The 72,089-nt window shown below is 47.4% G+C and overlaps 1 long non-coding RNA gene and 1 other non-coding gene across 2 annotated transcripts; both read left to right on the forward strand.

Annotated features, from left to right (window-relative positions):
• Nucleotides 1-44,499: 44,499 nt before the first annotated feature.
• Nucleotides 44,500-47,846, forward strand: LOC123955753. The gene is made up of 2 exons (XR_006821328.1): nucleotides 44,500-45,941; nucleotides 46,098-47,846. It is a non-coding gene; the product is annotated as an uncharacterized LOC123955753 (long non-coding RNA).
• A 906-nt stretch (nucleotides 47,847-48,752) lies between these two features.
• Nucleotides 48,753-48,856, forward strand: LOC123955850. The gene has a single exon (XR_006821395.1). It is a non-coding gene; the product is annotated as a U6 spliceosomal RNA (small nuclear RNA).
• Nucleotides 48,857-72,089: the final 23,233 nt, after the last annotated feature.

Below are 72,089 nucleotides of genomic sequence, written 5' to 3' on the forward strand. Positions count from 1 at the left end.
AAGCCGGTCTGCAGCACTCCAGATGTTTCCAATATGCACACTTGGATTTACATATCTGTCTGAACACCAAATCCCGTATTGTCTTGGTCCCCTCTGTTGAGTCTGCCCAGAAATCTACTCAAGATCCCCTTTAGGGGTCCTGGACCACAGCTCCACCCCCAGACAGTCCTACGGTCCAGCCTTGGTGATTGCTGTCATGCAAGCTGCTTTCCTTCCAGATGTGCACAACCTAGACTGAGCTTCTGTGGTCCAAATCATGCAAAGAACCAGGTGGCTACTTTCCATTGTATCTCATGAGCTCAGCTGGTGTTAACCAGAACTACCGAACTTTTCCCTGTCTGTGTACTTTCAGTTCTGGTTTTGGTGCCAACCTGTTATGACTTTTATAGTTCATGCTTCACCTTGCCCCTCATCAATGTGCTCCCCTATATGATGCATACGAAATATCTCCAAGTATGGACCTAAGAAAGTATCACACGGGGGCACTCCGGGGGCTGGAAACGGGTGGCTATGGGACTGTCTGGGAGGGAGACTTGTGAACCTTTTTAGTGTTGAACCACACGAGCCAATACCTAATCAAAAGCATGTTTGCGCAGAGAACTTCCAGAGCAGTGAAAATATTCCACGTGATATTATTATGATGGATGCATGTCATTACCTTTGTCCAAACCTGTGGAATGTATAACACAAGAGCGAACTGTGATGTGAACTGTGGCCTTGGGGAAATTATGGTGTGTCCGTGTAGGTTCACTCGTTGTAACAAATGCACCCCTCTGGTGGGAAGGTTGTTGACTTTGGAGGAGGCTACGCATGTGGGGGGCAGGAGGTAGACACGGATTCTCTGTACCTTCTTCACAATTTTGCTGTGAACCTTAAACTGCTCTAAAAAACTAAATCTCTTTTTAAAAGCCAGCAAAAAAAAAAAACAAAAAACTCTAAAGCAATAAATAATGAAAAGGACTGACAGGGAGTTCCTGTTGGCGGGAATGAGAGTGAGGAAAGGAGAGCCATCTGCCGTCGGAAGTGGGATCCCAGGGAAAGAGAGAGAGGCTAAGAGACGATTTTTAGGAACACTTGTGGTATGATCTGAATGTAATCACCTCCCTCCAACATCCACCAAGAAGCATTCAGTAAAAGTTGACAGAGCCCATCAAAACCTTCGGAGTCAGTGACGTGGGGAAACCGGAGCCCTCGTCACTTTTGGCGGGAATGTAAAATGCTGATAAAGCTGTTATGGAAAACAGTGAGACAATTCCTCAAAAACATTAACATAGAATTACCATGTGATCCAGCAATTCCTCTGTTACATACCCAAAAGAACTGGAAGCAGAGTCTAAAAGAGACATTTATATACCCATGTTCATAGCACTTTATTTATAACAGCAAAAATGTGGAAGTAACTCGAGTACCCACCAGTGGAGGAATGGATAAACAAAATATGGTACATCCACGCAATGGCATGTTATTCAGTCTTAAAAAGCAAGGGCATCCTGACACATGCTTCAACATGGCTGAACCTTGAGGACACTCTGCTAAGTGAAATGATCTAGTCACAACAAAACAAATACTGTATGATTCCACTTACATGAGGGACCTGGAATAGTCAAATCCATAGAGACAGAAAGTAGGACGATGGTTGCCAGGGGCTGGAGTGGGGGTGGGGGGAGAATGGGGAGTGATTGTCCAGTGGGTACGGAGTTGCAGTTTTGCAAATGAGAAGAGTTCTGGAGATGGACGGTGAGGACGGCTGCACCACCGTGTGAATGAACTTAGCGTTGCTGAGATGTACCCTTCGAAATGGCTGTGGTCAGTTTTGCATTACGTGCATTTTATCACTATTTAAATTTCTAAAGATTTCCTTAAAAATGCCTTGTAAGTCAGGGCTGTGTGCGTATGTGTGTCAGGTTGCACAGGGGAAGGGGGAGACAAGGGTGGGGAACGACACGCTAAGCCTCGACCCAAAGCCAAGGCAAGATGAACCAGTAGCCTCTGTGTGGCATCTCGAGGGCAAACCCCTTGGCCAGTGACGAGCAAGGCTCAGGTGGCTTATTTGACCCCAGAAGTATCCTGATCCTCTACCAACAGGAGTGCCAACTCCAGGCCCACGACACAGCAGCACACACTTCCTGCCAGGCACAAGGAACTGCCCTCCATGGGCGTACAGTGTGACTTCTGGCATCTTCCTTTTTGTCTTTTGTCTTTGAAGTTTTCCTCAACTCCCTTCCCATGTCTGCTCAGCCAGCTGGCCGGCAAATATTCGCTGTTACATTCCACACACCAAGCTCTGTGCGGTAGTGATGACTGAGAGGTGAGCGTGCCAGGGTCACTGCCTGGAGGAGGCTGCCACCCCAGCAGGTTAGACAGACAAGCAGACCACACCTGCAGTCAAGTGTGAGACACATGATGACGAATGGGCCCGGAGCTATGAGACAATGTGGTCCAGGGTGGGCAGCCTCCCCTGCAGGTCAGGGACAGCGATGACAGTTATGCCCCAGCAGGGACCTCACATCTGACAGACAGACTGGGACACTTTTATCCCTATAAAAAATTAGGGGGAAGGGAGATGAGAAAGCAGGGACGAGGCTACTCAAATGGAGAGCAGTACCGTGAAGGTCTAGAAGCAAGAGACAGCATGGTGTGTTTGAGGAACAAGGAAAAGTGGCCATGAGGAAAGCAAAACACACAAGGAGAAGTTAAGGTGAAAGGTGAAGCCTCCAGAGAGGCAGGCAGTAAGCCGGGGCTGAGCACTGCGCTGGCCCGCTTGGGAGCGGTTGGCCTTGATGCCAAGGACACAAGACACAACTGAAAGTGCCCAAACAAAAGAGTAAGATGATACCATCTGCATCCTTATTTTCTTTAAGATTTTATGAATTTATTTGAGAGAGAGAGAGAGAGCATGTGCAAGCAAGAGAGCACAAGCAGGGGAAACGTCAGAGGCAGAGGGAGAAGCAGACTGCCCGCTGAGCAGGGAGTCCAATGCAGGGCTCGATCCCAGGGCCCTGAGATCATGACCTGAGCTGAAGGCAGACACTTAACCGACTGTACCACCCAGGTGCCCCGCCATTTGACCTGCACAGAGTAGAAGGGAAAGGGGCTTGAATGTGTGCAGACCAGTGTATGAGCTTCCTGTGGCTGCTGTAACAAGTGACTACAAATTTGGTAGCTTAAAAGAAATGTATTTATTCTTTCACAGTTCTGGAGGATAGATTTTCGAATCAGGCCACTGGGCTGAATTCAAGGTGTCAGGAGGACCAGGCTCTCTCTACTCCCTGCCTCTTCCAGCTTCTGGGGGTGACTGGCATTTGCTGGCTTGGAGCCTCCACCCCCAACCCCAGTCTCTGCTTCCGGTTTCACACAGTCTTCCCTGTGGCACTTGTGAAGGCATCTGGGGTCCTTCTGGACTATCTAGGAAAGTCTCCTCATCTTAAAAGTCTTACCTTACACAGTTGGTGGGAATCTTACCTATGGTTGGTGGGAATATAAAATGGTACAGTCACAGTGTTGAACAGTATGGAGGGTCCTCAAAAAATTAAAGAGATTAGGGTATGATCCAGCAATTCCACTCCTGGGAACATACGCCAAAGAATGGAAAGTAGGGACCCGAACAGGTGCTTGTGAACCCATTCACAGCAGCATCGTTCGCAAGAGCCAAGAGGTGGACGAGCAGATAGATAAAATCCAGTCTGTCCAGACCATGGACTATAACTCAGTCTTAAAAAGGAGGGAAACTCTGATCCATGCTACAATGCGGATTAACCATGAGGACATCACACTAAGGGAAACAAGCTGGAAGGACAGACACTGCAGGATTCCACTTACATGAATGTCTACAGGAGCCAAGTTCGTAGAAACAGAAGGTAGAATGGGGGCCGCCAAGGGCTGGAGTAGGGATTGGGAGGAAAGGCAGAGATGAATGCACAGCAAGTTTCAGTTTTGCACGATAAAAAGAGCTCTGGAGACGGAACGTGGCGATGCTTGCACAACAGTGTGAACACATGTAATGCCCCTCAACACTCAAACATGATTAAGATGTTAACTTTCATGTTGTGTATTTTACCACAATTTAAAAAAATTTTTTTTTTAAATTCTCCATCACATCTGCAAAAACTTTCCCATATATGGTGCCATCTCAGGTTCCAGGAATTGGGGCCTGACATTTTGGGGCCCCCACACAGACCACTACCTCCAGCGAGGAACCTCCTGCAGCTGTCAGAGGAGCCATAATGGTGACTCGATTCTAGAGATCCTAAGAGTCACGGCCGGTGGTGCCAGGGGCGGGGGTGAGGCAAGAACCAAGCCTGGCCACTACCCCCTACCCCCAGTTTCTGGCTGGCCGATGCACAGAACTCAGGAATGAAAACGAAGGGCCATTAGCGGGGGGGGGGGGGGGGGTGGAGCGTCGAGATGAATCTTGGGCCCATGTGTGGACACTGACCAAAACTGGGCCACTGAGCAGGCTGCCTCAATCTTGAAACCCACGCAAAGGTCTTTGTTCCAAATGGCTGGGAGAGAGTCTGGGGCATGCTGTCTGTGACTGGCATCCAGAGTCACAAAGAAGGGCAACGGGAGACCCCCAGTGCAGAGCTGGGGCTCTGTCCCTTCCTTGCTCATCCTCCCTGGGTTGTTTGCTGCTCTGTAAAAGTGAAGGAAAGAAATCGAACAAAACCACATAGCACTGACAAAGTACCCAGCACTGTCTTTGTGCTTTACAAATAGCAATGAATGCAGTCCCCAGGCCAGTCTCCGGTGGGCACTACTATTGTGATGCCCATTTTACGGATTAGGAAACCAAAGCTCAGAGAGGTTAAGTCACTTGCCCAAGGACTGACAACCAGGTGGAGACAGAGCCTGGATTGGAACCCAAGCTCCAGACTTTGCACACAGCCAATACTCTATGTTGCTTCTTTTTTCTTAATGAAGCCCAAAACCAACTCGAAAGCCAACAACAAAGACCCCAATAATTAAATAAGCTGAATTAACTTTCTTACTGCAAATGGGCAGGTGACAGATGGGGGCCAGACAATGTATCTGTTAAGCACTAAGATATTGAGCCCAAGGACCAAGATCCTTTCCTTCCCTGTGACCATTTGCCTCAAGATGTGGCTGACTGATGAGGAGAGGAGCATGAGGACCAGAAAGTGGCAGATAATTTATAAGATCCCTTCCTCAAGCACCAGAGCTTCACGTCAACTGCCCAATTACATTCCAGGGGCGGGGGGAAACAGCAGTAATGGCAGCCACGTGGGCTGGTGCCAGGGAAGCATCCCGAGGAGTCTGTTGGTATGGAAGCAGATGGAAGCAACTAGAATTGGGTGGAACCATGGCAGAGGAGGGAAGCTGGGAGGAGTGAGTTCAGGCCTCAGGCCAGGGCAGGCATGGGAAGCCATAGAGAGAGGGTCAGGCACAGGCTGGGCAGACGGGAAAGAGAGCAGTTGCAGCAAAGAGATGAGGACTGTGGTGACCCCCCAGCAAGGTGCTGGACGTTTGTGCCGACTGAAGCTGGAAGCAGCAGGAGGGTCCGGCAGCCCCAGCGGGCCAGGCCACGGTTGCTGACGGGCAGTGCCCACTGCCGTGACCGGCAAGGCCACCTGGGATAAACCACCCACTTCCCACTCTGAGCCTCACTCCCAGACCTCACGCCATAGTTCCATCCAGACAGAAGTCCTTGGAGAGAAGACCCACCAGAGGAGGGAGCTATGGGGAGTCAGGTCACACTTCCCCCTTGGCTAGGAGGGAAAAGTCTTCACGAAACGGAACTTTAGAACAATAACAGCAAAAATTGGCAAAGAAAATTACAAACGGCTGAAATGAAATGCTGACTGCCCAAGAGCAGCGGACACCTCCGGGGCCAGTGCTTAGACCTTCGACCAGGTTCGACTCCAGATCTTGTCAGCGGTTTTCCCACTAAAGCTCCCAACCCTGCTGAAGAACGCAAAGTACACAGCTACAGCCTGAGCAAGGGCTTTTCGCCCTGCGGAACACACACGAAATGGTTTTTGTATGGGTTTTTTTTCCCCCACTAGGGCAATAGGGGATGCCCAACTTTTGGTCCCCGAACCAGAAAGGCTGTGGGCGCCTCAAATAGAGCAGGGGGTTTTAGTGTAGTCCCTGCGGGAATCCTGGGGGCCCACTGCACCCTCGGCGCTGCCGCGCCCCTACCCCACCCCAGTCCTTGCCTTTTCTTCTTCCGCCGCCTCCTTCAGCCCCTCTGTCTGGCAGCCCACCTGCCTCCCCTCACTCCTCCACTCACAGGGAGGGTTGCCTACAGGGACTTCCCGTCAGTCTCACCGAGATTGGAGGCCCTCAACTTTCCCGTGCCTGAAATCTCTTGAGACGTTTGTCAAGGCCCCGCCCACGGAGCTGTGGGAGTTGGGGCGGGGGGGAGCCCAGGAATCTGCACGAACGGGCATCCCAAGTGATTCCCATGCTTCTGGCTTTGTGTGTGGACTGGACTCCCCCGCAGGGTGGACACCTCGGCGTGCACCTGCTCCTGCCCCTCGTGCGCCGCGCACGCGCCCTCCCCCGCAGCTCGCGCTGGCCCCCACGGACCGCGCACACCCGAAGGCCTCCGGAACCCACCGCAGGTGCCCGGTCCCCCGCTCCATCCTTCCCTGAGCAGTGGGGGTCTGGGAAGGCCTGCAGAGTTACTCTGCTCTGCGGACGCCTCGCCTATCTGACAGCTTCCCATCCAGAAACCACACTGTACAGTTAAAAACAGAAAAAAGAAAGCCGTTAGACCCCAGTGAATGTTATTTTTAATGAAAGTGGTGCATTTTGACTCACAATGTTGAAACCAGATTATAAATGAGTCATCAGTGAATCAACCGCAAAGAGCCTCTGTGAAGGTGATTTACAGGAGGGCTCTGACGTCTACTGTCCCTTCACACGCTGTGCAGAGGTGCTGTCAGGCTTGGAGTGGGTCTGGGGCATCTGCTGCCGCGTCAGCGCGAAAGGATGCTGTGTTGTCCCGGACGGGGTTCCCCAGCCCGCCCGCACCGCCGTCCCACCCACTGAGCGGCGGCAGCCATCGCTGCACAAAGCTTGTGGCTGCATCAGAGCCGCTGGTAGTGACTAGTAGCTACTGGAGAGAGCTCCTCTTGTGCTCCCAGACTCCTCCCTAGGGCCCTCACCCCTGCACCTGGTCTTCAAGGCACAGCCCAGCCCGAGGGCAGAGAAGCGGGACTTGGGGGGGGGGGGGCAGACCTGGGCTTAGTCCCGGGTCTAAGAGAGAGTTGGGCAACAGCCTCACAGCCCTCCTCTCTGAAACGGGAACAGCATCCTCTGCCCTGCGGCCTTCACAGGGATGTCGCAAGGTTCTCTTGGGAATGCGCACGTGAACGTGTTTTGAATAGCCTCACAGGCCATCCCGAGGTAAGTGGTCAGTAGATGAAAAGCCTGCTGTGACTGTGTGTGCACTCGCCAGCAGCCCCTGCCCGGGGCAGAAACAGGCAACTAGAGCAAGGGCAGCCTGCGGAGCGGCCCGGTTCCATGATCCTTCTCGCCTCGCAGAAAGAAGACAGCAGCGCTCCTCGATCCTCTTCCAGAAACAAGGGACAGAGACCAGAGGGTCAATCCACGCGCGAGTATACCCCATGTCCCCAGCCAGAAGGGAGACTGTCCTGCTGCCCAGTCACAGCCCAGGTTTCCCAGAACACTACCTGGCGGCCACGTGCCACAGATAAAAGACTCTTCGGGCCATCTCCGGGGAGGCACAGGGCTCCCAGCGCCGGGCTCCCTGCTCGGAGCTGCCTCCAGCGGGGCAGAAATCCACAGCAAAGAAAATCCCGACCACACCGGGGACAGGAAGGTCAGTCCTGTAGGAAAGCAAACCAATGACCAATGTTGCAACCCAGAGCAGCCTGGTCAATGGTGAGCACTGTGTCCAGACAGCAGAGTCCGCCATGAGCAAAAACCGTGGTAACGATGCCGCAAACGCTAACTGTTAAGTGTGACCAAAAAAAAAAAAAAAAAAAAAAAAAAAAAAAAAATCCCCAAACAAGGTGAAGAACTCACCAAATCTGCAAACAAGAGAAAGAAAGCAGAAGAAAAGGGAGGGAAAAATGCTTCACAGAGTCAACTGAATCCCTCTTCTACACACCACAGATGCATGACCAGTGTCCGTGTTAGAGAAGAGAAAACAAAACAAAACCAAAAACATAAAAACAGGCATTGAAAGTCAGAAACACGTGGACTTGAATGCCGGACTTCCCCCCTTACTGGTTCTGGGTCCTGGGGAGAGGCCGTCTGTTCTGCTGGGGCCTCCATTTCTTCGCTGCCCCCCCAAGATCGCTGCGAGGATTATGCAGAATCACGTATGTGTTGTACCTGCCCCGTGCCTGGAACATAGCTAACACTCCATAAATGCCGGCTTCTTTCTGTGGGAGGTTGCAACATGTGGCCGCCAATTCTTCCCACCGTGGTAAGCATGCCCTTTGGCAATGACTTACCTGCTTCTCCTGTCCAGAGTGACAGTCTGTTTCCCTTATCTCTTGAATCTGGGCTGGCCTGTGACTTAGGTTGACCAAGAGAATTTAGCAGAAGTCACAGGGTATGACTTCCACGGCTAACCCTGGAAGCTCCCACTTTTGCCCTTCTGAAACGCTATCTTTGGACCACCATGTAAGGAAGCTGGCATAGCCTACTAGAAGGGCAGAGGCCTTATGGAGAAGTGAGGCGCCCACACCTTGACCGCCAGCAACAGGGGCCGCACGTGACAGAAGCCATCCTGAGGAACGTCCAGCCCCGCTGAGCCTCTGGCTGGAAGAAGCCACGTAAGTGAGCCCAAACGAAATCAGCAGAGAGACTGCCCAGCCAACCCATAAGATCATAGGAAATCTGTGTTGTGTTAAGTCACTAAGCTAGGCTGATTTATTACGCAGCAAATTCTTACTGAAACAGCCTTCCTTGCCCCACCTCCAAAATATCCTCTGCCTTGAGTACTCTTGAAGTTTCCCTAGCCACATTTGGGAGATTTTTCAATGAAAAACTAACTGAGAATTTATGGGACCAGGAGATATGATCAGCCTGTCATAAAGCCCTTTTCATGCCCACATGTTAGTAGTTCATCAATCAAATAATTAAGCAGCATCTACCAACCTACATTGAAAATTAGAAAGTCTGACTTTTCTACCTTTATTTTTGTTTTGTTTTGTTTGAAAGATTTTATTTATTTATTTGACAGAGATCACAAGTAGGCAGAGAGGCAGGCAGAGAGGGGGAGGAGGAAGCAGGCTCCCCACTGAGCAGAGAGCCTGATGCGGGGCTCGATCCCAGGACCCGAGATCATGACCTGAGCCGAAGGCAGAGGCTTTAACCCACTGAGCCACCCAGGCGCCCCTGACTTTTCTACCTTTAAAGTAGACCACAAATTCAACTATTTACCCCCACTTCCACAACCAGCTCCCGCCTGAATAATGGCAGCAGTCTTTGTAATTTGTCTCTCCCTTCACATTCTCTCAACCTACACAGTGCTGTTCGCCACACAGGATATTTTGAAATGTATTCACTGATTCGATGAAAACTTAGTTTTGACCAGAAATATCCACCTCCTCAACTAGAACATAAATTTATGTTCTAGTTGACATTTTAAAAATTGATAAGTAAATTAATATGGGGCGCCTGAGTGGCTCACTCAGTTAAGCAACCGACCACAGTGGGCTCTGCGCTCAGCGAGGAGTCTGCTTGAGATGCTCTCTCTCCCTCCCCCCTGCTCCTCCCCCTGCTTGTACTCTCCAAACAAATGAATAAATAGAGACAATCTTTAAAAGTTTATTAAGTAAATTAACAAATAAAATATGTGGTGATAAGTGGTAATTAAAAAATGAAGGAGGAAAGCTAGGGGTGAGGGGTATAGGTAATGTCAGGAGGGGTTATAATTTTAGATCTTGGGGCCAGGCCACTGTCGATGAGACAGTGACATTTAAATAAAGACCAATGGGAATAGCAAGTGTAAAGACCCTAAAGCAGAACCATTTCTGGCATACCTCGGACACAATAAGGAGGGCAGTGTGCCTGCAATGTAATAAGAAAGGTTGAGAGTAGTGTGAATGAGTTGAGAGGTAACAGGGAAGAGAGATGGAGAAAGTCAGATTACATAGCACTTTATAAGTCAATGTAAAGATTTAAGCTTTTGTTCTAATGACACGGAGAGCCACTAAAGCATTTTTGTCAAAGTGGTGATGTGATCTGATATACATTTAAATGGCACCATTCTGGTTAATCCATTGAATACGAACTGAAGCAGATTCTGGGATGATATCATAGTTTTTGAATCTTCCCAGATTCCATCATGAAAAATAGCTAGTGATAGTAATACAGAACAGCAAAACCAAAATTCATGGATCACATGCACCACAAAACTGACAAAGTAATCCCAGGATCCCCAGAATATAAGAAAAATAAATGAAATCTACAATTTATTTCCCCCAAAAAGCTAAAGGAACAACATAAATCAGAGCTAGAAAAACTCAGTAGTAAAATAATAGAATTCAAGAAAGTATTGAAAATTTTTAATCATATCAGAAATTAGATTACATTAAAAAGAAGAAAAGGGTTGTGATATTGTGGGGGCGCCTGGATGGCTCAGTCAGTTAAGCATCTGCCTTCATCTCAGGTCATGATCCCAGGGTCATGGGGATCCTAATTGTGGGATCAAGCCCTGCATTGGGCTCCCTGCTCAGTGGAGACCCTTGTTCTCCATCTCCCTCTGCCCCTTCCCCAACTCGTGCTCTCTCTCTCTCTCTCTCTCTCTCTCTGTCTTTCTCTCATGTGTTATCTCAAATAAATGAAATATGTCTTAAAAGGATTAATATTTGTGATACCGTGATATAATAAGAAATATATATTTGGTCTTCACCCCCAGTTTCCGGTACAGAGTCCCTAAAATCTTTATAATTTCCTAAACAACATGGTGAGAGGAGTATCTTTCATTATTCATAATAAGCCTCTTTCAACCATACCTCAGTCTGTGCAAAGGAGGTGACTCTTGGTGGGCCCCTGGACAGCTTCAGGGTGAGGGCTGCTTGGCAGAGAAACCAGCTGGATGCCAACCATGTGATTAGAGGGTTGGAAATTTCAGCCCCACAGCCTGACTTCTGGGAAAGGGAGAAGGACTGGGGATTTCATCACCAATGACCAATGCTTTAATCAATTGTGCCTATATAATGGAATCTCCATAAAAAAATAAAAGAAGGGTTCAAAGAGCTTCCAAAGGAACAAACACATCCATGTTCCAGGAGGGTGGTGAACCCCAAACTCCTCAAAGACAGCAGTTCCTGTGGTTGGGAACCTTCCAGACCTTGCTCAGTCTACCTCTGCATCTAGCTGTTAAGTGTTTCCCTTGAACCCATGAGCAATTATACCAGATTACTTCATTTGATGTGGAAAATTCGGATATCTGGTAAAGCATGTTGTCAAAAACAGATCACAGCAGTAGTAAGAGTACATAAAACCAGCAGATAATACCTTAAGAGAGATATAAAATGCAAAGGGAAAAAGCCAAATCAAAGGAAATGAAGAAAGAATGGAAAGGGATTTGAGAGAACTTAATAAAAATAGAAGATAGGCAAAGAAGGGAACTTAATAAAAATAGAAGACAGGCAAAGAAGATCCAACATTTGTATAAAAGGAGTCCAAAAATAAACAAACAAAAAAACACCACCACCAGAAAACCAAAGCAAGGAACAGAACCAAACCTAAAAACCACAATTCAAGAAAACTTTTCTGAAATTAATTTAAAAATTTGAAACTACATATATAAAGTCAAAATCAACCCTGAAACAAGGAACACCAAAACACCAAAATATATTCTGGTAAATTTCTAGACTTTAAACAAAAATATAAAATCTCTTGGACATCTGGGCAAAAATACCAAGCTACTAGGAAGGTGAAGAAAATCAAATTGTCATCAGACACACTTTGTGCCAGGAGAATATATGGAGAGAAGGTGAGGATAAAAGCAGAGGGAACCGATGGGAAGCAGAACCAGTAGGATTTACTGATCCAACAGAGATATGAAAAAAGAAAGGGTCAAGGGTGACCTGAGCAACTAGGACAGAGTTGCCATTTGACAGTACTGAGTGGACTATTGGAGGAGGAGGTTTGGGACAGGGAATAGGCTAATCATTTGTACATATTACATTTTAAATACCTATTAACGATCCATGTGAAGAGTTGAGTAAGCAGCCATATAAAGAATCTGGAATTCAAGCTGAGGTCTGGGTGAGAAATATATATTTAGAACTGCACATAGAAGCTATTTGAAGTCATGAAATTGGATACAGTCAGTGAGGGAATGACTGCAGAGAATATCCCCTTATTCAAAACCACTTGTTGGTGTACAATAAAACTGAAATCCTTTATCAAGGTCAGCAAAGCCCTTTGCGTGTCTCCCTCTCATTTCCCATCCTTTCCCACCTCACTCACTGAGCCCTAGGCACATAGTCACCTTGCTATCCCTTGAATGATCTCATTCAACCTCGGGGCCTTTGCACTTGCTGCTCTCCATTACCAGGATCTGTTTCCCCCAGAGTTGAGCCTGTACGCTCACATCATTCAAATCCCTACTTAAATGTCAGCTTCTCAGAGAAGTCTTCTCACACCCTAGCCCAAAAGTCTTCCCCCCGCCTATACCTGTCTCACTCTGTAACACCTTAACCTGCTTTATTGTTCCACCATTTTACGGGTCACCTGCTCCAGTTTCTAATGCAGCAACTGCTACCTTCACACGTGTGTGAATGTACTACATACACAAATCTCCCCAAACTTAGTGGCTTAGCACAACCATCTCATTATGCACGTGGATTGTGTGGGTCGGAAATTTGGACAGGGCACAGAGAGGATGGCTTGTCTCTGCGTCACAAAGTCTGGAGCCTCAATAAGGGAAGACTCAACGTCTGGGGTGGTTTGAAAGCTTGGGTTTAGAATCATCTGAAGGCTTGCTCACTCATGCATCTGGCATCTGGCTCAGCTAACTAAAAGCCTAGGATTGCAGACCAGAGGGTCTACATGTGGCCTCTCCACGTGGGTTGGCTTCTTTGCAGCACGACAGCACAAGATAGGCAGACTTCTCAGCTGGTTACAGAGATCCAAGAGCATTGTCTCAGCAAACAAGACAGAACAGAGTCGCTTTTAGTGAGCCAGCTTCAGGAGCGGCGCAGTATCACTTCCCCCGTACTTTACCGGTCAAAGCGGTCTAAGTCTGTCAACAGAAGGAACAGAGACTCTCTCTCTTAATAGGAAAGGAATTCTTTAAATGTCGAGGCTTGGTCCTGCCACATTGCCTGTGATAGAGTCCCAGTGTTGAGCTATTCTCCCCAAGAGGGAATGGTCTCCTTAACGTTCTTTTGGTGACCTGTGAACGTCTTGCTCTATGCGCCCCGCCCCTAACTATCTGAATTCTCAACTGGTCCACGATATATCAAGGGTCATTTGATATAGGAACCTGACTCCGCAAAACGGAGAACCTGGTGTCTCCCTCTTCCCAGCAGGGCTGCTGAATCTGTCACCAGCCCCTCCTCCATGATGGACGGTCTGTCTCCGATTTACAACCTGGTCCCTGTTAATCCTCTGTGACTTCTTGTCACGACCCTTAAAGGGATAAAATATTTTTTTCTCAGCAGGGCAACAACCACAGCAACACAGCAGAAGCGTTACTGAACAAGTTCGCCGTGGCTTCTTCACTGTGCCATTTGATGGAGAATAATTAGCCAGGGAAAATCAGTGCCAGGCCCAACGGAGTGGTTGTTTTCCTAAATGGAAAGAAATGCTCCTCCTTCCACCATCAAAGGCCCTAAAAATGCCACAAGGACTGCTGGATGACACTAACTTGAGACAGGAAACCAAGTGGCTGGAAATCCGGCAGCCTACAGAGTCACCCTTCGGCCCAAACAGGCTCGACTCAGTGAGAGTTACATGGGCCTGAGCACCTGGGACTGGAGTCGAGGAGTTTCACACGGCCCTGGCCAGCAGGAAATGTCTCTCCGGGTCAACCCAAGGCCGGCCACGGACCTGTGTGGGATAATGGCACTGAAAGGGGCAGGGACCACATCCCCGAGGGAGATCAGATACAGCACAACAAAGAGAAGGACCAGACCCAAACCCAGACCCCACACACGGGCCAGGACGCAGCCTGGGCTGTCTGGAAGCAGTACGCAGACGGAAACCTCAGTGTGATGAATCAGTTTCCTTGGACAGTGAAGGGATAAAGAGTCTGACAGAGCGTATTTATTCAGGGAACGGCTGTGAGAATGAGCAGAGGCAGAGGTGGTGGGGGGAGCATGGAGTATGCGGTGGGGAAAAGCCACCACGAATCCCCAGTCTAGACACTGAGCCCACGATGGCCAGGGGGAAGAGAGTGACCTGAATGAAAGGGTGTGTCCGGGAGAAGCCAGTGGAGCCCAGCTCTGAAATGACTGGTTGGGACAGCAGTCAGACACTGCTGACAAGGCTTTAAAAATCTCAGAGAGGAGGAGACAGAGGCGATTTGGAGACGAATGTTAATAGACGCACAAGTCTTTCCTATCCCGTAAACCGAATCCCACTGTGAACAATGCGGTGCACTAATGTCTCCACCCCTAAAGACCAAAGGTTTCTAAGTATTAGAAGAAACTTCCCTGACGTGAGCACTGCTTTACCCCGAGTGTGAAAACAGCTTCGACGATTTGGGGCTATTCGGGACCATCCGTTATAAGCGTGTTAGACGGGTAGCATGTCTCCCATGCCCACACACAAGACGGAAGGCCAACAGGTGGCCCGCAGTGGCCTCCATTGTGTCTGTTTCCCCAGACTACCCAACCTCCCCTCAATGGTAAACCTCAATCCTCCTCCTGGGACCGCCCTGCAAAGGCCCGACACAGGCCAGACTGACTCTGGACCCGGGGACTAGGGCTTTGGGCTACTTTTGAGTGTTTTCATGGTGAAGAAATAATAGCAACTCATATTTGCATCATATTTTTGTACTTAAGAGGCATTTGTCTGTGTATTATCTCAAGTGATTCTCGGGAATATACTCTCCCTCCCCGGCCTTGCTGAGGACCAGGGTCTCCCCAGCCTCCAGGAAAATAAACAAGTTTCTGCGGCCCTCAGGGGATAGGTGCCACTTTGGTGGGCAGGAGGGACCCCATGGCAGGGTTTTAGTGGAGGGCATCAGAAGACGGGGGCAGCTAGGATGGGGAAAAGGGATTGGTCTCCAGGCCTGAGGGACCAGAGATGGTTGGGGGTCCCAGAAGTTCTGAAGGCAGTGCTAGGGGACAAAGGGCACTGTGAGGGAGTGTCCTAGTTGGGGTGGGGGGAACCAGAGGAACCTGCCTGGTACTGACAAGGGAAAGAAGACCACATGTGGCCTCTCCATGTGGCTTGCCATGGAGAGTTTGCCCCAGTAGGAGCCCCACCAGGGTGGGATGTGAGCTCGTGCTGCCTTCCTCAGGGAGGGATCAGTGTCCTGCCAGAGCTCCTCGTGCCCCCAGCTCCATCCCAAATCACTCAGCCACCCCACAACATCTCAGACATGTATGAGCCCCCGCTAGACCCTGGAGTCCCCTACAAGGAAGGGAGAAAGAGCTCCCACTCCTGTTCTCGGGGGCCAGATGGGCACACTTGAGACCAAGCCGGGGACACACGGGAGGGGACCCCACCATTCCACTGGGATTCTCTCCATCATCACCGTCATCATCATCATCTGTCACCGTCATCTTTATTCCAGCTTCACTGATTCGTTGTTAAGGCCCAAAGAATTTGCCAAGACCTCGTCGCAGGTGAGTGACAGCGCCATCCTCTGACTTGGAGGTCCTGATGATTGTTTTATTAGATCACTGTCCTGCTGCAAGGATAAGTGACACCAACCAGTGTGCTCGTTTGGGAAGCGAGGGAAGCCCTGCGCTCTCCCTCTCCAGCATCCCTGGCTCCCAGTGGTCCAGCCCTGGGCTCTGACTTGGAGGCAGTCAGCGCACTCACTGCATCTCCCTGCAGGAGCCTCCTCTCCACAGCGCTTACTACATCCCTGTCGTGGGCCTGCTTCATAAGGGCTGTCCTCCGCCTGTCAAAGTAGCAGCTGCTCTGTGTGGCCCTGTCCAGGAAACTAGCGAACGACTCCGAAAATTCACAGAAAGGCAGCAAAGATGATTAATGAGCTAGAAAAGCAAGTGACGGGCTTGGGGGGGGGAGCACAGTGGCGGAGCTGGATGGGTGGCGTGCGTGTGGGGTGGGGGGAGCTGGCTGCAGTGAGAGAGAGAGAGAGAAGGATTCAGCGGGGCCCCGGGGAGCATTAGCACTACAGGAGCGAGTGGGAGAGCAAAAGAAGAAGACAGCTGAGTACCAGGAACGAATTCATCACATGAGCCCCCCCCCAAGAATAGGGATGGAAAAAGCATCACTTTGGCCACGTCCTGGAAGACCAGACCCGAGTCTCGGGCGAGGCTGGGAGCACCCACCCAGGGCCCCGAGCTGCTTAGAGCCCCGTGGGGAGTTAGCATCTTGGGGCAGGAGTGGCTGGCGGCAGCTGACAAGTCACTAGGCACCTCGACTTTTCGGGGGGGCAGCTTCCATCCAGGCTCCAGTGATTCTGCAAGCCCACGCCCCCCGCACAGTTACCGTGATTTATGGCATAATAGCCCTCCCCGACATCGACCTGGGACCTTGGGAACAAGTCTTCCTTTCTTGGTCCACTGAAGTCGCTGGAACCCATTAGCGAGGTTTCAGCCCTGTCCGTAAATCACTGCCTTAGTCATGCAACGTAGCTCTGAAACAACGGAGGGTGTTTGTTTTTAATTCCCTTAGACTGTGAAGCATGTATGCAAACACTGGCCTGAAAGCAGCCTTTGTTCCTATTGTTCTGGCACACGTAATCTCCCCATCTCCACTCCTCTGCCGGAAGCTGCCAATACCACAGCCCCACCCCCCTGGGGGGCTGCACTGGCGGGGACTGGAAGGGGTGGCGGGGAGGCTTTAGCCCCGGGACAGAGGTGGCTGGAAGTCTGGAACCCTGACTTGCAGCCATCCCCCCGGGGCGCCGTGCAGGTCATTTCTGCAGCAGCCTCCGACCCCAGAGCCCCCTGCCCTCTCCTCTGGAATGTTCTCCATGCCCCCACCTGCTGCCTTCTATCACTGCAGGAGTGTCTGTCCTGCACCAGTCCCAGCTCCCGCTGTCTCTTTTCCCATCACACTCCCACCCGGGCGAGGGCTGGCTTCTGAGAGCCAGTAGGCACCACCAGGAAGGGATTTCTCTTTCAACCTACACCAAACTTCCATCCTTGACAGCGTTCTTCAATCCAGAAAAGGCTTCTGGGGACCTCTATCAGAAAGCCTAGAGTTGACCCCTTGGGACAGGCTCCCCGCTTGCCCGGGGAGGCATGCTTAGTCGGGTCGATAGCCCCCAACGCCACAGGACGCCTCCCTCACTTGGACTCCTCAATTGACACCTGAGAAACTTGCTCCATCTTAGAGAAGCTACTTAACCTCTCCTGAGATCATTTTCTGCAATTCTATGCAGAGCCAGAAGACGCAAATAATTCTGCAGGAAGAGGACATGCATATATTTCTACCGCTTTCATTTATTCAACAAACATTTATTCAATAGACATTTGTTTTCTGCCTAATTGGAGCACAGTATTATGCAGATGATGAAACTCAGAGGTTCGGGTATTGAAAAAAATGTGCCCAACAAGCACCACATGGTGTTAAGCGTCAAGGCCAAGTTTCGAACCTGGTCTAGCCTGTCACACTCTAAAGCCCCTGATTTTTCAGTTGTGTCCTGTGTTCTGAAATTAGCCCAACAAAATGCTCATTTCCAGCCCTTGGACTGAGCACTCTGTGGCCTAGGAGTCATCAGAAGATAGTCGTGCTCATCAGCGCTCTTAGTGACAAGTAGCTTAAGCAAAAAATACCCAATAATTGAATAAATTGCCCCACTACTGACAAGTCTGGAAAATCACGGGCAGGCCTGGCCCTCAGGCAAAGCTCTCAAGTGGCTGCCTCTTCCGAGGCCCTGCGGTTTTGTCATTCCGAGTCATCCTTGGGCAGGTGTTCACACCAGCAGGAAAATGGCTGCGGTGACTTCACGTTCTCACTGAGCCGCCCAGAGGAAAGAAAAGTCTTGGGTTGGGTCTCACGGAGCCAGTTTGGGTCAGTGTGCTCATCCCTGCCCCACTCCCTGGGTTTGGAGGTTGGAATGTGCTAAGTGGCCAGATCTGGACACTAAGGCCACCCTTGAACTCAAGACGAGTCACACTTTTTCCAGAAAAATGGGGCACAGACACAGTGCAGGCCAAGCAGCTGAGGACCAACCAACGGCCCTGAGGGAAAACTGCCAGGTGGAGACTTAGACAGGTGGCCAGCAGGCCACCTCCGCTACCTCTCCCTAACTCCCTCCCCACCCCCAGCCCACACCCCCTCTCTCTGCCCCATTGCCCGCCAGCTCCCATCTGCCCTTCAACAAGCTGCCTCCCACCTCCCTGGTCAGAGAGAAGGGATCCTCCCTTGCATTCACACTGCATCCTTGGCTAGCCATGACCCCAGACCATGGTCACCAGCTTACTCATCTGTCTTCCCCATGGGACTGAGTTTCTTGAAGGTAAGACCATGCCACCGAACCCAGCACATTCTAGGTTCTCCATACCGAATAGAAGTGGAAAGAGGTCTTTGGAAAGACGGAAGAAGTCGACGTGTGTAAATTCCCTTGCTTTTTTTAATATGAATTGTAGAAAAACGAAGACTGACTTGAGTTTTCAAACACGGCTTCTCAGTAGGGATCTTCTTATAATAACCAACACGAAGGAGGGCCCATTTCGAAGACTATTTGAGTTTCGGATTTGATATACTATTCCTCGAAGTTCTTATTCAATTGGCACATTGAAAAGATAACAGCAAGAAGAGTTTGTGCTTGGCGTACTAGAGATTAAATGGATCACATCAGGTTTACTCCTTGTTGGTGCTGAGATTTTCCAAAAGTAAACACATGAAGATATGTTTTACAATGTGTCTCCAGACAACTGACCTTGGGGTGGGGGTGGGGGCGCCTCCCACCCACCCGCCGCCAGCTCAGCTCTAGCACGCGAGTCCGGGGAGGAGCTGTACATACCCCGCCAAGGCCACCATCAGCACCGCCACCACTCATCATCCCTTTATGTTCGTGCTTTCAAGCCCACAAATGTCATTTACGAGCTTAACAGACATGTAGCCCTGTGCCCCACCTGCCTCCTTCAGCATTTGAGGAAATCGTTTGGTGCTGAATCCTGTTCCCACAACTTCCTATATTGAAGTCTTAACCCCCAGCACCTCAGAATATGACTGCATTTGGAAATAAGGCTTTGGAAGATGTGATTAACTTAAATGAGGTCATGAGGATCTTCCCTTGTGCGGTAGGACTGGTGTCCTTTTAAGAAGAAGAGATGAGGACTCAGACACGCAGACAGACCACTGCGTGAGGACATGGGGGAGAAGGCAGCCACCTGCAAGGCAAGGAGAGAGGCCTCAGGAGAGGAGAAACCGACCCTGCCGACACCTTTATCTTGGACTTCTGGCCCACTGACCTTCTCAGAAAGCAGCAGAGGAACATACCATGGCCACATGAAAACCAAGTTAGTGGCCAGTCTATTAGGCTTGAGGTCCCTGAGAACAACAGCCATGAGTCCTCTGGAAGTGTGGACTGTGGGCATAAAGCTCATGGGAACAGTGCTCCAATCCCACCATTTCGTGGATGGGGAAACTGAGGCCCCCAAAGTGAAACAAAGCCCAAGGTCACACCTAAAACCAGCCTCAGCAGGGATGACAAAACTTACTGGGCACCACTGGGCATCTCTTTGGAACATAGGCCCACCCTAGCCTGAAACCTCTGCCCTTCTACCAAGGTCCACATCTGCCCCTCCAAGAACCCCCAAGTCCTGTCCAACTGGATGTCTCTCAAATCTGCTCCACTCTATGCTGGCCCTGAGACCAAGCTACCATCACCTGTCCCACTGAAGATGTGGCAATGCCTCCCTTCCCTCTACACAGAAGTCAGAATGATCTTATTAACATGAATTCCACAGTCTGTCCACACACATGCCTCTACTGCCTCACCCTTGGCCTCCTTGCTCTCTCTCTGCCCTGCAGCCTCCATGACCTTCATCAGCTCCCTCCAGTCATCTTTAACCCCTGCAACCTCAGGACCTTTGCACACACTGGGTTTCTCCACTTTCTTAGCCATGTTAATGCCCTCATGAGACCAGCATGTGCAGGGTAAGCTGGGAGGACCAGGAGAGGGTACTCCTGCAGAAACTTCAACATATTCCCACAGATTGGCACTGCTACCCTCCTCACAAGACCCCACAATGAGTCTCAAACTTGTTGCACATCAGAATCACCCCACACCCAGGGATTCCACTGGAATTATTCTGGGGTGTGGCCACAGGATTTTTTCAAAGCTTCCAGGTGAATCTGATGTTCTGTCCAGGTTGAGAATCACTGCCCTAAATATAATCTGAGAATTGACAGTGAGCTTTTGTTTTGTTTTGCTTTGCTTTGTTTTAAGATTTTACTTATTTATTTGAGAGAAAGAAAGTGTATGTGTGTGAGCAGGGGGAGCAGCAGAGGGAGAGGGAGAAGCAGACTCCCCATTGAGCAGGGAGCCCAACTTGGGGTTCAAACCCAGGGTTTTGGTTAGATGCATAGGAAATGCCACACTTTATAGCCATCTCAGACATAAAGTACAGAGGTGCCACCAAGAAGGAACCAATGAGAAAAAGAACCTGAAGTATAGGAACACATGTTTGGTTTCTGATGTCAGACCCTGCAAATACCACAAACAACATGGAAGTGTGTCCTTCCATCATTGTAAACAACTGTAAAATGCCTTATAAACAAACCAGAGTTACGACTGTATAGAAATCAAATTCAGCAATGAACTTCCCAAGGGACGCACTGCTGAACTGACTGCTTCTGCTTGCTTTATGAGAAAGATCTAGTTCAAGTTCATATGCAGAAGCTTCTTGAAATCTATAAAATACAGGTGTTCAGCAGGTCTTCATCAGCCCCTGGGGCTTCTACTCAGGCATTTATTGGGAATTGCTTTTAATTTAGTTTTCACAATAATCTGTGGCCTGATTAAATATAAAGAGATTTTAAATTATAAAATAACATCTGACATTGGGGGTAGGGAGAGGGTGGTGGGTTTATGGACATAGGAGGGTATGTGCTATGGTGAGTGCTGTGAAGTGGGTAAACCTGGTGATTCACAGACCTGTACCCCTGGGGTTAATAATACATTATATGTTAATAAAAAATTTTAAATTTTTTTTAAAAAAACACACATTAGAGCACAGCCTCCAATGCTATCTCATGGCCAATAGTATGAAGGCATCCGTGCTTCTACCATATCCTTGGGTGAGCGATAAGGAGAAATGGGATGCTGGTTTCTGAGATCCAAACCTTGGGGCTTGCTCTTGTATTTCACTGTAATGTAGTTTTATTAAGACAAAATTGGAAACATTCTAAATGTCCATAAAGAGATGATGGGTTAAATAAATTATTGTATGTCATTTAAAAAAATAATAACATCTTACATTACATAGTGCTTTACCATTTTCAAAGTATTCCACATATCTTCGTTCACTTATAGATCAGGTATTAAGTATGGGTTAAATTTTTACATAAAATATATTGAATTCTTGAAATACTGTGTATTTATTTCATCATCACCTGTTTTAAAGAAAATAAAGTAAATAAACATATATAAATGGGAAGTCCCATAAGTAAAACAGCACACATCCACAAAGATACCTTTTACAAGATCAGCAAAGTAGTGAGCATGATTAGGAGCCCAAAATTTGTTTCTGTCGGGACTTCCATTACCAGCAAGATGGTGGACTGATAATCTGGCCAACCCAATCACTGAAAGCAACACAAAATAGTGAATAAAATCTTTTTTAACTAATAATACTTTGAAAAATTTTACTTTTACTATTTTTAAGTAATCTCTCCACCCAACGTAGGCCTCAAACTTACAACACCAAGATCAAGAGTCGCATGCTCTACTGACTGAGCCAGCCAGGTGTCCTGGCTAAAAATAAATTTTGAAAAGAATCAAAAACATAAAGAACACTTGAGGCAACACTAAGTCACAGCAGGAACCTGAAGAATTCTAAGTTAAATTACCTACCTAAAGAGCACCAAAGTCGGCTCCTACTTTGAGGTCATTGGCCAAGTTCAGTAACTTGAGCTCTTGTTCTCTAGGTCTTGAGAAGTGCATGAAATGAGAGGCATGGTGGAATGTCTAATACGAAGCATCTACAGCTCCCTATAAAGGTGACACAACCTTACAGCAAGAGTGAACTAGACCAGGAACTGCAAAGGAGGTTCCCTATCTCAAACCTTGGCACAGCACAGAAAGGGAAAATTTTCAACCTAAAAATCTGCAACCACAAGCTAGCTCTAATGTGGGCCTACAGTTCTAACCTACTCTCACAGCCCCAATAACTCAAGCTAAGAATTTAGTGGTCAAAAAACCCTCAACCGAGAATTCTGTTTACAGAGATCTGCTCTAAGTTCCAGTTCTAGGTAAGATGGAGTGAGCACATGCTACACTGTATCTCCCACTGAATGCAAAAGCAGAATGCACAGATAAACTGAGGACTCTGAAAAGTAAACAATAGCAGGCAAACTGGGTAAGAAAACCAGAATTCAAATTAGTGCTGAAGTGGAAGGGAACTGACCATTTTTCCCACTCTGGGAAATGAACTCACAAATTTAGCAAAAGATATGAGTTTACATATTCAGTACACTCAAAAACCCCAAACAGAATAAACTCAATGAGCAATATGCCAAACGTACCATAATCGAACAGCTAAAAACTAAAGACAAAGGAAAAAAAAAAAAAAAGATCTCTAAAACAGCCAGAGAAAAGTGACACATTGCCAACAGAGGAGCAACCATTGACATCCCCATGGATTTCTTATCAGAAAACATGGCAGCCAGAAGGAAGTGGAACAATATTTTCTGGTGTAGAAAAAAAAGATCTGGCTCAACTAGAATTCTATACCCAGCAAAAATAGCCCTCTGAAAGCAAGATGAAACAAGTGACATTCCCAATTGAAGGAAAGCAAAGATCCACCAATAGTAGGTCAGCTCTCAAGGACTGCTAAAGGAAGTTCTTCAGACATAAAATAAGTGGTACCTAAGGAAACTCAGAGCATCAAAAATGAAAGAAGGAATGGGGCACCTAGCTGGCTCTGTTAGTAGAGCCAGCAACTCTTGATCTTGGGGCGGGGAGTTCAAGCCCCATGTTGGATGTAGAGATGACTTTAAAAAATCTTTTAAAAAAATGAAGGAAGAGCAACAGAAATGGTAAATAAATCTTTGGGTAAATATACTAAACTGGTTTTCTCTTCTGGAGTTCTTTATAACATGGCAATGGCCAAAAGCAAAAATTATAATATCTTCTGATGAGCTTTTCAATATATATAGATGGAACATATCAGGCAATAACAACAAAAGAGGGAGGTAAGGGGATCTATGTGGTGAAGAGAAGAGATAGTAAAACAGAAAACTAAATTGATGAAACAGAAAACAAGCAGAGTGTAAGAAAGGAATGTTTAAAATTACATTTTAATAAGTATAAGAGAATAATCAAGAAACACTTCTAAAGAGAGTGATCAAAAAAAGAGAAGTCAGAATTTAAAAATGAAGGGAGAGAGAACTACAAATGCTGCTGAGATTAAAAGGCTATGGGGGAGGGGCAAGATGGTGGTAGAGCAGCAGAGCACAAAATTGGAACTTTGAGAATTCTGTTCCACTGAAGGACATCGCTCCAGAGGCTAAGCGGGGGGTGGGGGGGGAACGCTTGCAGGGACAGTGTGGTCTCAGGACTTGTGGGGTCACAGAAGACCAGGGGTGTCTGAGTGTGGCAGAGCTCCCAGGAATCAGGCCGGGGAAGACAGCTGCAGAGGCCGAGCCAAGGAGCCGAGGAGTGAGCTTTCAGCTCAGGGTTACCTTAAACTGTGATCCGCAGCACTGTCAGGCCATACTCTTCGAGCAGGGAGCCCACAGGTGGCAGATCCGGGGGTCCCCAGCATGGGCGTGCACTGAGGGAGTCTGCTGAGTTTGGAGACTCCGAATGGGTCCGTGCACCAGAGATAGAAATGTTTGGTCACAGGCTGGGTGAGCTTGGAGTGCATCCGGAGACCAGGGAGATGGGAGGGGTTGACCGCTTTTCTCTGAGGGCGCACTGAGGAGCGGGACCGAGCTCTCGGCTGCTACGGGGCCAGAGACTGGGCGGCTGCCATCTTCATTCCTGTCCTGCAAAGCTGTATGGAAAGTGTTCAGGGAACAAAAGCTCCTGAGAGTGAACCCAAGCAGATTCGCCCCCTGAACCAGGCCGTGTAGCCTGGCCCCTCGCAAGGGCAGTGCAATTTTGCCTCTGGCAAAGACTTTTCAGAATCACTGCAAGAGGCCCCTCTCCCAGAATATCAGCAAGAACATCCAGCCAAGACCAAGTTCACCAATCAATGAGAAATGCAAAAGTTCGGGGCGCCTGGGTGGCTCAGCGGGTTAAAGCCTCTGCATTCGGCTCAGGTCATGATCCCAGGGTCCTGGGATCAAGCCCCGCATCAGGCTCTCTGCTTGGCTGGGAGCCTGCTTCCTCCTCTCTCTCTCTCTCTGCCTGCCTCTCTGCCTACTTGTAATCTCTATCTGTCAAAAAAATAAATCTTAAAAAAAAAAAAAAGAAGAAATGCAAAAGTTCAGAGCTACAGGAATACAGCACATAGAATTCATCACTTTTTTCCTATGATTCTTAAGTCTCTCAAAGTTAAATTTTTTAATTTTATTTTTTCCTTATTCTATCTTTTTAAATTTTTCCTCTTTCCTATTTTAACATTTTTTAACTATTTTATCTTATCAATATCTTTTTCAAAAAAATTTTTAATGTTCATTGTTAGAGTCATATTCTATCCCTTCATTGTATTTGACCTTATTTTTTGTATACATATAGGTTTTTCTTTCTTTAAAATTTTGGGATACAGTTTCTTCTAAAAGATCAAAATATACCCTAAATCTAGAACATGGCTTTGTTCTAGTCTCCAGCCTGATCACATTATTTTCTCATTTTCTCTTTCTTTTTCCAGCCAACTTCTTATCAACTTTTTAATTTTCATCTTTACAGTCATATTCCATACATTCATCTCATGTTTACCCTTATTTTTGTATACATATGAGTTTCTCTTTCTTTAAAATTTTGGGAGGCAGTTTCTTCTAACAGACCAAAATACACCCAAAATCAAGTGTGTGGCTCTGTTCTATTCACCAATCTCATGTATTTTTTTTTCTTTTTTTTTCCTCCTTTCCTCTCCCCCCAGTTTCAGGTCTCTTCTAATTTAGTTACTGCATATTTTTCTCAGGTTGTTGCTACCCTTTTAGTATTTTTTTCTCTCATTCAGCTGTTCTTATCTGGATAAAATGACAAGGTGGAAAAACTCACCTCAAAAACAAAAAAACAAAAAAAACAAGAGGCAGTACCAATGGCTAGGGACCTAATCAGCATGGACATTAGTAATATGTCAAAACTAGAGTTCAGAATGATGATTATCAAGGCACTAGCTGGGCTTGAAAAAGGCACGAAGATACTAGAGAATCCTTTCCTGGAGAAATAAACGCCCTTTCTGAAGAAATAAAAGAACTAAAATATAACCAAGCTGACATCAAAAAAACTACTGATGAGGCACAATTAAAAAATGGAGGTTCTGGGGTGCCTGGGTGGCTCAGTGGGTTGAGCCTCTGCCTTCAGCTTGGGTCATGATCTCAGGGTCCTGGGATTGAGCCCCTCATTGGGCTCTCTGCTCGGTGGGGAGCCTGCTTCCCACTCTATCTCTGCCTGCCTCTCTGCCTGCTTGTGATCTCTCTCTCTCTGTCAAATAAATAAATAAAATCTTTTTTAGAAAATGGAGGTTCTTACTGTTAGGATAAATGAGGCAGAAGAGAGAATTAGTGATATAGAAGACCAGATGATGGAGAATAAAGAAGCTGAACAAAAGAGAGACAAACAACTACTGAACTATGAGGGGAGAATTCAAGAGATAAGTGATACCATAAGATGAAAAAATAATAGTAATTGGGATCCCAGAAGAAGAAGAAAGGGGGGGGCAGAAGGTATACTGGAGCAAATTATAGCAGAGAATTCCCCTAATTTGGCAAAGGGAACTCGCATCAAAATCCAGGAGGTGCAGAGAACCCCTCTCAAAATCAATAAAAATAGGTCCACACCCTGTCATCTAATAGTAAAATTTATAAGTCTCAGTGACAAAGAGAAAATCCTAAAAGCAGCTCTGGACAAGAGGTCTGTAACATGCAATGGTAGAAATATTAGATTGGCAGCAGACCTATCCACAGAGACCTGGCTGGCCAGAGAGGACAGGTATGATGTATTTAGAAAACTAAATGAGAAAAATATGCAGCCAAGAATACTATATCCAGCTAGTTGTCCTTGAAAATAGAAGGAGAGATCAAAAGCTTCCAGGAGAAACAAAAACTAAAAGAACTTGCTAACACCAAACCAATCCTACAGGAAATATTGAAAGGGGTCCTCTAAGCAAAGAGAGAGCCTAAAAGTAATAGGCCAGAAAGGAACAGAGACAATATACAGTAACAGTCCCTTACAGGCAATAAAATGGCACTAAATTCATATCTTTTGATAGTTACCCTGAATGTAAATGGGCTAAATGCCCCACTCAAAAGGCACAGGGTATCAGAATGGATTTTTTAAAAAGATCCATCAATATGCTGTCTACAAGAAGCTCATTTTACACCCAAAGACACCTCCAGATTTAAAATGAGGGGGTGGAAAACAATTTACCATGCTTTTGGACATCAAAAGAAAGTTGGGGTAGCAATCCTTATATCACATAAATTATATTTTAAGCCAAAGCCTATAATAAGAGATGAGGAAGGACACTATATCATACTAAGAGGGTCTGTCCAACAAGAAGATCTAACAATTTTAAATATTTATGCCCCTAACTTGAGAGCAGCTAATTATATAAACCAATTAATAATAAAATCAAAGAAACACATCGACAATACTACAGTAATAGCAGGGGGCTTTAACACCCCCCACAGTGAAATGGACAGATCATCTAAATAGAAGATCAAGAAGGAAATAAAGGCTTTAAATGACACACTGGACCAGATGGACATCACAGATATATTTAGAACATTCCATCCCAAAGCAACAGAATACACATTCTTCCCTAGTGCATGTGGAACATTCTCCACATTTGCTCCAGTATACCTTCTGCCCCCCCCCACTTTCTTCTTCTTCTGGGATCCCAATTACTATTATTTTTTCATCTTATGGTATCACTTATCTCTTGAATTCTCCCCTCATAGTTCAGTAGTTGTTTGTCTCTCTTTTGTTCAGCTTCTTTATTCTCCATCATCTGGTCTTCTATATCACTAATTCTCTCTTCTGCCTAGTGCATGTGGAACATCCTGGGTCACAAATCAGGTCTCAACCAGTATCAAAAGACTGGGATCATTCCCTGCATATTTTCAGACCACAATACTTGAAACTAGAACTCAACCACAAGAGGAAAGTTGGAAAGAACTCAAATACATGGAGGCTAAAGACCATCCTACTAAAGAATGAATGGGTCAACCACGAAATTAAAGAAGAATTTTTAAAAATTCATGGAAACAAATGAAAATGAAAACACAACTGTTCAATATCTTTGGAACACAGCAAAGGTGGTCCTGAGAGGAAAGTATATAGCAATACAAGTCTTTCTCAAGAAAAAAGAAAGGTCTCAATTACACAACCTAACCCTACACCTAAAGGAGCTGGAGAAAGAACAGCAAAGAAAGCCTCTAAACCCAGCAGGAGAGAAACAATAAAGATTAGAACAGAAATCAATGAAACAGAAACCAAAAGAACAGTAGAACAAATCAATGAAACTAGGAGCTGGTTCTTTGAAAGAATTAATAAGATGATAAAACCCTGGCCAAACTTATCAAAAAGAAAAGAGAAAGGACCCAAATTAATACAATCATGAATGGAAGAAAAGAGATCACAACCAACACCAAAGAAATACAAACAATTATAAGAACATATATCAACAAATTTGACAATCTGGAAGAAACGGATGCATTCCTGGAGGCATATAAACTACCAAAACTAAAGCAAGAAGAAATAGAAAACCTGGACAGACCCATAACCAGTAAGGAGATTGAAGCAGTCATCAAAAGTCTCCCAACCAACAAGAGCCCAGGGCCAGACGGCTTCCCAGGAGAATTCTACCAAACATTTAAAGAAGAATTAATACCTATTCTCCTGAAACTGTTCCAAAAAAATAGCAATGGAAAGAAAACTTCCAAACTCATTTTATGGGGCCAGCATTACCTTGATCCCAAAACCAGACAAAGACCCACCTAAAGGGAAAATTACAGACCAATATCCTTGATGAACACAGATGCAAAAATTCTCACCAAAATACAAGCCAATAGGATCCAACAGTACATTAAAAGGATTATTCTCCACAACCAAGTGAGATTTATTCCTGGGCTGCAAGGTTGGTTCAACACCCACAAATCAATCAATGTGATACAACACATTAAGAATAAGAACCATATGATACTCTCAAAAGATGCTGAAAAAGCATTTGAAATGCATAGCATCCTTTCTTGATCAAAACCCTTCAAAGTGTAGGGATAGAGGGTACATACCTCAATATCATCAAAACCATCTATGAAAAACCCACAGTAAATATCATTCTCAATGGAGAAAAACTGAGAGCTTTTCTGCTAAAGTCAGGAACATATTCAACATAGTACTAGAAGTCCTAGCCTCAGCAATCAGACAACAAAAAGAAATTAAAGGCATCCAAGTCAGCAAAGAAAAAGTCAGACTATTACTCTTTGCAGATGATACGATACTTTATGTGGAAAACCCAAAAGACTCCATTCCAAATCTGCTAGAACTTGTACAGAAATTTGGTAGTGTCAGGATATAAAATCAATGCACAGAAATCAGTGGCATTTCTATACACCAACAATGAGACAGAAGAAAGAGAAATTAAGGAGTTTATCCCATTTACAATCACACCCAAACCATAAAATACCTAGGAATAAACCTAACCAAAGAGGCAAAGAATCTATACTCAGAAAACTATAAAGTACCCATGAAAGAAATTGAGGAAGACACAAAGAAATGGAAAAATGTTCCATGCTCATGGATTGGAAGAACAAATATTGTGAAATGTCTATGCTACCTAAAGCCATCTACACGCTTAATGCAATCCCTATCAAAATACCATCATTTTTTTTCTCAAGGAAGTGGAACAAATAATCCTAAAATTTATATGGAACCAGAAAAGACCCCAAATAGAGGAATGTTGAAAATGAAAACCAGGGACGCCTGGGTGGTTCAGTTGGTTGGGCGGCTGCCTTCGGCTCAGGTCATGATCCCAGCGTCTTGGGATCGAGTCCCACATCGGGCTCCGTGCTCGGCAGGAAGCCTGCTTCTCTCTCTGTCTCTGCCACTCTGTCTGCCTGTGCTCGCTCTTGCTCTCTCTCTCTGACAAATAAATAAATAAAAATCTTTAAAAAAAAAAAAAAAGAAAATGAAAACCAAAGCTGATAGCATCAAAATTCCAGACTTCAAGTTCTATTACAATGCTATCATCGTCAAGACAGTATGGTACTGGCACAAAAACAGACACATAGATCCATGGAACAGAATAGAGAGCCCAGAAATGGACCCTCAACTCTATGGTCAACTAATCTTTGACAAAGCAGGAAAGAATGGCCAATGGAAAAAAGACAGGCTCTTCAACAAATGGGGTTGGGGAAATTGGACAGCCACATGCAGAAGAATGAAACTGGACCATTTCCTTACACCACACACGAAAATAGACTCAAAATGGATGAAGGACCTCAATGTGAGAAAGGAGCCCATCAAAATCCTTGAGGAGAACACAGGCAGCAACCTCTTCGAACTCAGTTACACAACTTCTTCCTAGAAACATCGCCAAAGTCAAGAGAAGCAAGGGCAAAAATGAACTATTGGGACTTCATCAATATCCAAAGCTTTTGCACAGAAAAGGAGACAGTCAACAAAACCAAAAGACAACCAACAGAATGGGAGAAATTATTTGCAAATGACATATCAGATAAAGGGCTAGTATCCAAAATCTATAAAGAACTTAACAAACTCAACACCCAAAGGACAAAGAATCCAATAAAGAAATGGGAAGAAAACATGAACAGACATTTCTGCAAAGAAGACATCCAGATGGCCAACAGACACATGAAAAATGCTCAACATCACTCACCATCAGGGAAATACAATCAAAACCACAATGGGATACCAAATCACACCAGACAGAATGGCTAAAATTAACAAGTCAGGAAACAACAGATGTTGGCGAGGATGCGGAGAAATCCTACACTGTTGGTGGGAATGCAAGTTGGTGCAACCACACTGGAAAACAATATGGAGGTTCCTCAAATGTTGAAAACACCCTACGACCCAGCAATCACATTACTGGGTATTTACCCTAAAGATACAAATGTAGTGATCCGAAGGGGTACGTGAACTCAAATGTTTATAGCAGCAATGTCCACAATAGCCAAACTAATGAAAAGAACCTAGATGTCCATCAACAGATGAATGGATAAAGAAGATGTTGGGGATATATATAATGGAATACTAGGTAGCCATCAAAAAATGAAATCCTGACATTAGCAACAATGTGGATGGAACTAGAAGGTATTGTGCTAAGCAAAATAAGTCAATCAAAGAAAGACAATTATCATATGGTATCTCTGATATAAGTAATTTGAGAGATAGAGCGGGGAGTTGTGGTGGGTAGGGAGGGGAAAAGTGAAACAAGATGGGACCAGGGAGGGAGAAAAACTATAAGAGACTCTTAATCTCATGAAACAAACTGAGGGTTGCTGTGGTGTTGTGGTGGGGGGGGTGGGGGGGAGGGTGGCTGGACTTTGGGGAGGATGTGTGCTATGGTGAGTGCTATGAATTGTGTAAGACGATGATTCACAGACCTGAACTCTGAAGCAGATAATACATTATGTGTTAATTAAAAAAATTAAATTAAACTAAAAAAAAGAAAAGGCTATGGGAATACCTATAAAACTTATGCCACTAAGTTAAAAATTTAGATAAAATTGATACATTCCTGGAAAAAATAAATAAAAAACATGAATAAAATAAGAACAGCAACTAAAATTTTCTAACCAAGAGAACATTAGGTCAAAAAAATTTACAAAAGAGTTTGGCTACTAAACTTAAGGAACAACAACAACAACAAAAAAACTAAAAAAATTCTTCCAAGAAATAGAAAAAGAGAGACAATACCACAACTCCACAATTATAAGGCAAGTATAATTTTGACACCAAAATCTAAATAAGGACAATATGGAAAATTAAGATTATTAAGTTCATTTAATCAATGAATAAGATGTAAAAAATCCTAAACATTAGCAAACCAAATCCAGCAGTGCATAAAAATACATAATATACCACAAGAAGATTGAGTTTATCCCAGGAATTCAAAAATAGTTAATATTTTTAAATCCACTGATATTATTTACTACATTAAGGGTTAATGGAGAAAAATCTTATTTATCATCTCCATAGATGCAGAAAAAACGTTTTGTAAAATTCCACACCCATTCATGTTTAAAAAAAGAAAGAAAAAAATTTTTTTCAGTAAACTAGGAATAAAAGAGAACCTTAACATGATAGAAAAAAATGTATTCAACCTTCCCAATATATAATCAACAGAGGAAAAAGTCAGCCTACAGAATGGGGAGAAAATATTTGCAAATCATGTATCTGGGAAGGGGTTAATAGCCAGAATGTATGAAGAATATCCAGAACATATAAAAAAATTTTTGAAACCAATTTAAAAATGGGCGAAGGGTTTTAACAAACATTTTTCTAGAGAAGCTATGTAAATGGCCAATAAGCACATGAAAAGATGCTCAACATCACAATCATTAGGGAAATGCAAATCAAAACCGCAATGAGAAATCACCTCACCCCCATTAGGATGGCTAAGATTTAAAAACAAACAAACAAACAAACACCCAGAAAATAGGGACACCTGGGTGGCGCAGTTGGTTAAATGGCCCAGTCTCCATTTCAGCTCAGGCTGTCCTGGGATCAAGCCCCATGTCTGGCTCTGCCCTCGGTGGGGAGTCTGCTTGAGAATTTTCTCCCTTCTCCTCTGTCCCTCCCCCTGCTCATGTTTTCTCTCTCTCTCTCTCTCTCTCTTTCAAATAAATAAATCTCCAAAAAAAATGAAATTAATAAGTGTTGTAAGGATGTGGAGAAATTGAAGCCCTTGTGCACTTTGATGGGAATGTAAAATGGTGCAGCCACTGTGGAAGACAATATAACACTTCTTCAAAACTTCTAAGTAGAATTACCGTATGATCCAGCAATCCCACTCCTGGGTACAGACTCAAACACACTGAAAGCAGAGTCTCCAAGAAATGTTTATATACCCATGTTCACAGCAGCATTCTTCATGAAAGCAAAAGATGGAAACAACCTACATGGCCATCGGCAGCCGAATGGATAAACAAAATGTGGTAAATACACACACGGGAATATACAGTTCTGAAGAGGAAGGAAATTCAGACACATGCTACAGTATGAATGAACCTTGAAGACATTTTGCTAAATGAAATAAGCCAGTCACCAAAAGACAAATGCTGTATTATTCCTTATTTTTTAAAAGATTTTATTTATTTATTTAACAGAGAGAGATCACAAGTAGGCAGAGAGGCAGGCAGAGAGAGAGGGAGAAGCAGGCTCCCCGCTGAGCAGAGAGCCCAATGCGGGGCTCCGTCCCAGGACCCTGAGATCATGACCGGAGCCGAAGGCAGAGGCTTAACCCACTGAGCCACCCAGGCGCCCCTGTATTATTCCACTTATATCAGGTATCTTGAGTAGTCAAATTCATACAGAGAGAACATCAAGTGGGGTCTAGGATCCAAGGGAAGGGAAGAAGGGAAAGTTGTTTTTTAATAGGTATAAAGTCTTACTTTGCAAGATGATAATGGAGATTGGTTACACAACAATGTCAACTGTATTCTTAAAAATGGTTAAGGTGGTGGGGTGCCTGGCTGGCTCAGTCAGAAAAGCATGTGACTCTTGATCTCAGGGTTGTGAGCTCGAGCCCCATGCTGGCCATAGACATTACTAAAAAAAAAAATTAAAAAAAAAAAAAAAAGTGGTTAAGATGGTAAATTTTATGTGTACTTTACCACAGTCAAAAATTTGTAGTTTTAGAAGCACCTGGGTGGCTCATTCAGTTAAGGGTCATGATCCCAAAGTCCTGGGATTGAGCCCCATACTGGGCTCCCTGCTCAGTGGGGAGACTTTCCCCTCTCCCAATGCTGCTCTCCCAGCTTCTGCTTCCTCTCTTTCTCTCAAATAAATAAAATATTTTTAAATTTGTTTTAATCTTTAATTTTTTTTTTTTTAGTGGGCTCCATGCTGGGGCTTGAATTCACTCTCCTGAAGTCAAGATCTGAGCTGAGATCAAGAGCTTAACCAACTGAGCCACCCACATGCCCCCCACCAATTTAAACTTTTTAAATTAAAAAAGAAAAATTCCCACAAATATTGTTCTAGATATTCCCTTTAAAATTAGAATAACACTGCAGCACTGTTGAACAGAGCCAAGATATAGAAACAACCTAAATGCCTATCGATATATTAACAAACAAAATTTGGTACATACATACAATAGAATATTATTCAGCCTTAAAAAAAAAAAACTTCAGGGGCGCCTGGGTGGCTCAGTGGGTTAAGCCTCTGCCTTCGGCTCGGGTCATGATCTCAGGTTCCTGGGATTGAGCCCCGCATTGGGCTCTCTGCTTAGTGGGGAGCCTGTTCCCCCCATCTCTCTGCCTGCCTCTCTGCCTGCTTGTGATCTCTCTGTCTGTCAAATAAATAAATAAAATCTTAAAAAAAAAAAAAAACTTCAAAACTTTTCAAAAAAAAATTAAGGGTAATTTAGGTATCACCTGTGACAGGGAAGAATTTCTTAGACAACATTGAAAAAAAAAAAAAGCTAACCCTAAGAGAAAAACTAATTTCTGTTCATAAAACCTTTAAAATGGATATGACAAGCTACAAAGAAAAAAAACCGTAAAACTTTGTCATAATGTGATAAATGAGATCTAAAAAAAATTTAACTGCATAAAACACAGCATTGCGTTTTTGCAAGAATTGTGAAAAAATTCAGAATTTCTGAAAAAAAATTTTCCCTCAGTATTCCCTTTACTGCATGAGAAAAAATTAAGGAAAATAGTATTCATGAGATGTGTCAGGAAAAGACATTTAAACGCTAACCATGAAAAGCCCACGTAATCAGGCGCACTTATTTCTAAATGCCAGTCCTTTCTTAATGGAGGAAAAGAAATCTGGCCCACTGCTGTTTGCGTGCCCAAGAAGAATGGTAATTATTCTTTAAGGAGATGGGTAAAAGTCATTTTTAACAACCCAAACTGGAAGAGTTTGCCACCAAGAGACTTTTGCTTGTTTCAGAAAATAGTTAAAATGACCTCAGAAGAGGAAGATCTGAATACAAGAAGGAATGGTAAGCAGACAAAATGGTAAATATGTGGATAAATCGGAATGAAAATTGATTGTATAAAACAATAATAATTATGTTCAATTAGTGCAGTTGAAATAAAATAAGTCAGAACTAGACTATGTGATGGTAACAGCACACGGATCAGGAGACAATGGTGGGAGTTCAGGTGTTTGAAGGTCTTTGCATTACCCCGGGGGAGGGTAAAAGTAGTAGTTAATTTCACATTTTAAAATGTCAAGGTTGGACGCCTGGGTGGCTCAGTTGGTTAAGCAATTGCCTTCAGCTCAGGTCATGATCCTGGAGTCCCGGGATCAGTCCCACATCAGGCTCCCTGCTGAGCGGGGAGTCTGCTTCTCCAGCTGACCTCTCCCCTCTCATGCTCTCTCTCATTCTCTCTCTCTAGTAAATAAATAAAATCTTTAAAAAAAATAAAATTTCAAGGTTAATTACTAAAATAATAGAAATAATAGTGGAATTTAAGAAGCAAAACATATGAACATAGGGGAAGGGAAGGAAAAATAAAATAAGATGAAAATTGAGAGGGAGGCAACCTGTAAGAGACTCTGAACTCTAGGAAACTAACAGGGTTGCTGGAGGGGAAGTGGTTGGGAGGAAGAGGTAATTGGGTGATGGGCATTAAGGAGGGCACTTGGTGTAGTGAACACTGGACATTATTTGCAACTGATGGATCACTAAATTCTACCTCTGCAACTAACAAAAAAGGAAGGAAGGAAGGAAGGAAACATCCACATCTGTAGAGGGAGTTTTTAAATGGAATAAGAAAAAAATAGTCATTCAATCCCAAAAAAAAGGCAAGAAAGACGGAAAATTTAAAGAAAAATGCAGGAAAAATAGGAATCACAAAAGATGGTAAAAATAAATTAATTGCAAAAAGTGCAAACAGACTAAATGCTCCAGTAAAGAGACAAAGATTGTCAACTGAATCCAGCCTTATGATGTTTATGAGACATAACTAAAATATAAGAACACAGAACAGGTTGAAGACAGAAAGACAAAAAGCAATATTCCAGGCCTGCCTTTAGTAAAAGAAAGTTTAGGGGCGCCTGGGTGGCTCAGTGGGTTAAGCCTCTGCCTTCTGCTCAGGTCATGATCCCAGGGTCCTGGGATCAAGCCCCACATCAGGCTCTCTGCTAAGCAGAGAGCCTGCTTCTCCCTCTCTATCTGCCTGCCTCTCTGCCTACTTCTGCCTACGTGTGATTTCTCCCTCTGTCAAATAAATAAATAAATAATCTTTAAAAATAAAAAATAAATAAATAAAAGAAAGTTTATGGGGCACCTGGGTGGCTTAGTGGGTTAAAGCCTCTGCCTTCAGCCAAGGGTGCTGGGATGAGCCCCACATCGGGCTCTCTGCACAGTAGGGAGCCTGCTTCCTCCTCTCTCTCTCTCTCTCTCTCTGCCTCTCTGCCTACTTGTGATCTCTGTCAAATAAATAAATAAAATCTTTTAAAAAAAAGGAAAGTTTATGTATTACTATATTAGTAATCAATATAAATTAAAATAGACTTTAAGGCAAAAAAATTACTAGAGATAGAAAGTGTCTGCATAATGTACAAGGAGTAATTCTGAACGTGTACCTACCTAATAACATAGAGTCAAAGTATATGAAAGGAAAACAGAATGAACTACAAGAGACAAAACAAGGGGCACCTGGGTGGCTCAGTGGGTTAAGCGTGGGACTCTTGATTTCAGCTCAGGTCATGATCTCAGGGTCGTGAGAGCCAGCCCTGCATCCAGCTCCGCACTCAGCAGGGAGTCTGCTTAGGGTTCTCTCTCTCTCTCTTTCCCTCTCCCCCTGTCCCTCCCCCGATTGCCCCCCCCCATTTAAAAAAAGAGAGAGACACAAAATGACCATCACAGGAGATTTTAGTGTATCCTGTCATAGAATGAACGAATGAAAAATCAGAAAACTTACAGCACATTTTCACATCACAATTGACAAACTTGACCTAAGGCATCTATACAGAAAACCCATGTGTAACAACTACATATGACACATTTTTTCAAGCACACACAAACATTCATGAAAATTAACCACGTACTCAGCCACAGAGCCAGTCCACAAACTTCAAGAGATTGCTGTTTTACAAACCATATTTTTTAACTACAATGCAATCAAGTCAGAAACCCATAACAAAAAATATAAATGGCGGGGGCGCCTGGTGGCTCAGTTGGTTGAGCAGCCAACCCTTGATTTCAGCTCGGGTCATGACCTCAGGGTCCTGGGATGGAGCCCTGATATGCACTCAGCAGGGAGTCGGCTTGAGGTTCTCACTCCCTCTCCCTCTGCCCCTCCCCCTACTCATGCACACCCTCTCTCTAAAATAAATAAATAAATCTTTTTTAAAAACAAAAATAAATAAATAAATGGAAAACTTAAAATGTTTAGAAATTAAGAAACACACGTCCAAGGAACTCGTGAATCAAAAAAGAAATCCAGGGACACCTGGGTGGCTCAGTCATTAAGCGTCTGCCTTCAGCTCAGGTCATGATCCCAGGGTCCTGGGATTGAGCCCGGCATCGGGCTCCCTGCTTATTAGCAGGAAGCCTGCTTCTCCCGCTCCCACTTCCCTTGCTGTGTTCCCTCTCTCGCTGTGTCTCTCTCTGTCAAATGAATAAATAAAATCTTTAAAAAAATAGAAAGAAAGATAGAAACCCAAATGGAGACAAGGAAATCTTTCCAATGAGACTAGGACATAAACGCCATATACAGAGCCTTGCGGGATAGAGCCACAGTGCCACTCACATAGAAATGTACACCTTAAATGCTTACACTGGGAAAGAATAAAAGCAGAAATCTAACAAGTTTTCAACTTAGGAAAAAAGATTTAGGAAAAAAAACTAAGAAATTAAAAGAAAAATAATAAAGAGGAAAAATTAATGAAATAAGAAACATACATACAATAGGATTTTCATAGCTGATATTGGGTCTTATGAAGACTAGGAAAATTGCCAAACTTAGGACAAGATTAATCAAGAAAAAAGAAGAATACAAATAAAAATTATTAAGAATGAAAAGTGATTACATTTCTAGTGCGCAGCAGCAGGAGGACTGATAGGGCACAGAGAATTTTGAAGGCAGTGAAAATATTCCGTATTTGGCATATAATGGCGGATACATGTCATTATACATTTGTCAAAACCCATAGAATGTACAGCACCAAGAGTGAACCCTGATGTAAACTACAGACTCTGGGTGAAAATTATGTCAATGTAGGTTCAGCAGTGACAACAAATATGCCACTGTGGTGGGGAGTGTTGACGTAGGGGAGGCGTGCATGGGGGCGGGGGGGCAGCAAGTACATGGGAACGCTCTGTGCTTTCTGCTCAGTTTTGCTATGCACCTGAAACTGCCCTAAAAAATAAAGTGCTTTAATTTTTTTAAGTGACTTAAGTATAATGTAGAGGAAAATGGTTAGTAAGACAATAGTGCAAGAAATAAATGCCAGTAACTTTGTAAATGAATGTATTTCAACTTACCAAAACTAACTCCAGGCAAAAAAAGAAGGAGGAGGAGGAGGAGGAAGAGGGGGGGGAAGGGGAGGAGGAGGGGGGGAGGGAGGGAGGGAGGAAAGAAGGATTAATAGTCTAACAACCACTAATGAAACTGAAGTTAGTAGGCAAAACTCTTCTCACAAAGAAAACACTAGACCCAGATGGTTTTACCTGCAAGTTCTACCAAAGCTTTAACTTGTTCTATTAAGGAACCAGTACTATTCCAGAGCATACAGAAGAAACAGTCCCAATTTCTTTTGTGACGCTATCATACTCATGATTATAAAATTCAGCAAGAATATTATAAGAAAGGAAAGTTATAGGTTGCATCAGTGAAAATCCCAGCAGGAAATAAGATAATTTGAGGATATTTGTTTACAATTTATGGTTGAAAGGGAATAACAAAGGATCCTGTATCTGGGATAGGAACTAAGGAAGAGAGAATTAACCAGAACCCACAAGGATGGAGTGGACCACTTTAGGAGGACCAGGGACCTTCCATCAAAGGATACAGTCAGTCTGGGGTGAGCTCACTATCCTCCCGCTCTCCAGTCTCCTGCCAGGGCTCCCACTGGCCCAGCCCAACTATGAACCAGAGAGTTCACCGCAGAAATTCACCCCGTCATACTGGCCAGCTCCCCCTCAGCAGTGAGCATGGTAAGGCAAGGGAGAGACCACATCTGGAAAGGCAAATGGGAACTCTCCAATCACAGCCCAGACTTAATCATGAATTTACATTTAAAATCCCTTTTTAAAAACTAGCAAATTGGGGCGCCTGAGTGGCTTAGTTGTTAAGCGTCTGCCTCCGGGATCGAGTCCCGCATGGGGCTCCCTGCTCAGCGGGACACCTGCTTCTCCCTCTCCCACTCCCCCTGCTTGTGTTCCCTCTCTCACTGTGTCTCTCTCTCTCTGTCAAGTAAATATATAAAATCGTTTTAAAAAAATAAAATAAAACCAGCAAATTAAATCTAACAATGTATGAAAATGCTAACGTATAATAACCAAAATGGATTTAAATTGAAAACACGAGGTTGACTTAACTTTAGAAGACAAAGTAATATTCACGATATCGGCAAACAGAAGGAGGAAAAGTCCTGGTTATCCTTGCAGGCACAGAAAAAGCATTTGCGAAAATTCAGTATGTGTTCATGATTTAAAAGCTGGATAGTTCTCAGCAAAGTAGGAATAGAAAGGAATTTCCTTAACATGATAAAGGATAGTTACTATAAAAAGCCTGCCGCAAACTTGAGATGCTGAAATGCTGAGGGCTTTCCTTCTACAACTGGGAACAGGACAAAGACGCCTGACGCGGAAGTTGTGGACAATACAGTAAGGCAAGAAAAAGAAATGAAACGATGATATTTCTACACGGTTTTGTACAGAGAATCTTCCTAAATCATCTACATATAAATTCTTAATAGTTAATATGAGCATAACAAGACTGCCTGACACAAACTCTCAATATAAAAATCCGTTGCCTTTTGTACCCCCAACAATGAAAAAACGTAGGCTTTAAAAATACCAAAAGCACAAAAAATCAAAACACTCAGAGGTACAAAAGATGTGCGAGTCTTTATGGAAGAAAATGATAAGCCTTTCTTGAAAGATCTTAAAGCAAAGGAAGAAGGACGCCACGTTCCTGAATTGGAAGACCATATTACCAAGCTGTCCGTTTCCCCACGTTAGGGCACAGAGCCTGAGCAGGAGTTCTGAGTGACCGTGAAAGCTCCAGATGATTCGCACAACGGTGGGGAAGAGGGGCTCGGCAGGGAACCCCTGAAAAACCCAAGAAAGCAACCATGAACTGGGAGTCACCTTTCGCCTTTTTTTTAAGGGGCCAACTTTTAGGTGATTTTTTAAGGTACTTTTTGTTTTCGGTGCCAGATGCTTTTCTGACAGTCTTTTGCGTTCCCTTGTTCTGTGAGTCCCCTTGAGCACGTGTGTCCTGTCTCAAGTTTGCAGACTGCATAGGGCTCATCCAAGACTGCTTTAGCTGGGGGTGGTGAGGGGCAAGAGGGCAGAAGAAAAGGAAGAGAACAGTTTATATACCGGTGTATTAGTTTGCTGGGGCTGCAGTAACAATGTACCACACACTGGGGGCAGGAGGTGCGAGACAACAGAGATCTACTCTCTCACGGTCCTGGGGGCTGGAAGTTGAGATCCACGGGTCCCAAATCAGCTGACTCCTGATTCTCAGAGGTCATGATGTTGTCGCCTCAGATGGGGATCTGTTCCGAGTGGGCACATCTCCCTTATTCTACTAATCCCGGGGGGAAACTGAGGACGATCTGGGGACAGGTTCGCAGCCAAGGTTTCTCCTGTGTCGTCACCTCGAAACCTGGTGACTTAGTTTGCCAGGACAAGGTACCAACGTACCACAGCCCCGAAGCAAGAGAAATTTGTTTTCTCACAGCTCTGGAGGCTGGAAATCCGAGATCAAGGTGTTGTCAGGGTTGGTTTTGAAGCCATCTTCTCCCCTGCCGTGGCCTCGCGTGGTCGTCCCTCTGTGTGTCTGTCTGTGTCCGAATCGCCCCTTCTTCATAAGCACACCAGTCATGGCGTCATGGTGGGTTAGGATCCACGCTAAGGACTTTGCTTTAACTTAATCACCTCTTTAAAAGACTGTCCTTAAAAACATCCACATTCTGAGGAACTGGGAGTTAGGACCTCAACATAGGGATCTGGGGACACGGTTCAGCCCCTAACACTATCTTCAGTAACCCCCCAACAACACTGTGAGGCTAACATTCCTATCCCCATCTATAGAGGACGACACCAAGTCCCAGGAGGACTAAGTCCCCTGGCCAAGGCCACACAACTAGTAAATGGCAGAGACATGAGTCAAAGCAGGCCTGTCCGGCTGCTGGGACCCGGAGGCGACATGTGGGGGGAGCGAGGGGGAGCAGGTGGTGTGTCACAGGCTGGTGCTAAAAATACGCGCAAACTTGCCTCCTCACTCCCTGCCCGATGCCCTTTGGTGGCTCCCTGCCCCCCCAAGTCAGCCCTTGTGTTCCTGTTGCACTCGGCCGTGACCTCTGGCAGGACCTGAAGAGATTCCCTCTTTGCTGGGAAAGAGAAGGTGTGTCCGAAGGGAGCAGAAGAGAAGGCTCAGACCCAGAGAGTCCTGCCCTGACGTGGCTGCTGTGGCTGGAGCCAGTCAGAGGGAAGGAAAGGAGCCCGTGGCGTCGCACCATGTGTGAGGAAACAGGACTGCGAGGAGGAAAGGAGCCAGACCCACTTCTCCCCGTGGCCTGCACCCCCGTCCAGTCCCGAGGAGCTGAGTCAGATCAGGGGTTCCCGAGTGCTGAGTTGAATTGTGGCCCCCGGATTCATATGTTGCTGTCCCAGCCCCCAGTACCTCAGAACGGGACTCTGTCTGGAGACAGAACCTTTGCAGAGGGGAGCGAGGGAAAATGAGGCCCTAACCCAGTGTGAGTGGCGTCTGTAGGAGAAGAGGCGGTTAGGACAGACACACAGACGGCGACCACGTGAGGACCCCCAGAGAAGACGGCCGCTGGCAACAGAAGGAGAGAGGCTGCGGGCGGAGCCAGCTCTGCCGACATTTGATCTCGGACGTCCAGCCTCCGGAGTTGTGAGAGAATTAGTGTGGTATGAGCCCCCTTCCAGCCCCCCCACCCCCGCCCCCCGTCTGTGGTGTTCTATGGCTGGCCCCGCCCGCGAAGGCCCCAGGTAACAGATTTCAGGTTTATCGCAACAGAGGAAACCTGGCTGTGAGCCTGTCTCCAAATCTTCCCGAGTTTCCCACCAAATTATCTGAATAAAAGAGCTGTGTCCACGCAGAACAGACCCCTGAGCCACCCAAGCCAATGACATTTTGGCCTCTGAGAATCAGGACTAAGGTGAGTGGGGAGAGAACAGGAGAAGACTCGAATTTTCTATCAAGTCACTGATGAGGGGAGGTGGTTCATGGTAGTAAGAGGAGAAAGGGGTGGGGTAAGTTTCAGTAAAGAAAGAAGTCAAGGGGTACCTGGCTGAACCAGTCAGTGGAGCGTGTGACTCTCAGTCTCCCCGTTGTGGGTTTGAGCCCCATGTTGGGTGTAGAGATTACATTAAAAAAATTTTTAAAAATCCTAACCAAAAAAATCAAGGCATGCTGACAGTTCCCCGAGCGATCTCGGCCTTTGAGGACTTAGTCATCTTGAACAATGCTTTACTGGTACTCGTCAATTCCTTCTCCTATAAACTACAGTCTTCACAGGTAACTCTGTGAACAAATGGGTTTCCTGTTAACAAGCTTCCCCACGTCTCTAGGAATTTAGCCAGCTCTGATTCTTCATCCCCCAGTCTAGCAGTCAAGAGACAGGCCACTTGTCTTCACTGCTAAGGTGGAAGAAGGAGATAAGAGGATTTATTACCTGAACATTCCAGAACCTTCCAAACAAATCTGTTCCATTTTATTCCCCCTAAAAGCTGGACCCGCACTCTGAGAGCCAAGGAGTACATTTTCCTTCCAGACCAGCAAGTCCCTCTCTGCTTAGTTCACACAAACATCGAGCCCTTATCAAATGACAATCTGCTAACCCACAGAACAGGGAATTTCTAGATCAGCAGCCCCAGCTGCAGGTTGGAAACCCAAAGAGTGAAGCGGGTGTGCGTCACGTGTCACTAGACTCCCATGTCGTGCTGCAGCACCTGCTTCTCGGAGCCCCCCCCCCCCCGCAGTCCTCTGACCGTGTGAGGAGGGACAGCGGTCAGCACGGTGGGGAGGGGTGCGGACAGGACCCCAGGCTGCACCACCCAAGGTCTGAGCGGACGGAAGCATCTGAGGACAGGCTGCCCCCACCCTCCCCGCTCTGCAGGCCACGGAGTGCACGACCTTGAAGGGGACAGCCCCTGGCACCATCAGCCGCTAACAAGGCCATCACCAACATAACCGAATGTGCAAAAGTGGCACTCGGGGGGCCACACTGCTTCCACTGGGAAACTATAAAGCAAGAAGAGGAGTTCACAGACAAGGGTGAAGGTCCACAGCCTCGAATCTTCCCACAGCCCGGACAGTCTATCAAACCAGCTTGTGGAAAGACAGGACTGAGAAGGGGTTTGCCGACAGGAGTATCTTGAAGGAAGCCCTGCTTCTTGAAGGTCAAGTAGGGGCCTGCCGCTTACCCCACACATAGTGGGGGTGCAGGTTCCACGCAGCTACATAGGGAGTTTACCACGTGACTCCCTGCAGCTGAGCGCAGACAGCGTCGGGCCCTTTCCCAGCCAGGGAATGCAGCAGACACAGCAGAGAAGGCAACGTGACCAGAGAGGCAGAGACGGGACCGATGGGGCCACGAGCCAAGGAATGCCAGCGACCCCCAGAAGCCAGAAGGGGCAAAGAGAAAACCCGCCCTGCGAGCCTCCAGAGGGAGCTCGGCCCTCCCGACACCCGACTTCAGCCCAGGAAAACCGATTTCAGACTTCTGTCCTCAGAACTGGGGAAGAAGCCATTTCTTTTCCTTTAAGCCACCAGGTTTTGTGGCGATGTGCTCCAGCAACCACAGAGGATGAGTCTGCAGGTGACTCCTGCGGCAAGCCCCTGGGTTGGGGTCACCTTCCATTTCAGAGTTTGTCAGGGCAGCGAGGCGTGAAGCTTGGCCAGATGTGGGCCCCACGGGGAGGGAGCCAGTACGGCGTCACCTCGGGGCGTGACCCATGGGGGCTGTCCGGAGGGCTGGGGACCCCAGGAGCAAGGAGCTGGTGATAAACCCCAGGGATGGAGGGAAAAGTTGCAGGTGATCACCCAGCAGAGGGACGCCTCCGCACAGGCCTTCAGAAAAGCCCCACCGGGGGAAGAGCCCGCCAGCCCCCCGCCACTCCCCCACTCATGCGAGAGCTGCCAGCTCTCCTCTACTCCTCCCTCCACCCTAGCTTCCACCGTGGGGGCAGAGGGGGCCGCGGGAGTGGGGTGCAGGGGTCCAGCAGGGAAGCCCCCTTTCCCACGGAGGCTTCCAGCCCTCTGGAAGGGGAGAGGAGGCTGGAGCAGGGAGAAGGACGAGATGTCCAAGTTTACAGTTTTGACTAATATCTTGGCCTGGACGTTCAAATTCCAAATGGAGGCTGTTTTCCATTTCAAGAGACCTTAGGACAGACTATTTCCTAAGAGGAGCAGAAAAGTCAGCGCTTGCCAGTGTTTTCATCCAGGGCCAGGAAACATTACTCCCGCTGCATTAATTTTAAAGGAGAAGTCTAAAGCGAAAACTCGTGGTCATCCCATCACACTGCAAGCCCTGTTTACCCCACAACACTGGCCGGCTGCAGAGGCTGGTGAAAACATCTCAGTGGAACTGAGAGTAGCTGAGTTCCCGTGAAAGGAAAAAATGCAAATTTGTTTTCGGTATCACTTTGAAGCTTCCTGAGTGGAGCCCTTGGCTGGGACCGACTCTCATTGACGTCAGCCCGAGTTAGCCGTATCAGAGCAGCTGTGTGCGTGTTCCCGCGCCCTTGGTCCCCGGTACAGAAAACACACTGGTTTTGTTTCATGGGAGATTAAAAACATTTGCTGCAGCGTCCATAATTCACAACCTCTGTTATCACTGGGACCAGAAGACTGAACAAGAAAATTAGCCGCCCACACCCGCCCGGCCCCTAAAACCAAGGGGAAACCCACAGAGGGATGCCAGAGACAGGATGCATCAGCTGGGACCCGGCCCAGACCCAGGTCACTCCATCCCTTCCCATCCTCCTACAACACGAGGCAATGGTTCTCCAGTGCGCACTGAGGGCTCTTAGAAACCATTCGGAACATGGCTGTGTGCACGAAGCCAAGTGTCCTCCTCCATCCTGTGAGGGAGACCGGGCAGAGGGGACACCGCCCAGCCCAAACGCCCCTTGCCTCTGGTCTCACAGCAAAGTAGCCATAAACCAAGATGAGAAAACAAGAGGAGAAGCTCCCTGGCTCCTCCCAGGGTTGTTCCAGGGCTGGTGTTGACGGCAGCCATGCAGACGGTCATGCTGCTCTCCCTGGGCCTGCGGCTGAGACCCTGACTCTACCTTGGAGCTTCCAGTTCCTTCCAGCGTCCTGGAGGAGACTTGGGCAGGCCACGCCCAGCCGAGATGGGCTCCTGGCCGGTCCTCCTCCAGAAACCCTGGCCGGTCCTCCTCCAGAAACCCTGATGTGATGGATCGCTCATCAAGCTGGGCGATGATTCCAGACCTTTCCATGGTGCGGCCCAGACACATCCCATGGGTGAGTTGTTTGGAACTTCCATTAACATGCAAGGTAACAGAAGCCAGTGGATTCTTGATTCTGTTCCTTTGTGTCATCCCCAGGGGAGAACGACCTCCCTGTGAGTCCAGTGATGTGGGTGTCAGAGAAGGGATGTGGAAGGAGTGGGAACAGGGGCTGGGGGGCTGCCAGGCACCGTCCGCCTCTCCATGGACTTCAGACCCCTTCAGTGGGACCAGGGAGTCGGTAGGTGCGCCCCAGAGATGACCGCCGCCCCACTATGGCTGGGGACTCAGAGCCTGCAGGGAGCAGGCTGGGCACCGGGGACGTGCGTTTGAATGCCCCTCGCTGGGTCCCTTTTCCCGGACGAAGGACAAAGTGTCTGAGCGCAGCAGCAAGCCCCCACGGACGCCACAGGCCCACGGCCACCACCTCTCCATCGTCCCTCTCCCGGGCCCTTTCCTGCGCCTCCCACCCCACGGGATGGCGGGGGCCCCTCTCCAGGGATCCCCAGTCACATCGCACGGCAGCCAGCGGGTCGGGGGCCCCGAGAGGGCGGGGCCTGCGCCCTGTCTACACCCCGGCTCCCGCCAGCCGAAGCGCAGCCGCAGTGCGCCGACAGAGCGCAGTCAGGACGGGATCGCTGATGCCGCTGCGGCTATCGTTTATCAGTGAGTAACGCCACGCTTCCCTTGCTCGAGTCTGCGCAAGCCCACACGGGTGTGTGGGTTCACATGGCCGCTCAGGGCTGGGGGGTTTTCTAGAGGAAGGCGGGCTGCGGGGGGAAAGAGTCATTTTGCTACTTTTAACCCACCTTTTGTTCACAGCTATGAACTCTGACTTAATTACGGGTGAAACAAGAGCGTTTTTAAACAGTAATAAATGCAGACCAAGAGACCAATGTGAACTCTAAGCGCCGAACAGAGCCAGGAATGGGCCTGGGTTGTCGACGGCACACGGTCCACTCAGAGGCAGACAGATGGTGGCAGCAACAGAAATAAACTGGGGGAAATCCTGTTTCCCCAAATTGCTAAATGCTGTTGGAACAATACGGATGAACAATAGAATGAACTTGAGGGTCGGCAGGGTGCGGGCAGGGTGCCGGCCTTCTCCCGTGGGCCGGGTTGCAGCTGTAAAGGGATGTGTCTCCCAGTCTCCGGAGCCCGGCACCATCACACCAGACTGCGCACATGCCCTAAAGCCAGGCCTGTAGGAGAAACAGTGCGAGTAGACGGCAGACGCCGCATAGAGCGTGGCCGTGACAGCTGAACTTGAGTATCAGACAGACCTGAGCCGAATTCCGGGTCCAGACATCCCTAGCTCTGGGACCCTGGCCAAGTTACTTAACCTCTCTCAACCTGTGTGTGCCCCTGGACAGTGAGACGACCAGTGCCTGCCTCATAGGGTTGTCATACAGTCATCACCTAGAACACAGAGCAGAGCGGCTGGCCTCGTCCACAGCTCAAAGAAAATATAGTAATGTTGGCTCTTGTTCTCATTAACCGTCTGACAAAGAGCAGGTTCCGTGGAGGTGGGAAGATTTGCGATGCGTCGTGATGGGATTTCACTGACAGGGAAAGAGGTCGGGGATTTGGTGAAAAGGACGGGTCGCTTATGAAGATGCAGACGCCGACCGTGGTACAGCGCGGTTGGAAGCCCCCACGGAGCTCTAAGTTGCTCGCCTGACAGGTACACGGGAGGGAGAAGTTGGACAAGTGGGTCTGACCCCTGCCTGGACATTTGGACTTTATCGTGTGGGCATCTGGCCAAATGACGATAGGTTTGGGAATCGAACACCTGAGTTCCATCCCACCACGCTTTGGGCGGCAGGATGGCCAAGCAACACGACCCTTTCTGAGCACCAGTGCCCCTGAGGTTAAGTGAGGATAGTGATACTCACCCTTGAGGGCTGATGAATGGTTTCCATCAAGGTTCAGGAAACTTTTTCTATAAAGAGCCAGACAGTAAATATTTTAGGATCAGCAGACCCTACAGCTTCTGCTGCAAGCACTCAACCCTGCCATTGTAGCATGAATGTCTGGTTGTGTTCCAATAAAACTTTATTTATTAAAATAGGCACTGAGCAAAATTGACTGCAGGGAGTAAAAAATAAAACTAAAATCCTTAGCACGGTGCCTCGGAGTTCCTGCTTCCCCTTCCTTTCCACGGGCCAACAGGGGACATTTTTCCGGGATCCTTGTGTCGTGTCCAGTGGTTCCAAGACATTGCTAAATGATTTGAAGATCACAGTGAGCTTCCCCTCATCTCAGCTCTAGAGACTGCAATGCATGAAGACAATTTGTTCAGCAGAGCGAGGACTGCTTTGCCAGGAGCGCCGAGTGAGTAATCAATCAATCAGTCCGAGAGCTCGTCTCGCATATGGCACGATGCCCTGCTTGGAGACGTGAGGGGCACTGAGGCAAGATCCTCACACACAGCACATGGTTTGGTGAGAAATTCCCACGTCCCTGTTGCCTGAATTGTAGTCACAGTTTTACACAGTTTTCACTGCGTGTGATTCTTGAGTGTCACATTTTCCATTTCTTAATCTGTGTACAATGAACAAATTCAACTAAGTGGCAGTGTGATTCTGTGTGCGACAGAGGGATTTGGGGAGTCGGGAGGGCTTCGTAGGGCCATCTCGAAGGGAGCCATGCCTGTGGCCAGGCCTTCTGGGGTCAGGCTGGCATTGCTTGGAAGGAGGGGACAACCAACAGCCAGTGCATGGTCACCACGAGCACTGAGGGAGGGGACAGGGAGGGAGAAGAGATAAAATGGGAGAAATGGGTGGAGCCAGTCCAGTGAAAACTCGTGGTATTTTTGTTGTCACTGCAAGAAGGAGGCTTTTTGGCACATAGTATAGATCAGAAGTCAAAAACTCAGTGCCTGGGTGCCTGGGTGCCTGGGTGGCTCAGTGGATTAAAGCCTTTGCCTTTGGCTCAGGTCATGATCTCAAGGTCCTGGGATCGAGCCCCACATTGAGCTCTCTGCTCAGTGGGGAGCCTACTCCCCTTCACAACCTGGCCTGCCTCTCTGCCTACTTGTGATCTCTCTCTCTCTCTCTCTCTGTCAAATAAATAAATAAATAAAATCTGGTTTGTTTTTTTTTTAAAGAACCTCAATGCCTGCTGGGGCTGGACAGATAGACGTGAACCAGGGGGGCAGAAGGCAACCACAGGGAGGGATGGGGATGGGAGTGGGGCGAGCTGGTGAGTGCATGGCCTAAGAGGGGTGCCAGTACTTGGCTGCCGATGACGGCTGCCATGTGGTCTTGGGGGCTCAAGATGGCAGATTTGATTTCGGGGGGATGCGGGATGGGTTAAATGGGCGATGGGTGTCAAGGAGGGCACTTGTGATGAGTGCTGGGTATCATATGTAAGCGATGAATTACTGAATTCTACACCTGAAACCAATTTTGCCATATACATTAACTAATTTGAACTTAAATAAAAACTTGAAATTAAAAAAAAGTCAGAAATGTAGTGCTCACTTTGGCAGCATATACACTAAAATTGGAATGATACAGAGATTAGCTTGGCCCCTGCCCAAGGAGGACATGCAAATTCATGAAGCATTCCATATTTTTAAAGACTCTGAATTTGCCAAAGCAATTTCGAAAAAGAAAAGCAAAGCTGGCAGCATCACAATTCCAGAATTCAAGTTATACTACAAAGCTGTAGGAATCAAAACAGTATGGTACTGGCACAAAAGTAGACACAAAAACCCAGAAATAAACCCACGATTATATAGTCAATTAACGTCTGACAAAACAGGAAAGAAGATCCAATAGGAAAAAGTCTCTTCCACAACGGGTGTTTGGAAAATGGATTATTTTTATACCATACGTAAAAAATAAACTTAAAATGGATGAAAGACCTAAAAACCTGAAACCATGAAAGTCCTAGAAGAGAGCACAGGCAGTAAATTCTCTGACACTGGCCACAGCAACATTTTTCTAGGTGTGTCTCCTGAGGCAAGGGAAACAAAAGCAAAAATAAGCTATGGGGACTGTGTCAAAATAAACAGCTTCTGCCCAGTGAAACAATCAACAAAACTAAAAGGCAACCTACTGAATGGGAGAAGATACCTGCAAATGACATATTCAATAAAGGATTAGTATCCAAAATATACAAAGAACAACACAACCTCTAGGAAACAAATCATCCAATTAAAAATGGGCAAACAAATGAACAGACATTTGTTCAAAGAAGACATCCCGATGGCCAGCAGACACAGGAAAAGGTGCTCAACATCACTGATCACCAGGGAGCCCCAAATCAAAACCACGGGAGATGCCCCTCACACGTGTCAGGATGGCTGAAATCAACAACACAAAGTATGGCAAGTATTGGCGAGGATGTGTAGCCACTGTGGAAAATGTACAGAGATTCCTCAGAAAGTTAAAAATAGGGGGTGACTGTCTTTAATTTTTTTTAAAGATTGTATTTATTTATCTGACAGAGAGAGAGAGAGAGATCACAAGTAGGCAGAGGGAGAGGGAGAAGCAGGCTCTCTGCTGAGCAGGGAGCCTGATGCGGGACTCGATCCCAGGACCCTGAAATCATGACCTGAGCCAAAGGCAGTGGCTTAACCAACTGAACCACCCAGGTGCCCCCCCCCTTTTTTTTTTTTGAGAAAGAGAGAGCAAGCATGCACAGGCGGGGGTGGGGGCAGGGGGCAGAGGGAGACAGAGAATCTTTTTTTTTTTTTTTTTTTTTTTCAGTGTAACAGTATTCATTCTTTTTGCACAACACCCAGTGCTCCATGCAAAACGTGCCCTCCCCATTACCCACCACCTGTTCCCCCAACCTCCCACCCCTGACCCTTCAAAACCCTCAGGTTGTTTTTCAGAGTCCATAGTCTCTTATGGTTCGCCTCCCCTCCCCAAAGTCCATAGCCCGCTCCCCCTCTCCCAATCCCACCTCCCCCCAGCAACCCCCAGTTTGTTTTGTGAGATTAAGAGTCATTTATGGTTTGTCTCCCTCCCAATCCCATCTTGTTTCATTTACTCTTCTCCTATCCCCCTACCCCCCCATGTTGCTTCTCCATGTCCTCATATCAGGGAGATCATATGATAGTTGTCTTTCTCCGATTGACTTATTTCACTAAGCATGATACGCTCTAGTTCCATCCACGTCGTCGCAAATGGCATGATTTCATTTCTTTTGATGGCTGCATAGTATTCCATTGTGTATATATACCACATCTTCTTGATCCATTCATCTGTTGATGGACATCTAGGTTCTTTCCATAGTCTGGCTATTGTAGACATTGCTGCTATAAACATTCGGGTACACGTGCCCCTTCGGATCACTATGTTTGTATCTTTAGGGTAAATACCCAGTAGTGCAATTGCTGGGTCATAGGGTAGTTCTATTTTCAACATTTTGAGGAACCTCCATGCTGTTTTCCAGAGTGGTTGCACCAGCTTGCATTCCCACCAACAGTGGAGGGGGGTTCCCCTTTCTCCGCATCCTCGCCAGCATCTGTTATTTCCTGACTTGTTAATTTTAGCCATTCTGACTGGTGTGAGGTGATATCTCATTGTGGTTTTGATTTGTATTTCCCTGATGCCGAGTGACGTGGAGCACTTTTTCATGTGTCTGTTGGCCATCTGGATGTCTTCTTTGCAGAAATGTCTGTTCATGTCCTCTGCCCATTTCTTGATTGGATTGTTTGTTCTTTGGGTGTTGAGTTTGCTAAGTTCCTTATAGATTTTGGATACTAGCCCTTTATCTGATATGTCGTTTGCAAATATCTTCTCCCATTCTGTCAGTTGTCTTTTGGTTTTGTGAACTGTTTCCTTTGCTGTGCAAAAGCTTTTGATCTTGATGAAATCCCAATAGTTCATTTTTGCCCTTGCTTCCCTTGCCTTTGCCGTGGTGCCTAGGAAGATGTTGCTACGGCTGAGGTCGAAGAGGTTGCTGCCTGCATTCTCCTCAAGGATTTTGATGGATTCCTTTCTCACATTGAGGTCCTTCATCCATTTGGAGTCTATTTTCGTGTGTGGTGTAAGGAAGTGGTCCAATTTCATTTTTCTGCATGTGGCTGTCCAATTTCCCCAGCACCATTTATTGAAGAGGCTGTCTTTTTTCCATTGGACATTCTTTCCTGCTTTGTCGAAGATTAGTTGACCATAGAGTTGAGGGTCGATTTCTGGGCTCTCTATTCTGTTCCACTGATCTATGTGTCTGTTTTTGTGCCAGTACCATGCTGTCTTGATGATGACAGCTTTGTAATAGAGCTTGAAGTCCGGAATTGTAATGCCACCAACTTTGGCTTTGTTCTTCAATATTCCTTTGGCTATTCGAGGTCTTTTCTGGTTCCATATAAATTTTAGGATTATTTGTTCCATTTCTTTGAAAAAAATGGATGGTATTTTGATAGGGATTGCATTAAATGTGTAGATTGCTTTAGGTAGCATAGACATTTTCACAATATTTATTCTTCCAATCCAGGAGCATGTAACATTTTTCCATTTCTTTGTGTCTTCCTCAATTTCTTTCATGAGTACTTTATAATTTTCTGTGTATAGATTCTTAGTCTCTTTGGTTAGGTTTATTCCTAGGTATCTTATAGTTTTGGGTACAATTGTAAATGGGATTGACTCCTTAATTTCTCTTGCTTCAGTCTTGTTGTTGGTGTACAGAAATGCAACTGATTTCTGTGCATTGATTTTATATCCTGACACTTTACTGAACTCCTATACAAGTTCTAGCAGTTTTGGAGTGGAGTCTTTTGGGTTTTCCACATATAGTATCATATCATCTGCGAAGAGTGATAGTTTGACTTCTTCTTTACCAATTTGGATGCCTTTAATTTCTTTTTGTTGTCTGATTGCTGAGGCTAGGACTTCTAGTACTATGTTGAATAGCAGTGGTGATAATGGACATCCCTGCCGTGTTCCTGACCTTAACGGAAAAGCTTTCAGTTTTTCTCCATTGAGAATGATATTTGCGGTGGGTTTTTCATAGATGGCTTTGATAATATTGAGGTATGTGCCCTCTATCCCCACACTTTGAAGAGTTTTGATCAGGAAGGGATGCTCTACTTTGTCAAATGCTTTTTCAGCATCTATGGAGAGTATCATATGGTTCTTGTTCTTTCTTTTAGTAATGTGTTCTATCACATTGATTGATTTGCGGATGTTGAACCAACCCTGCAGCCCTGGAATAAATCCCACTTGATCGTGGTGAATAATCCTTTTAATGTACTGTTGAATCCTATTGGCTAGTATTTTGGCGAGAATTTTTGCATCTGTGTTCATCAAGGATATTGGTCTGTAGTTCTCTTTTTTGGTGGGATCCTTGTCTGGTTTTGGGATCAAGGTGATGCTGGCCTCATAAAATGAGTTTGGAAGTTTTCCTTCCGTTTCTATTTTTTGGAACAGTTTCAAGAGAATAGGAATTAGTTCTTCTTTAAATGTTTGGTAGAATTCCCCTGGGAAGCCGTCTGGCCCTGGGCTTTTGTTTGTTTGGAGATTTTTGATGACTGTTTCAATCTCCTTACTGGTTATGGGCCTGTTCAGGTTTTCTATTTCTTCCTGGTTCAGTTGTGGTAGTTTATACGTCTCTAGGAATACATCCATTTCTTCCAGATTGTCCAATTTGTTGGCGTAGAGTTGCTCATAGTATGTTCTTATAATTATCTGTATTTCTTTGGTGTTAGTTGTGATCTCTCCTCTTTCATTCATGATTTTATTGATTTGGGTCCTTTCTCTTTTCTTTTTGATGAGTCTGGCCAGGGGTTTATCAATCTTATTGATTCTTTCAAAGAACCAGCTCCTAGTTTCATTGATTTTTTCTATTGTTTTTTTGGTTTCTATTTCATTGATTTCTGCTCTGATCTTTATGATTTCTCTTCTCCTGCTGGGTTTAGGGTTTCTTTCTTGTTCTTTCTCCAGCTCCTTTACGTGTAGGGTTAGGTTGTGTACTTGAGACCTTTCTTGTTTCTTGAGAAAGGCTTGTACTGCTATATATTTTCCTCTCAGGACTGCCTTTGCTGTGTCCCACAGATTTTGAACTGTTGTGTTTTCATTATCATTTGTTTCCATGAATTTTTTCAATTCTTCTTTAATTTCCTGGTTAACCCATTCATTCTTTAGAAGGATGCTGTTTAGTCTCCATGTATTTGGGTTCTTTCCAGCTTTCCTCTTGTGATTGAGTTCTAGCTTCAGAGCATTGTGGTCTGAAAATATGCAGGGAATAATCCTAATCTTTTGATACCGGTTGAGACCTGATTTGTGACCCAGGATGTGATCTATTCTGGAGAAGGTTCCATGTGCACTAGAGAAGAATGTGTATTCTGTTGCTTTGGGATGAAATGTTCTGAATAGATCTGTGATGTCCATCTGGTCCAGTGTGTCATTTAAGGCCTTTATTTCCTTGTTGATCTTTGGCTTGGATGATCTGTCCATTTCAGTGAGGGGAGTGTTAAAGTCCCCTACTATTATTGTATTATTATTGATGTGTTTCTTTGATTTTGTTATTAATTGGTTGATATAGTTGGCTGCTCCCACGTTAGGGGCATAGATATTTAAAATTGTTAGATCTTCTTGTTGGACAGACCCTTTGAGTAGGATATAGTGTCATTCCTCATCTCTTATTATAGTCTTTGGCTTGAAATCTAATTGATCTGATATCAGGATTGCCACCCCAGCTTTCTTCTGATGCCCATTAGCATGGTAAATTGTTTTCCACCCCCTCACTTTAAATCTGGAGGTGTCTTCGCGTCTAAAATGAGTTTCTTGTAGGCAACATACTGATGGGTTTTGTTTTTTTATCCATTCTGATACCCTGTGTCTTTTGATTGGGGCATTTAGCCCACTAACATTCAGAGTAACTATTGAGAGATATGAATTTAGTGCCATTATTAGCCTGTAAGGTGACTGTTACTGTATATTGTCTCTGTACCTTTCTGATCTACTACTTTTAGGCTCTCTCTTTGCTTAGAGGACCCCTTTCAATATTTCCTGTAGAGCTGGTTTGGTGTTTACAAATTCTTTCAGTTTTTGTTTGTCCTGGAAGCTTTTGATCTCTCCTTCTATTTTCAATGATAGCCTAGCTGGATAGAGTATTCTTGGCTGCATGTTTTTCTCGTTGAGTGCTCTGAATATATCATGCCAGCTCTTTCTGGCCTGCCAGGTCTCTGTGGATAAGTCTGCTGCCAATCTAATATTTTTACCATTGTATGTTACAGACTTCTTTTCTCGGGCTGCTTTCAGGATTTTCTCTTTGTCACTAAGACTTGTAAATTTTACTATTAGGTGACGGGGTGTGGACCTATTCTTGTTGACTTTGAGGGGGGTTCTCTGCATCTCCTGGATTTTGATGCTTGTTCCTTTTGCCATATTAGGGAAATTCTCTCCAATGGTTCTCTCCAATAGACCTTCTGCTCCCCTCTCGGTTTCTTCTTCTTCTGGAATCCCAATTATTCTAATGTTGTTTCGTCTTATGGTGTCACTTATCTCTCGAATTCTCCCCTCATGGTCCAGTAGCTGTTTGTCCCTCTTTTGCTCGGCTTCCTTATTCTCTGTCATTTGGTCTTCTATATCACTAATTCTTTCTTCTGCCTCATTTATCCTAGCAGTGAGAGCCTCCATTTTTGATTGCACCTCATTAATAGCTTTTTTGATTTCAACTTGGTTAGATTTTAGTTCTTTAATTTCTCCAGAAAGGGCTTTAATATCTCCAGAGAGGGTTTCTCTAATATCTTCCATGCCTTTTTCGAGCCCGGCTAGAATGTTCAGAATCGTCATTCTGAACTCTTGATCTGACATATTACCCATGTCTGTGTTGATTAGGTCCCTAGCCTTTGGTACTGTCTCTTGTTCTTTTGTTTGTGGTGATTTTTTCCGCCTTGTCATTTTGTCCAGATAAGAGAATATGAAGGAGCAAATAAACTACTAAAAGGGTGGCAAAGACCCCGGAAAAATGCGCTGTAACCAAATCAGAAGAGACCCCAAATTGTGGGGGGGAGAAAGGGGATAAAAACAGCTTCTGAAAAAAAAAGAAAGAAAAAAATTTAAAAAATAAAACAAAAAATATAAAAAAGAAAGAAAAATATATATATTTAGATGAACTAGTCAAAAAATGTTAAAAAAGAAAAGGGTAAAAGTTTAAAAAAAAATTTAGCAGAAGAAGAAAAAAGAAAAAGGAAAAAAGAATTGAAAAAAGAAAAAAAAATTGAAGTAGCCGCAAGACTAAAGAATCATGGGGAGAAAGCCATGAGTTCCGTGCTTTGCTTTCTCCTCCTCTGGAATTGCTCTGCTGTCTTAGGAATTGAATCTGCTTTCTCCTTGATAGATGAACTTCGTCCTGGCTGGATATTTTGTTGATCTTCTGGGGGAGGGGCCTGTTGTAGTGACTCTCAAGTGTCTTTGCCCGAGGCGGGATTGCACCGCCCTTACCGGCGGCCGGACTAAGTAATCGGCTCGGGTTCGCTTTTGGGAGCTTCTGTTCCCTGAACGCTTTCCGTAGAGTTCCGGAGGACGGGAATGAAAATGGCGGCCTCCCAGTCTCCGGCCCGGAGGAGCCGAGAGCCTGGGGCCCCACTCCTCAGTGCGCCCCCGGAGGACAGCACCCAATCACTCCCGTATCCCCAGCCTCTAGCCGCGCTCCGAGCTCACCCAGCCCGCGACCAGTTCAAGGTAACCCCGAGCTGAGAGTTTAGTCCTCGGCTCTGTCTCTGCAGCCGGCTTCTCCGTTCTAATAGCTGCGAGCTCTCCGACACTCCGACTCCCCCGATCCTTCTGTGACCCTGCGGGGCCTGGGGCCACGCTGACCCCGCGTGGGCTTCACCCCGGTTTAGCCCCTGGAGCAATGTCCCTCAGTGGAACAGACTTTTAAAAGTCCTGATTTTGTGCTCCGTTGCTCCGCCGCTTGCCGGGAGCCGGCCCCTCCCCCCGCGGTCTATCTTCCCGTCGTTTTAGATTCACTTCTCCGCCAGTCCTACCTTTCAGAGAGTGGTTGATTTTCTGTTTCTAGAGTTGCTGTTCTTCTTCTCTTCGCTCTCCCGTTGGATTTGTAGGTGTTTGCAATGTTTAGATAAGCTATCGAGCTGATCTCCTGCTACCTGATGTAGTCTCAGGCTGCTACTTATCCGCCATCTTGACTCCTCCCCCCGAGACAGAGAATCTTAAGGCCAAAATCAAGAGTTGGACACCGAACCGAATGAGCCAACCAAGCACCCCAAGGGGGTGCCTGTCTTCCAAGAAAAAAGGTGGGGGTGTGGGCACCTGGCTGGATCAGTGGGTAGAGCATGCGACTCTTGATCTCAGGGTTGTGAGTTTGAGCCCCACGTTGGGTGTAGAGATTACTTAAAAAATCTTTTGTTTAAATAAATAATAATTTTTTAAAAGTTAAATATAGAAATGCCTTCCAATCCAGTAATCACACTACTGGGTATTTACCCAAAAATTACAAAAACACGAATTCAAAGGGATCCATGCGCCCCTGAGCTTTTAGCAGCATCATCTACAGCAGCCAAGTTATGGAAGCCGCCGAGCGTCCATCAACAGACGAGTGGGTAAAGGAGATGTGGTGCATACATACAACAGAGCATTACTCAGCCATAAAAAGGATGAAATCTTGTCATTTGCAACAACGTGGATGGAGCTAGGGAGTATCATGCTAAGCGAAATCAGTCTGTCTGAGAAAGACAAATACCATATGATTCCGCTCATATGTGAAATTTAAGAAACAAAACAAGCAAGAAATGGGGGGTAAAGAGAGAGTCAAACCAAGAAACAGACTCTTAGCTATAGAGAACAGATGGACGGTTACTGGAGGGGAGGCGGGCGGAGGGGTGGGCGACACCGGTGGCGGGGATTAAGGACCCGCACTTGGGCCGAGCACAGGGCGTTAGGGAACTTGCATCACTACACTGTACACCTGAAACCAACACTGACTGTTAACTACGTGGGAACTAAAACACGATTTTAAAATGATGTCATTTAGATTGGCATGTAGAAACTCCTGGTTTTCAAAAATTGACCAATTTCTTAAAAATCAGCATCATGCCCAGGGCACCTGGGTGGCTCCTTTGGTTAACCCTCTGTCTCTTGATTTTGGCTCAGGTCGTGATCTCAGGGTCGTGAGGTCGAGCCCCACGGGGGGCTCCGCGCTCACTGGCGAGTCTTCTTGAGATTCTCTCCCGTGCTCTGCCCACCACCCCCTGCCCGCCTCAAATAAATAAATAACTTTTTTTTTTTTTAAATCAACATCACGTCAGCCAGACAAAACACAGCTGGTTAGATTTTGCCGAAGTGGCCAGTTTGAAAGCTCGAGTGGTGATGGTGGAGCCTTCGGGAAGAGCTCGGGGAGCCCGCAGAGCCCGTGAGCAAAGCGGCATCGAGTCTGGCCTCTGCAAACAGAGCCTTCTTTGGCGTTAGACCAGCAGCAAGCTTCACGGGAACCAGAGTTAAGTCTGAATTTTAAATAAACAAGGGAATACTTGTTTAGCATAAGTATATCCTAAAAATTGTATAGGACATAGTTATATTAAAATGAAAGTACTCGGGGCGCCTGGATGGCTCAGTGGGTTAAAGCCCCTGCCTTCGGCTCAGGTCATGATCCTGGGGTCCTGGGATTGAGTCCCACAGCGGGCTCTCTGCTCAGCCGGGATGCTTCCCTTCCTCTCTCTCTGCCTGCCTCTGTGCCTACTTGTAATCTCTCTCTCTCAAATAAACAAATAAAATCTTTAAAAAAAAAAAAAATGAAAGTACTCACTGTTCCTCGGAAATTCAAATTCAACTAACTGGGCATCTTGCATTTTTATTTCTGAACCTGTCACTCTCCCTGGAGCCCTACCCAGGCTCCAACGAGGTCACGGTCTCCCACCTCCTCCCAGCAGCAGGCTCTACACTCAAGGACACGGGGACACCGTCCACAATGCAGATTGCAAAGGACAAAGGAAGCAGAGCAAACGTTTGAGCACCTGAACACCGCAGTAACATGCAAGGTGATGCACACGAACTACCCTTAACTCCAAAGGGTGGAGATTCTACAGCCGCTGGGGCCCCTCTAGCTGTGTCCTTTGCCCCTCAGAGCCTTGATCTCCTCATCTCTTAAATGGAGAAGGGAATTCCTAACTCACAGGATCGTCACAAGGACTCAGTGGGATAAACATAAGTGTACCCCACTTGTCTGATGAGAAGTGGAGGCACAACAAACATTTGCGCACACTGAAGGGCATTCTTCCGCCTCAGAGTGATTGCATTCCCACTGCTCCTGTTACCAGACTCACACCCATCTGCTGAGGGTCCCAAGAAGCTGGGGCAAAGACAGTACGAGACTCCGCCATGGTGGCTGCTGTGTCTGGGGACTGGGAGATAGCGGGGGTGCTGAGCTCCTGGAGAACTGTCGGGGTCACAGTTCAGGGGGAGAACGAGAGCCCTGGATTTCTGCACTTTGGGGGCTGTGTGCCAAGTGTACCGAATACGCCTTTTTTATTGAAATGTATTTGACGCGCATTTGACCTGTAGTATTATGTAAGTTTAACATGGTGATTGGATACATTTCTGTACTGTAACAGGATTGCCGTTGTATTTAGCACCTCTAGCATGTCACATAATTATCATTTCTTTTTATGATAGGAACAATTAAGATCTAGTCTCCTAGCGAGCTTGATAAACACATGCAATATTGTTGTCTATATTCACTATACCAACTGATTAGACCTCCAGGACTGACTTATCTGCTAGTAGCAAGTTTGTACCCTTAAATAGCCTCTCTCCTATTCCCCCACACCGCCCCCAAGCCCTGGTTGCCAACTTTTTACTGTGTTTGCATGATTCTACCGAGCTTGCGTGATTTTTATATTCCACAAGTAAGTGATATTATACAGTATGAGTATTCCCCTGACTTATCTCACTTAGCATAATGTTCTCAAGGTCCATCCTTGTTGTCGAAAATGGCAGGATTTCCTTCTTTCTCATGTAGAATAATACTCCACTGTGTGTGGGGGGGGGGGTTCTTTACCCATCCATCTGTTGACAGGCACATAGCTTGTTTCTCTATCTTGACTACTGTTAATAATGTTACAATAAACACTGGGATTGTGTATACCTCTTCAGTATCCTCTTCATTTCTCTTGGGTATATACCCAGAAATGGAACTGCTGAATCATATTGTATTTTTAATTTTTTTGAAGAACCTCCACCGTGGTTGAACCAATGTACAGTCCCACCAACAGTGTACAAGGGTTCCCTTTTCCCCACATCCTCACCAACACTTGTTATCGCTTCTCTTTTTGATACTAGCCATTTTGTATCAGCATGAGCTGATATCTCATCATTGTTCTGGTTTGCATTTCCCTGACGATGAGTGACACTGGGCATCTTTTCATGTACGTGTTGACCATTTGGATGTCTTCTTTGGAAAAACATCTCTTTAGTTCCTCTGCCTATTTTTAAATCAGATTGTTTAGGGGATGTTTTTGGTCATTGAGTTGTATGAATCCTTTATAAGTTTTGGATATTAACCCTTATCAGATGCATGGTTTGCAAATGTCTTGTCCCATTCTGTAGGTTGTCTTTCCATATTTTCAACCATTTCCTTTGCTGTGCAGAAGACTTTAAGTTTGATGCAGTCTTACTTGTCAAGTTTTGCTTTGTTTTCATTGGTGCATAGCCAAGAAATTATTGTCAAAACTATGTCAAGGAGTTTTTCCCCTATGTTTTCTTCTGGGAATATGAGCTTTGGATCTTATGATCCATCTCGAGTTAATTTTTGCGAGTGGTAGAAAATAGCAGTTCAGCTTTATTTTTCTGCATGTGCTTTTCCAGCTCTCCCAACACCTTTGCTGAAGACTATCCTTTCCCCACTGTTCTCGGCTCCCTCATCGAATATTAGTTGGCCACATGCACGAGGGTTTACTTCTGGGCTCAGAATCCTTCTTTCTACTTCCTGCTTTGCCGCTGGTCTTCAGCAGCATGGCATCTGCTGCAGCCAGGAAAGAGATGGTTTCTCATGCAGAGCGTCCCTCGAGAGGCTCAGAGACATCCAGGAGCAGCTCCAACCACCTTCCCACCTCTTGAAAGCCACATCGGAACACAGAACAGCTGGGGAGGCCTTTGAGCGTTCCAAGGCTAGAAACAGAACCTCAAACTTGAAGTTCTCCAAGTTTATCTGATTCTTTCTGCAGACCACTTGGAGGATGACAAAGGATGTCTGTGCATATGACACCGAAATGCTGCTGCCACGTGCTCATGCCACATGCACGCATGCGCATGCACACACATGCACACGCGCACACACACACACACACACACTCTTAGCGATCTCTGAGAGATTTCATGGTAATCTGCTTCCCTTGGAAATAAAGTTATTGTCTGAGTTTGGTAGGGCTGTGGCTTAGTCCATTTGGGCTGTTGTAACAAAATATCACAGACTAGGAAGCCTCTTAACAACAAACGTTTATTGCTCACAGTTCTGGAAGCTGGGAAAACCCAAGGTCCAGGCACGCAGAGACTCTGCCTGGTGAGAGCCTGCTTCCTGGTTCACGGATGGTGCCTTCTAGCTGTGTCCTCCTCACACGGTGGAAGGAGCGAGTGAGCTCTGTGGGGTCTCCTCTCTAAGGTCACTAAAGCAACTCAGGAGGGCTCCAGTCTCTTAAGCTCATCACCACCCAGAAGCTCTACCTTCTATCACCATCTCATTGAGGATTAGATTTTTAACATATGAATTTTGGGGATGGGGGGCTGGGACACGAACCTGCATGCCGTCCACAGCACCAGCTGACCTCTAAGACTTCAAATTCCTATAAAGGGAAGCCACCCTTTTTCATTCCACACTTAAATATAAAGGTTAAATACTTTAATATTCTTTTCCTATGAAACAACTTCAAGGTGGCTGTGAGATAAGAACAGTTATCCTTGGCATCTGTCTCTGTGTTCTGGGGCACTGTGAACCAGTCAGGCTGACCCCGCTCCTACCAGGAGGACCCCCACCCACCCACCCATCAGCCTGCTTGTACCGGTAAAGGTAAAGGAAATGATAACTCAGCATTCTGAAAACCACGGTCGGGTCTAGATTTCTGCGTCTCTGAGCCCCTCCGGATCAGCCTCCAGGAAGGGAAAGGGCACAGGTGCTCGAGGGGTATGTGGGAATGGAGACCTCTCAGCAGGGAACCACAGCGCCACCACGGGAGATGAGCCAGCCCTGTTCTGTACCCGGAACCCATTAAAGACACATCCAAGTGCCTGATGGAAATACGAGTGAGCTACAGGGAACAGGACTTGACGTGAGGCCGGGTAGGATTCTGTTTCAAGGAAGGAATCCCAGAGAAGGCTTTCCTCCTCTCGTATCCTCCCTCTTCCCACAAACGGTTCTTGGGTCTTGAGCACCCGTGCGAGATGCTAGATGATCAAAACAGAGGGCCTGCTCTCACAGGACTCAGTTCACCGGGCCACAGGGTTCCCCCAGAACCATCCCGCCTCCTGCAATCCTGGGCCAGTTGCCCATGTGCAGAGGGCCCTAAGGGGCCAGGCCTGTTCCCCCAGCAACTGGAACGAAGGCTCGCATGTCCTCCACCAGCTGCCACACGTGCACGTGGACTCGATGCTTCCCCAGAACTCGGCCGGGCCTCTGACTCATTACAGTGAATGGAACCATAGGTCCCTGAAGGGGAGGGTTCTATAGGCCAACGAGGCCAGCGTCTCCCCAGACAGGACAGAAAACTGAGGACGCCAGCTGGGAGCCAGGCTTCCCTACACTCCCTCGAAGCAGACCAGCATCCCAGGCCCTCCATTGAAACAAAGTCGATTTCTCCCACGTAGTGACTGAATTTATGAGGGTTTTTTTTTTTTTCATGGTCAGGAGCTGGAACTGAATGCACACTGAATGCGCTCAAATCACCGTGAGAGCTGAAAACGCTAATCTGCCTCCAGCATCTCCAGAGCCATTTCTCCCGAAACTACCCGCTTCGGCGAGGTTCCCGCGGGTTAATTACTGCTGCGGCGGAAATTGCACTGATTTATATCAACTTTCATGGACTCGAAGCGGCCAATGGCAGTCCTGTGGGAGCAGGCTGGGGTTAAGCTGCTGGCCCCTGTGCGGACAGGTGAGGGGGCGTGGCTTTGCCCCCCCCACCCCCCCAACACAGCTTCCCACAGCGCATCACACGCATGACTCCGCCGCGGGGATCTGGTTACCTGTCACCTGCACTTCACACATCTGATACTCGTCCCACCTGCTCCTCGCGGCAGCGCCGCGAGGCCCCGAGCTCAAGGCCTGCTATTTAATTTGGCCCGTTTGAAAAGTTCCATCCATACCTGGTGAGCTCACCAGTGATTATGAAAGCTGCCTTTCTTCCCCTCTGAGTACCGGGCTTTTTGTAACGACTGGTTCCAGAGGTAATTGCAGAATCTGGCCGGCTCCTGCAGAAGCCAGCACAGCTTCTGAGACCGGAGGCCGGCCCGCATGTGAAGGTGGGGTGAGTTACAAAGCCGAATCCCCTCCTTTAAGGGAAAGCAGATAGAAATCGCTATGCAGGGCTGGTCCCTGGGGCTCTGAGGACCCTGAGGCCCGGGTTCTCACGTTGCAGGGGATTTGAGAGCTCGCTGGGCTGGCGGAGGGTCCCCCTGCGTGTGTAACTGGGCACCTCCTGGGCCTGAGAAAAGGAAGTCTGTAATCCATACATTGATATGCAAATGCGTGTTTACCCAGGTGAGGCGGGTGGTGAGGTGCACCTGGGACCGCTCCCAACCTGCATCTCTCCTTTACTCCGGTGCTCCTGTTTCCCTGGGCTGCCCAGAAGATGGCATAAAAAAGAAAGGTCTTTAGGCATACCACGGCCGGTCTACAAAAATCTTTCAGTGAGTCACAGCGCAACAAAAAACGAGGAATATTATGTTTGCATTAGTATGTGTGGCCATTAGGCGCTTCTGATGATAATAATGGCACCAAGAGTTTCACATCTAGAAAGCTCCCAGAAGATCCTCAGTCGTGCTGAATAGATCTATAAGTATAATAAGTGTTTTATTGCTTATCGATGACAGACCAGATGGGCTGCGTGTCCTCCGTGAAAGGAGCGGAGCCCCTCTGCACTGGCCGCCCACGGTCTGCTCTTCCACAGCATTGGGTTTCTCCCAAGCTCTGGAAGGTGGGGACCGCGCCTCAGTCAGGTTTCCCCACCTGGGCTGAGCGGAGTGTCTGGCCTAGTAGGTGCTCAGTGACACCTGGGCCAGGAGGGAGCAAGGGAAGGTGTACACATGGACAGACAAAGCGACACAGTCCATCCTGCAGACCGAGCGGGGTCAGGGAGTGAGGCTGCAGCCACCTGTGAGCCCCACGAGAGGAGGACAGTCGGGGGAAGGTGACTGGTGCCTGGGAGCCATCTGCGCCTGCAGAACGGAGTCGGGGATGTGCACGGGCATGTGCCACACCACACGTGGCATACTTTATGACCGGGTTATAGGGATCTTCCTGGCGGGGGGGGGGGGGGGAGGTTGAGGACTCAGGAAGTACAAGCAATGAGTCCCCTGGTTAGCAAGTCTCAGGAGGGACACACGGGCTTCAGGCGTTCTTCGGAACGTCGATGGAGACCCCGAGGCCGCTGATGTGCGCTCCCAGCGAACGTTGCTCGCTTGTGGCCAAATGCCCAGGTGCCACGTGGCTCCTGGAGCTGCTGCTCCCTCGTGAGCGGGCCGGGGCTGAGGCGCCTGGGCTTCCTGGGGCGTGTGGCGGCTGCCCACCCCTGCAGCAGCACAGGAGGGATGCCTGCCCGCTCTACGGCGGCCCCCCACCCCCACCCCACCTCTCCCCGACTCCCATTGCCACCCACTCCCACCAGGGAGCTGCGGACACATGCACGGAGCCAAAATGGAGCCCCCTTGGTGGGCTCACCTTTGTGGTTCCATCACATATCCCACGTTAGACACATCCTCAAAGACAGCCGTCACCTCCCCCGGCTGCTGCAGGGCCTCACGCATCCCCGACTCCGGGCCGGTGCGCGCGTCTGTCTTGGCAGCTCTGCGGGTGTGCAGGGCCCACGGCACACTCACAAGCATCGCCCAGAGAGAGGACAGGTGCTGACAGGCATGAAGAGAACCCCAGCGCTCCCTCCGTTGGCTTCTCGCTCCCAGCCATGGCATCCTATTGGATCATCACTTCCCTTGGCAAACTGATGCTCCAGGAGGTTCAGGGTCAGTAAATGGCAGAGCCAAATGGAGCTCAGCTCTTCTGCCCAAAAAAGGAAATGTGAGAGCAGTCAGCTGCCCCAGCAAAGAGGAGAAGAGCTCTGGATGTTCCTTGGGTCCCTGTCAGATTTTTCTCTCCGGCCATCATTAGCTGCAATGAGGCCTCAGGACCACAACCAAGGACTCTGGCTTTTTGGTATTTGCCTAGAGTATCTGCGGTCTCAGCTCTCAGCACGTTTATTGAGAGTCTACTATGTGCTGTACACTGTGCTGGGAAGTGGGCCGTACAGAGGCAGTTCCTGCCCGAAGAAGAGGAGAGCCACAGAAAAACAGTCACGACCACAGAGGAATGGGGAGAACGAGTGAGGTCTGCAAGCCACTGAGTCTGCCTTGTGGCAGAATCCATCACGGGAGGAAGCTGTGGTGACACTGGGTAAGGGTTTTGCAGGATGAATAGGAGTTTGTCAGGCAGATGAGAAGTCAGGAGGTGTCCCTGGCAAAGGGACCCATACCTATCAAGACAGCACGTGTGACCAGGATGCCAATGCCAGGGATAGAAGCTGCTCAGTTTCTTCTAGATCCCAGAGTGGCAAGACATGGGGCCCAGTCGATGGGGCCAGCTTCACATGCACTGCTGGAAGCTCGGGTGGGACTCCCAACGAATCTGGAGTCACGGAGGCATTTCTACAGAGGGGTGCACTGTCGGATTCCCACTCTCATTGATCTGGACAGTTTCGAGGGAGAAAAGATGCGAGTAAGGAGACTAATGCATCAGCCATTGCATCGTCCAGACGGGAGAGATGTGGGCCCCGACTGGGGCATTGAGCTTGGCCCAATGGCCACAGAAGCCAGAGGTGAGCCAGAGTCCCAGATGAGGTCAGGTTTCCTGTCGCAGGCCTCTGGACAGACTGGAGCGCCATCTGCCATGGGAAATCCTGGAAGATGAGTGCACTACCCTCTGCAATCTGAGGTGTCTGGGGACAGTGCTGCGGAGGCATCCATCATGCACCTGGAAATGCGAGTGTGCAAACGAGTGTCAAGGGCGAAGCCGGTTAGATACAACCTAACCAGGAATGTTGTCAGTGACGCTGGGGAGGAGAGACAGGAGAGGGAGTGTGGACGAGTCCCAGGGTAGCACAGTTAACTGTGTGGAGAAGGAAGAGCAAGGCTCCCGCGGGGTCACACAGTACATTTCCTCGGGATATGAGAGCGCCCCGGCGGGGGGAGAGTGGGGGTGCCTCTAAGGCATGGGGTGACCAGGATGCCTGCGAATGGGCTGGCCACGCAGAGGACAGGTGGCTCATTCTGAGTCCTGGGGTGATGGAGACACAGGTGGGTGCAGGCCAAGGCAATGCAGTAAGTTGGGACAAAGCGGGGCAAGAAGTTGAGAACTAGGTTTTGTTCTCTGCTATGAAAAATGGTTATCTAGGTAATTGGGTGACATTTTTTAAATGACCAGGGAAGAGAATCTTTAGAAAGACAAACTAGGGACACCTGGGTGGCTCAGTCAGGTGAGCCCCTGACTCTTGGTTTCAGCTCAGGTCAGGGTCCCAGGGGCCGTGAGATTGAACCCAGCTTCAGGCTCTGTGCCCAGTGGGGCGCCTGCTGAGACTCTCTCTCCCTCTACCTCTGCCCCCAAAAAAGAAAATCTTTTTTTTTTTTTAAGATTTTATTTATTTATTTCACAGAGATCACAAGTAGGCAGAGAGGCAGGCAGAGAGAGGAGGAAGCAGGCTCCCTGCAGAGCAGAGAGCCTGATGTGGGGCTCGATCCCAGGACCCTGGGATCATGACCTGAGCTGAAGGCAGAGGCTTAACCCACTGAGCCACCCAGGTGCCCAAAGAAAAATCTTTTTAAAAAAAGACAAACTCCTTCTGAGTGTAATATGGTCATCTCTCCCCATATGGTACATGCATTACTGATTGTACACCAACCGCCATGGCGCAAACAGTCCTCTTGGGTTGGGCAACGCTGAATAATTCCACTGAGATTTTTCAAAGCCATAAAAACAGCAGGTTTCAGCAGATAAAACCACTGGGCATCAAAGATCACGTAGACCTTGGCCATCCCTACTTGGAATAACTGAAATCCATGACAATGTAAGATAAAGTGCTGCTCATCTGGGAAAAAGGCCGCTGTCTTGGTTTCTGTTCTCACAAACACCACCAAACTCAAGAGCCGAAAACAAACTTGAACCTCCTAAAGGAGAAGCATCCCTCACCACGCGGAGCCAAGGAAAAATGCCTTCGGAGACAGAAGTTTGAGGGCATTTTGAAGACTCTGATGTGCTGAGAAATTTCAAGCTTGAAAGAACAAGAGGCAAGAAGAAATAAACACAGCCAGTATTTTAACAGATTCAAGGCATGAATAAAACTGCTCATTTGACCAAGTGGGATTTACAAAAGCTTTGGTGTGGAGGTTGAACCCGAAGTGGATAGCCCACAGCCACAGGCTCTTAAACCACCACGAGCTGGGAACAGGATTCCTACAGAGGGTATGGGGTGTGTGAGTGGGTGTTGGGCCCATCCATCCAGTGCCCCCCTTTATAGGATGGTACAGGTGCTATACAGACGGGGCCCCCCGCCCTGGGCTCACATTCCAGGGCAAATTACAAGGTAAGTACAGCACCAACAGCGCAGGGACACTGTGAGGGACGAATGACATGGCCCAGGTAATACCAGTGCTTAGCCCTGAGTGTAGCAAGGCAGCCCCTCCCCAGCAGCAGCACGGGGGCAAGGGAGAAGACTGCAGGGTGGGGGGGGGGGGGACGGTGGGAAGCAAGTCACTCGCTCCCACTCGAGTGCCCCAGAGCTAAACCTAGCCCTTCAGGAAGTCACGCCATTGTTGCCCCAGACTGTGCTGCTCTGGAATCTTGCTTTCTGTGCCTGAAGAGTTTTCATGGTGAAGTCACGGTCTCCGGGAAGGGTTCGACTCTGGGCTCCAGAAGCCTGCTGCTTCCGTTACCACGTCCTCTTAGGAAACCGGGGGTGGGGGGGGGAGGGCATGAAAGGAAGAAGATTCCAGGGAATGTGACTGCCTCCCAAGAAGGAGGAGGAAGCCACGGATGCCACCCCAGGCTGGAAGCCAAAAGGCATGGTGTGTTGTGGGCAGAGGAGGAGCAAAGGACAGAAAGTCTTGGGGCAGGAGCTCAGGACTCGAGTGCCCACATGTGACATGGTCTCCTCTTCCCAACCCAATGATTTTCCTCTTCGAAGGGTTCTTTGTACAGCTTTAACTCAAAAGAAGGTTCTGGACAAAAGAGAGACTGTTCCATCCCTAAAGCGAGTACTTGTCGGAACAAGCCACTCGCCAAGACGTTGATGGGGAAGGGCAGGGAGCCATGGAGGGACTTACCCTGTGCTCCTGGGGCCATGGCAGGGCACCAGAGCCCCTCCCCGCTCTGAATCAGAAGCAGGGCATTCTTCTACTATTACCAGCTCGGCTGCCAGCTCTAAACCAAGCCATGGCTTTCTCTTTCCCACGTTCCTAGGTCAAGAAGCAGGTGTGGTCTATTGCAGCAGGGTTGACATCAATGAAAAACACATTCCTGGGCTCCTCCGTCCTCTGGACACGTGCAGTTTCTGAGGTTGGAGTACGCCTGACCTCCCGGTCTGCTGTTGACTCATCTGCACGACCCACTCAGCCATCAGATAATGACCACGCAACCCAGGAGGAGCCCACAGGGGTCCAGCAGCCCAGTGTGCCCCGTGCTGGTGACAGCGCCTAGAAGCATGTGCTTGGATGGACCTGCCCCTCTGGGCACCCACCTCTGCGTCAACGACTTGGCTGCACTCCTTCCTTCCTTCTTTCCTTCCTTCCTCCCTTCAAAGGAAAGATCTTGTGTGTCGTGCTGAGGGTGTGACAGTGAGCAGAACCGGGCATGGTCCCATCCCGCATGGAGCTTGCACGTTAGTGAGAGGGGGCATCAGATGCAAGCGAGCGACCAGACGTGTCGTTCCTGGTCGTGCGAAGTGCCCAGGGGAACATCAAGATCGGCCTCTCTCGGGGAGGGACACCTGAGCTGAGGCCGGAGTAACAAACTACAAAGCACACCGCGTGCTGCTGCCCTGAGAAAGGAAGCCCAAAAGGAAGCCTTGATGGAGGCCAACGTTGCCAACAGACGACGGAAGGCCCAGCGCGACAAGGCACCGTCCTTGCTCAGCAAACATGGGCATGCAGTGCCCAGAGCACTGGCAGCAATGTCCAGGCCGCAACCCCCGGGCCTGGTCCCCACCCCTGTGAGTGTCTTCCTCTGAGGCACAGCATTTTGACGGACGGCACTGTAAATGGACAAGTTCTGGACTCCCTCATTTGAAAAAAAACAACAAGGACCACCTGCTAAACTAGGAAGAGAGGAAGACAGTCGTGCCTGTCATAGTATCCAAAAGGCCTCAGCCAGGGCTGGCAGTCGGCCAGCTCCTGCTGATGGCTCCTGTGTCCTGACACCCTTACCCCAGCTCGCGGGGTAAATACCCCACATGGTATTTGGTTCCTTTCTCAGAAGAGGGGCTGAGTCAGGTATGACCAAGTTCCCCAGGGCTCTGGCACACCCTCGCTTCCAGAAGCTCCCCTTCTCCCTGCCCCATGGGAAAGGTGCCAGGCCACACGCGGGCTTGGCTCAGGAGCAGCGCACCTCCCTGCGGAGTGTTGCAGCTCCGCGTGCTTCCTGAGGTGACAAATGACCTTGACTCACATTGGTGAAGTAATGGCTGTCCGTCCCAACCTTCTCATCCATTGGTCCGGTTGCAACACAGCCCTCTGTGAGCAGAACGAGTTCCTAAGAGCCGGCTCAGGGAATTCCAAGCACCCCCTGGCTTGGGCTTACCAAACTCACAGTCACGTCAGTCCAGGTGCCCAGAACCACCCTGGCCCCCTGCCACCAAAGGTGCAACAACGGGGACTTGGGAAAGTGGGGGAGGCCGCGGGGCTGGGACTAATTCTCAGATCTCCCTTTGCTGTGTGACTTTGGACAAAGGACTTGACCTCTCTTAGTTGCTGCATCTGCACTGACAAACTGCCAGTAATGCTCTGAGTCATGGAAAGTATCGAATGAGCAAAGGGCCATGAAAGCACCTGGTGAGCTTGAAAGCCCCCCGCAAACGACAGTGATTCCATCCCCTGAAAAGTGGGTCCAAATGAGCGAGCTTCTGAGTCTTCACCCAAGGAGTCCTTGGGATATGAGAACGGATATCCCTGAATCTGTTTCTGGGACACAGAAAGACAACCTCACCAGACAATGTTCTCAGTATATCCGAAACTTCCTTGTAAAATCCAAGATGGCGGGGTGTGCAACTCTCGCTCTCAGGTCATGAGTTCAGGCCCCATGTTGGGCATAGATCTTACTTTAAAAAATAATAATATGGGAGCCTGGGTGACCCAGTGAGTTAAGCATAGGACTCGTGTCTCAGCTCAGGTCAGGAGTTCAAGTCCCTGTGATGGGCTCCACACTGGGCATGGAGCCTACTTTTTAAAAAATTAATTAAAATAAAAATAATAATTCCTTGGAGACCCAGAATTAGAATTTCCATTGCACTAGTGGCTCTGAGTTGACTCTGTAGTGAAATAGAGCAGGTGTGTCCAACAGGGGGCTTAGGCTGTCTTCTCTGATGCAATCCTTTCTGTAGCTTTCAGTTTATACCGTGGGGTACACATTAACCTGTTCTTCAAAGCCACCTGCCAAGTCAGTGGCCACAAAGAGTCCTAGCCCTTCTGCTTAGGGGACCCCTCCCTGGTCAGTGACCACATGGGCCCATCCTCTTCAAATGCCCCTTCTTAGAAGAAACTGCTAACTTCCACCATTCCATTTGACCAACCAAAAGACAGGCAAGACCCATAGCTCATAAGATCAGCCTAATTATGGCACCCAAGGGCAAATCACCGAGGATTTGGCTGTGGCAGGCCGGGAGCTGGATGGAAAGGACAAGCAAGTTGGGTCCGCTGAAGGCTGCTCCCCACCTCATGGGCAGAAGGTCCCCCTTATCGGTGGTTTTGCTCTTTTTCAGTTACCTGAGGTCAGCCACGGTCAGGAAGCAGATGATCCCCCCAACACATATATCCAGAGGGTCAAGAGTAGCCGAATGCCAGGTCACAATGCCTACGTCATTCCCCTCACTTCCTCTCATCAGGCTGGCATTTTATCATCTCGTGCCATCACGAGAAGAAGGGTGAGTACAGCCCAATAAGACATCTTGCGAGAGAGAGACCACATTCGCTTAATTTTAATCACAGTGTATTGCTGTAGTTGCTCTATTTTATTATCAGTTATTGTCGTCCGTCTCTTACTGAGCCTAATTTATAAATTAAACCATACTGTACGTATGTATGGGGGAAGATGGCATGTATATAGGTTTTGGTACTATCTGCGGTTTCAGGCACCCACTGGGCTTCTTGGAACGTATCCCCCACGAATAAGGGGGATAACTATACACCTGGCTGCTCTGCTCCCCATGTCATAAAGCAACCGTGACAGAGACCTGTTCCAGCTCAGAGAGCAGGAGTCTCATCCTCCTTGACAAGGGTTAGGTCTGAGCACGGGGAGGCACAGGTGAATTCGGGGCACACTGCGACAGAGCCCGCCATCCTTCGATGGAACCCACCATCCTTCTTCTCCGAGGTCTGAGAGGGAGAGCTTTAGGAACACTGACGCCCATATCGCAGGTATAGCCACCTGGAAGCAGGCATCTCAGACTCCCCGTGTCCAAGACCAGCCTCTTCGTGTCTCCCCTCCGTGCACTCTTCCTCAGTCTCCCGCCTTAATCTACAGCGGTCAGTCCTCCAGTCCAAGCAAACACCTCCAAGTCAGGCTTCAGTACCCTCTCCTTTGCGTTCCTCACAAGAAGGCATCGGGGCTTCCTCTCCAAGAGGTCCTGACTCACGCACCACCTGCCCTTGCCTCCAGAATCACAGCTGGCCCCATGGCCCATGACCAGGTCTCCGTGTCCCCCCCTCTGGCCACAATCCAGGAGCTGCATCCTTCTCCTTAACCTTGGGACAAGCCGCCCTCATTGCCCTCTCGGACTCACTGCACAGCTGTCCCCTCCCTCTGAAATGATCGTCCAGGGCCAGCTCCTCCTCCTCCTGTGGGACTGAGCCCCTGTAGACGCCTTCCCTGCCTCCTCTGTAAGGTTGCCGCTCTCCCGCAGCCTCCCCTCCAGCCAGTCTCTGGCATGTGTCCATCTGTACTTTCCTCGTGGCACATGGCACTCTCCAAAATGATTTCTCCTTAACGTTCCGTGTTGATTATCTATCTCCTGCGAGCTCCCCAGAGCAGGCGCCCTGGGTGCTCGCTCACCACTGTACCCCCGGTGCCCGGAACAATAACCCCTGAGCCAGCACAGGATGCTCACATGGGATCTGCTGACCACCTCTGAGGGTGCAGTGACTTCCAGCCAACGGACACCTTCCGGGTCCCCAACAGCCAGTGTCAACACCTCAGACCACAGGGCAGCCACTGAGTTCCTGGAGGCCCCTCGGTGCAGAGGGAGACGCTTCAGACTGCCTCCACCTCTGGCCTCTTTCGCCGATGGGCCTGTCCCCGCAGCCCAGGACCCCCCAGGAGTTGGTGACAGGGCACGTCCTGGCTGGAGAGCCAGGCAGAGATCCCAGTCCGCTGCGCCCCAGAACCCGGGGCGGGAGAGCTCCCTTCCTCCTTTCTTGGCCTCACCACCTGGATGGACAAGCT

Source organism: Meles meles, chromosome 13 (assembly GCF_922984935.1).
Source record: "Meles meles chromosome 13, mMelMel3.1 paternal haplotype, whole genome shotgun sequence".
NCBI lineage: Eukaryota > Metazoa > Chordata > Mammalia > Carnivora > Mustelidae > Meles > Meles meles.